This window comes from Lactuca saligna, chromosome 6, assembly GCF_052625555.1.
Source record: "Lactuca saligna cultivar CGN05327 chromosome 6, ASM5262555v1, whole genome shotgun sequence".
NCBI classification, from domain to species: domain Eukaryota; kingdom Viridiplantae; phylum Streptophyta; class Magnoliopsida; order Asterales; family Asteraceae; genus Lactuca; species Lactuca saligna.
This window is the reverse complement of record NC_136422.1, coordinates 154,743,047-154,815,135: the sequence shown is the minus strand read 5'-3', so window position 1 is coordinate 154,815,135 and position 72,089 is coordinate 154,743,047. Positions and strand designations below refer to the sequence as shown.

General features: G+C 36.8%; 1 long non-coding RNA gene across 1 annotated transcript; it reads right to left on the bottom strand.

The window, feature by feature from the left end:
- Positions 1–32,388: 32,388 nt before the first annotated feature.
- Positions 32,389–35,589, bottom strand: LOC145001531 (uncharacterized). The gene is made up of 3 exons (XR_013661633.1): positions 34,790–35,589; positions 33,306–34,155; positions 32,389–33,045 (listed from the first exon to the last, which is right to left on the bottom strand). It is a non-coding gene; the product is annotated as an uncharacterized LOC145001531 (long non-coding RNA).
- Positions 35,590–72,089: the final 36,500 nt, after the last annotated feature.

Here is a 72,089-nt window from a genome sequence, read left to right as displayed (position 1 = left end):
CAAGGAACTCCACGAAAAGATTGACAATCTTGTGGCTTCTTCCTCTTCCTCAACATCTCACTTTTCAGAGGCTGCTATTCAAGGTATGGTGGAGTCACTCTCCAAAGCACATGAAGCCTCTATCAGCTCAGCTGCTGCTGCCATTGATAAATCCACGAAGGCTAGTGCTGTAGCGACCGAAAAAGTCGAAAAACTATTCCAAGACGCCCAGATCTGGCTGGAGTCTTTACAGGCAGCATCAGAGACAAACACTAAGAAGATCCGCACAGTTGTGGAGAAGCTGGTCCATTCCTTCGAAACTGAAAAAGATCAATTTGCCAGCTTTCGCCAAAAACTCAAAGAAGACAACCAATCATTTCAGTCTTCGGTTGCGGATCGTCTTCTTTCCTTCCAAGCCACTCTTGCCGCCGAATCTACCACAAAGGAAGAGCTTGCCCGAAAGTCTTCCGAGCTTACCTTGGCAACTCATCAGCTCTCTCAAGCCGAGAAGGAGATCGATTCTCTTTGGTCTGAGAAAGCTGTGGTCAAGAGTTGTGTTTCAGATGTCCACGGAGCTCTGTCTAACATCATTGAAGCCCATGATCCGATTCTCAACTATTCGGTGAGGCGTAGTCTTGCAGAGAAGCTCGCTCCTGCTCTTGTCCTACTTAGCCGTATTGAAGGCATACCTGAGCAGGAGGACCATCCGAAACAAGGGGGAGAAAAGAAGTCCACAGCTCAACAGAAACCCCCTCCAAGTTCCAAAGCTCAATCTATTCCATTTTCATCACTTGTCCCTCCGAAAGCACCCAAACCAACATCTGGTCCTTCATCAGGTTTGAGTGCTCAAACCAAAGCCAAACAAATTGCCGACGATAGTGATGAAAGTGATGATCAAGAACCAATTGTCAGCTTGGTCAGGAAGTAGACCAGAGAGAGAGCTGGATGAAAATGCTCGCGTAGTTAGGGAAGCCGAGGCCAAGGAGAGGAAGATAAAGGAGGCTCATGATCTCTTTGAAAGCAGGAAAACTTTGTTTCCTCCTTGGACCCTCGAAGTGCTCATCAAAGAAGCCATTGAGTCCCCTTGCACTTTGTGGCTAGAACCGGTCATCTCCCTAGACCGTGTCAATTTGGTCGATTCCCAGTTCGACATGCCCCTGACCCGAAAGGCCTTCATCTTCCATGCGTTCGCTCATACAGCTGAAGTTCCCCATCCTCACCCGAAGGTGGATAGGGAGCTTATAGACTATTACCTGAGGACTGCTCAACCTCAGTACCAAACTTGGAGCGCACATAAGATAACCAACGTTCGGGTACTCAAGCCTGTTCGTGAAGGTAATTTTGTTAATGTTAAATTCAAGGTCTTGAGGGGATCTGAAAAATCTGAGCATTCCATCTCTCTAGCTGATCTTCCCAACCTCAACCCTCACGATTGGATTGTCTTGAACAACATTCTTCTTGTCAATGAAGCTGAATATGGTCCGATCATAGACCATTTCAAGAGAATGTTAGTTTGCTATATTTTGGAGGTGGCTAAGCTTGATCAAGAGGTTGCTAATGTTCTGAGGAAGAAGCCCATCATCACTCCAGTCGGTTCTGCAAGCGATATAAACCGAATGAAGATGGGAAAGACTGATCCGAAACAGAACTCAGTCATGTTCACCAGAGCAGAAGGTCAGAAATGTCTGTTTGCTTTGGCTGACAAACATCTCTACACCACTACCTGTCTGGAGCATGTTCTGGGTATAATCAATCGTTGCAAGCAGAACTCGGATAGTGATAAAAAGTACTTCAATGATATGATAAACTGGTACATTCACTTCCGAAAAACACTTCTGGCCATCATCCCCTGCCTATTCAAGACCATCAAGAAAGCCAGTGTTGCGGGGGCAAACAAGCTGGAGTGAGGTCTCGCCCCAATTGACGCAAAGGGGGAGATTGTTGGGTACTTGGTGTTGCATCTTGGGCTCTCTTCCTAGCCCATCTTTTATGCGGTATGGGCCTGTCCATCCGTATCTTATTTTCTAGGGTTTGTGTATTAATAGATGTTTTCATGCATCTTTTTAGTTACTGACAGATCGGGGTTTTTACGTGTAATTTTAGAAGATATCTTTTTGTAACCCTAGAATCCTCTACAGCGGAAGTTCTTCATCGAGCTCTGCTGAGGATTGAAAGTTCTAATCATTCAACTCATTCAAATCCATTCTTGATTATTGTTTCCATGCTTTACATTCTTTATATACTTGTTTCAAGGATCTAATCGATCTAAGAGATTTATATCTCAACACTCGCTATTCCTTGGTCATACATTCCGTTCAACAACGAATCAATGGTGGATATTGTGCACACTAACAAGAAATCGACAAAGAGAAAAAAGGGAAATAGAGAGGGGGGATGTTGGTTTCTTTGTTTTGGGTGTTTCTTGAATTCTTGTTTCCTGATACATATTCTTGAATTAGGCTTAAGCTCGATAAAGCAAGATGATGAAGCTGAGAAATCTGGTTCAAGGAAAAGGAAAAACCAATACAGAAGAATCCGTCAATGACCTTGGGGTATTGATTTGCATTACTATTCCCTGGTCATACATTCTCTTCAAAAACCCTATAGAGAAAAAGAAGAATTGAGGTGAATCAGAAGGAAACTCATTCAAATCCATTCTTGAGTATTGTTTCCATGCTTTACATTCTTTATATACTTGTTTCAAGGATCTAATCGATCTAAGAGATTTATATCTCAACAATTAGTATCAGAGCGGGAGGCTGTGTAATTCCTACACATCTCTTCTGTGAAAGAAGCTATTAGGTTTTTTTTCGCATTAACTAATATTTATTGAGTCGTCACCCCATAATTGACGTATCTCATTACTTGTTCGTTTTGCCCTAATATTATATATTACAAGTCCGATCTTTCAAACAAGTTACTCGATCAAGCATGGACGAGTCGCCGTCTAATCCCATTAATATTTCGAACAGCATTGGATCAACAACGAAGATTCCCATCCTTTACACCCAAGATTATGAAGTTTGGGCGCATCACTTTGAAGATTATGTTATCGGATCTGAGGACAATGGATACCTCATCTGGGAAGCAATCGTATCGGGACCCTTCGCTCATTCTGCAACTTCAAGGATTATTAAAACTCAAAAGGAGTATAATGATCTTTTGAAAGACGTTAAAGATGTTGCCCAAGACGAAAAAGATAAATTTCAGTGCAACATTAAAGCATTGAGATTAATCAGATTTGCTCTTCAATCTGACACTTTCAGGCTGGTAAGTTCGTGTACTACTGCCAAAGAAATATGGGACAGGCTTCGAGAATTGTATTCTACGGAAGAAGATCTTGAACACTCCATTCAAACCTTACTCTTATCCGAGTTTGGTGAATTCAAGCAAGGAGCCGAAGAAACCGTGACTCAAACGTTCGATCGCTTCAATCATCTTCTTAGCAAGATTATTAAACATGATATTGAAAGGAAGTTAATTGAGCAGAAGGTCACGTTTTTGAACGGCCTCAGATCTGAGTGGAGAGCTGTCGTGTCCACAGTTAAAGCGCATGAGCAATTCAAATCTTATTCTCTGGCGAAACTGGTGGGCATTCTGAAATCTCAAGAAAAGATCGTATTACAGGAGAAAAATGTAGTTTCAAGCCTGGGTTCATTGGCTCTACTATCCAAAAGTAAAGCGGTGATTGAAGATGAAGATCTCAACATAGAAGACTATGATCTTACTTCTGAAGACTATGCTATGATGGTATCAAACCCCAAGAGATTCATCAAGAAAAGATTTCCCACCAATAAGAACCGAAATTGGCAGGGAAGTCATAGCTTTGAAAAGGTCAAAGATGAACCGAAAGTAGAAGAATCAAAGAAGGAACAGAAAGCTGAAGGAGATTCGGGGGTAAGCTGCTATTACTGTGGAGGAAAGAATCACTATGCTAAAGATTGTGTCCTCAAGAAAATGGCAGAAAAGGATGAGGAAAAAGATGAAGAAGCTTTGTTGCTGAAAAAGCTGGATGAGATCAGGAAGAAGAAATCTACTGCTAACCCGTCTATGAATGCTTTAATTGTGCAGGGTTCGATAGCAAATGATGAATTCGGAGGTGCGGAGGTCTGGTCAACCGACTCCGAGGATGATGAAGTAAGGAGACCTTCTCATGGAAAGGCTTATGTGGCGAAAGAGAAGAATAGCAGTGGAAAATGCTTGATGGTATCTGATGTATCTCATATGAGGGGATACAACACAGATGGTGGGAATAAAGACACGAAGGAGTAAAAGGACATGTGCTTTACAGCAAAACCGCTCAGCGTGCAATTCAACGAGCTTGATGAACTGATCAAGAAGGTACAATCCGTTTTTGTTTCATTCAAAGTCCCACAATGCTCATATGAAAAAGAATTAAAAAATGTTAATTCAAGAATTTCTCATCTAGACAGCAGTTTAACTCAAACTCGAGTCACCAATTCTAACCTAACTAACCAAATAAGCAGGGTGTCTTCGAAGAGTGAGGAACGGAGGATGTGGATCGAACTGAAGGAGTCGGAATTAATCAAAACCAAGGACGAAAACATTTATTTGCAAAGTGACAATTTAAAACTTTTGAAACAGCGAAATGTTTTTTGTTTGATTGCTAAGTGTCTTTACAATTATATTACTCAACTTCATTTGAACTGTGAAATAGGGCAGACAATTCATCGTATGATTTTGCCCTTCCTTGAGTTTAAGGAGGATGAAATCGACGCTGAAGCATACAATTGTGAAAGTGTGGTTTCGTCTAATGATGTTAATCCAACGTATATGTATGGTCTAGACAAAATTGAATCTTTCATTAAGTCCAAGGACCATAAGGACATGCTGAAAAACCTTTTGGATGAAAATGACAAACTGAATCTACGGACCGAAACCATACAAAAATTTGACTCATTGAATGCCAATTTGAGCTCAGAAAATAAAATTGATGTTGAAAATGCATCTGAGCTTAATGAGGATAATGACATGAGTGAAATTTCTGTAGAAGATGAAGTTGACTGTTCTGAGTTTGTCAAGAGCGAACCCGAAATCCACAAAAATCTCATCTCAGAAAATTCTGTGGAGTTTGCTCGCTTGTCCCAACAAAAGTCCCCGAAACTTGAAGAAAAGGTTGTTGTTTACCAAAAGGTAAGGACAACACCAAATCAGGTGTATAAGGTCACAGGTGTAACCGAACATCAGACAGCTGAACTCACAGCCATTGTAAACGAAGACAATGCTGATGGTTGTGATGAATTCTTCTGGTCTGCCCCTATCGACAATGTTGATGAAACTATTGGTCTATCAGAGCAAACATCCTGGAAGAAAAAAGGAAGATATATTCCTGAGCCACTGAACAAGCCTGATAACTTTGATGTACCAAGTACTAGTGGTACAAAAGATGTTCCTAAAGAAAAAGCAAATTCGAGTGAATCATCATCGGTTCAAAGTGGACATGTTGACTCAAATTAAAAAAAAGGCAAACATCCATCATCAGCCGAAACAGATGAGAAATCAAAAACAACAAAGGAATCAGAGATACAAGAAGAATCTTTCTGAAAGAAAACAGTCTTGGCAGTCTCACAATGCTTATTTCCCATATCGTGACAGAAATTTAAAGTCAGAGCAAAATACTGTTGGATCTCACGAGAGAAATATCAACCGAAAGCAGAAGTTCGGTTCAGAGAACAGTATCAACCGAAAGCAGAGTTTTGGTTCAGATAGCAAAAGAGACCAAAATTCTAGGTTCGGTCCCACTAATAATCAAAACCGAAAGAGTCACCTAGAATATCAAGTCAAGAAATCATCTTAGTCTAAATTCTCTCATTCTAACTCTTCTAATTCTTCCAATCATTCTTCTTCTCAACCCCATTCTAAATCCAATTCTGCTCGAACTCAAAAACCTAAATCTTCAACTGACCTGAAAGGGAAATCAAAGGTTTCGTCAGTTAAATCCGAGACCAAACCAAAAGCATCAAATCCCACTAAAATTAAAGTTTTCACCATCAAAAGGAAAGATGAAACAACGTTACTAAAAAGAACATATTTTGTTGACATCTCTCTTGCTACGCCTGTTCCTGTGAAAGACGCACATGGACCCAAGAAACTTTGGGTTCCTAATTATGTTTAATTTGTGCAGGTTATCAGTGACGAGCAGTTCGACGAAGAATGGTATATCGACAGTGGCTGCTCACGTCACATGATAGGGAGGAAGGAAGAGCTAAGGGAATTCAGGTCTCTTTCAAACGGTGGAAATATCAAGTTCGGGAATAACTCCTTTGGAACCATAAAAGGCTATGGAATGATTACAAACGGCGATTTCACGATCAGGAAGGTTGCATATGTAGAAGGACTACAACATAATCTCATCAGTGTATCTCAGCTTGTTGGAGGTACTGGTCTCAATGTCTCGTTCAATGATGAGGGATCGAAAATTATTGAGAAGCAAACGAACAAAGTTATTCTCAAATCAGAGCGCAAAGGTGAAATGTTTCCCCTAAATCTCAAACCAATCAAAGGGAATCCAGCAATCTGCTTGTTATCAAAAGCACAATCTGACGAAAGCTGGTTGTGGCACCGAAGGCTTTCTCTTCTCAACTTTAAGGATATCAACAAACTTATCACTGGAGGTCATGTTCGTGATCTTCCATTGCTCAAGTACGATAGAGAACATTTGTGTGCGGCATGTGAAATGGGGAAGCAGAGTCGTCAAAGTCATCCATCAATCATAAACACAAAAGTTGCTGAACCACTAGAGTTACTTCACATTGACTTGTGTGGTCCATCATCAATCGAAAGTATTGGTGGTAGCAAGTACATTCTTGTTATTGTTGATGACTTTTCGCGTTTTACATGGGTGTTCTTTTTGAAGCTTAAATCTGAAGCGACTCACAAGATAAAGATGTTCATCAAGCAGGTGGAAGTACAGCTGAAGAAAGTCGTTCGGAACATCAGGAGCGACAATGGTCTGGAGTTCAAAAATAAAGAATTCGAAGAATTTCTGGCAGAAAGAGGAACTAGTCACAACTTCTCAGCTCCCTACACACCTCAACAAAACGGAATAGTCGAGAGGCGAAACCGATCCTTGTGTGAAGCAGCTCGAACCATGCTAAGTTTTGCTTCTTTACCTTTATATTTTTGGGCTGATGCTATATCTGCAGCTTGTTTTACACAGAACAGGTCATATCTTAATAAGCTGAAACGACCCAAAAATCACGACCAAAAAAATTTCTTTAAAAGCATTACTAGAATCATATTTATAAAAACTGTATCATAAGTCATAACATAAATTCTCGAGTATTAATTCAAAACATAATATCATTATCAGAGTCAAACATTCCCAGGCTAACTGACTATGGTGTGTGCACTGCAATCTCCCCGAGCTCCTCTTTTGAAAACTGAGTACCTGAAACCAAAACTGAAAACCGTAAGCACGAAGCTTAGTGAGCTCCCCCAATCTAACACATACCATACAACAACATATAAAGCACATACTGGGCCTTGCCCACTGCATCGGACCAATGTCCGGACTAACTGGGGCCTTGCCCCCTACATCAGACCGAAGTCCGGAAACTGACTGGGACCTTGTCCCCTGCATCGGACCGATGTCCGGACTAACTAGGGCCTTGCCCCCTGCATCGGACCGAAGTCCGAAATTGACTGGGACCTTGTCCCATGCATCGGACCGAAGTCCGGGCTAACTAGGGCCTTGCCCCCTGCATCGGACCGAAGTCCGGAAACTGACTGGGACCTTGTCCCCTGCATCGGACCGAAGTCCGGACTAACTAGGGCCTTGCCCCCTGCATCGGACCGAAGTCCGGAACTAACTGAATCATAGCATAGCATAACATATCAACTAGCATGAACATATATATTGCATACTACATCGGGTCGTAGCCCGGAACACATAACACATAACACATAACACACAACACATAAATCCTGTCTGAGCCACGAAGGCATCAAACATACGAACTACTGCATCGGACCGAAGTCCGGAAACTACTGCTAACTGAACGGGCCGGCATTGTGGCCTTAGACCCGTCCCTACTGGAAGGAAACTCACCTAAGACTGCTAAACTGATGCTGCTAATCCTCTTGACTGCTACTTGACCTCTGACTCCGAACTGCTGCTCCACTAACTCTTCGAGCTTCAAAAGCCAATAAAACACTTAGTCCAACTGACCTCCAAAGGTCACTAGGTCAACACTGGTCAAGGTCAAAATCCTAGTTAATGTCAACCTTCCAGGTCAACCCTACTCGCCGAGTTTACCTACTGACTCGCCGAGTTCCTACGCTCAGGGTCTTTCTTATTCGCGACTCGACTCGCCGAGTCAGTCTATGACTCGCCGAGTCAGTCTATGACTCGCCGAGTCCAACTAGTTCCAAGTCCTGTCCTGTCCGACTCGCTGAGTCACCACCCGACTCACTGATTCGAGTCTCAACTCGAAGGGTTTAGGGTTTCGCGATCTGACTCGCCAAGTCCAAGAATAGACTCGCCGAGTGCTAGACAATCTTCAACCAACTCGTCGGGTTGTTCATCCAACTCGCCGAGTCCATGCCTAACTTCATCCGACTCGATGAGTTGTTCATCCTACTCGTCGAGTTCCTCCTCATCTTCAAGCTACTCGCCGAGTCCACTCGAAGGACTCGCCGAGTCTATCCAGTCCTCAATCCATGCAGTGGCTTTTCGAGCCAAACAGAGTTTCCAACTCATAGATCCATACTTCTAGGGACTATTCCCCACGTAAAGTGGCAAACTTTACGTGTAGATTAAGAGATCTAGGCTCAAAACACCCTAAATTCGGGTTTATGGCAAACATACTTCTTCAACATACCAAGGGCTGATACTTTAGAGGATTCAAGACCCAAAACAAACATGGATCTGAGGTAGCAACCTCAGATCTGAACCTCCAACTCGGATTGGTTACATATCATACTAAAAATGACTAAAACTCACATATAAGAATAGATCTAGGTGCAAAGGGAGTCCAAGCAACAGCTTATTACCTCCAACTGGTCTGAAATGTCATCTCAATCTCATATCTACAGTCCCTTCTTGCACCTCCAAGGCTTTTCTTCCTTCTCCAAGCTTTAGTGCACTCTACAAGGCAAGATCTAGCTCAAAAACGAATATGGCAGCTAGGGTTTGGTGTTCTGGGGTAGAGAGGCGGTAAAGGAACCCTATGAAGGAGAATGAGACGCTTAAATAGGCTCCAAGTTCCCGGATTTAGGGTTTTCCTCATTCAGACCCAACTCGTCGAGTCTCCTTGGCCGACTCGCCGAGTCGGTCGCTTTCACCACAACCCGGATCCCACTCGGACTCGCCGAGTCCCTCCATGGACTCGCCGAGTCTCCCCTAAACTTGAGGTTTTCTTTCTTTTCTTGGCTTTCCAAACTTTGGGGTGTTACATAAGCGATTCATGCTCACTCCTTATGAGATCATCAACAACAGGAAGCCGAATGTTAAATTCTTCCATGTGTTCGGCTCCCGGTGCTTCATCTTCAATTCTAAAGAGCATCGCAACAAATTTGATGTCAAAGCCGATGAAGGGATTTTTCTGGGCTATTCTCTCACTTCTAAAGCGTACAGGGTATTAAATAAACGTTCAAGGAAAATAGAAGAGACGTATTACGTGACCTTTGATGATAGCTATGTCAAAAAGTCAACAGCAAACGTAGACACAACCGGTGAAATCTTTTCTCAAACAGGTCAAGTCAAAGTATCAATTGCAAATCTCTTTGAGAAGTTTGTCGAGTTATTTAATGAACCAGAGAAGGCCATTAACTCGGAAGCTAACGCAGCAGAAAACAAAGTGGATCATCTGAAGCAACTAGTAGAAGATGCTACAAGGCGAATGAATGAAGGAGTGTCCAGTTCCAGCGCTTCAGTCGAGGGGTAGCACACCGATACTGCAGCACCCGAAGGTACTGTAGCACCCGAAGGTACTGTAGCACCCGAACGCTCCACAACACCCGAAGGTACTGTAGCACCCGAACGTTCCGCAGCACCAGAAGGTACCGGAGCACCCAAAGGTACTGTAGCACCTGAACACTCCACAGCATCTGAAGGCACCGGAGCACCCAAACTCTTCACTGTACCCAAAAGTCCGACTGTTCCAGAAAGCTCATCATTCGAGGGGGAGAATGCCAATATGCTTTATGACGATGAAAGTCAATCCGAACCAGAAGAGATGGTAAACACTGAATTTGATCCTTCCTATGATCCAAATTACCCTCCTCTCATCAAATGGACCAGAAATCATCCTATCTCTCAAGTTGTAGGTGATGTTTCTGAAAAAGTTCTGACCCGATCACAACTTAAGGCAAAACAAACTTCCCTGTTTTCCAAAGTAGAATTATGTATGTTTAATTCCTTCGTTTCAAAAGTTGAACCCAAGACAGTTAATACTGCTCTTGATCACTCCGATTGGGTCCAAGCTATGCAAGACGAACTGAATGAATTCGAAAGGAACAAAGTATGGTGCCTCATTCCAACTCCTCAAAATGCATCAGTTGTTGGTCTCAAATGGGTATTCAGGAACAAAATGGACAAGGAAGGGAATGTGATTCGAAACAAAGCACGTCTGGTAGTGAAAGGATACTGTCAGGAGGAAGGAATTGACTATGAAGAGACTTTCGCTCCAGTTGCAAGGCTGGAATCTGTTCGCATTTTTCTTGCCTATGCAGCACACAAAAACTTCGAGGTCTACCAAATGGATGTTAAATGCGCTTTTCTGAATGGAGAACTCGAAGAAACAGTCTACGTGGAGCAACCTCCTGGCTTTGTCAATGAGAAGTTCCCAAATCACTGCTATATTCTGGACAAGGCGGTTTATGGTCTGAAACAAGCTCCTAGGGCCTGGTATGAAACGCTAACAAAGTTTTTAAAGATGTCTAAATTCAAACAAGGTTCGGTTGACCCAACCTTCTTTCGTAAAAAGGAAGGTAACCACCTTATGATTGTACAAATTTACGTCGATGATATCATCTTTGGCTCCACGAATCCCATCTTAACAGCTGAATTCAGAAAACTGATGGAGACTAAATTTAAAATGAGCTACATGGGTCCGATTAACTTCTTTCTTGGATTAAATATTAGAGAGGGACCCGAAGGCATCTTTATCAACCAGAAAGCATACACCAAAACTCTTCTTGCCAAATTTGGTATGATGGGAGATTCAAAGGTCAAGGTTCCAATGGCATTCGGCACCAAACTCACCCCTTCACTGGAGAAACCAGCAGTTGACATTATGCTATACCGCCAGATGATTGGGTCCTTAATGTATCTTACTACCAGCAGGCTTGACATCATGTTTTCCGTATGTTATTGTGCTAGGTTTCAGGCGAACCCACGAGAAACTCATATGCTTGCAGTGAAGAACATACTCAAGTATCTGAAGCGAACTACCTCTCTCGGTCTATGGTATCCATCCAACTCAGGCTTCTTCGTTCAAGCCTTCTCTGATGCAGACCTTGGAGGATGTGGTTTAGAAAGGAAAAGCACCACAAGGGGTTGCCAATTCCTTGATGGGAAATTGGTCAGCTGGCAGTCAAAGAAGCAAACCTGCGTTTCCCTTTCTATAGCCGAAGCAGAGTACATCGCAGCCGCCGCCTGCACATCTCAAGTCATATGGATCCAAAGCCATCTCAGGGATTATGGTCTTAACATGAAAAAGATCCCACTATATTGCGATTCAGAAAGTGCAATTAGGATCTGTCATAACCCAGTGCAACACTCTAAGACCAAGCATATAGCACTGAGGTATCACTTCATTAAGGATCATGTGGAGGATGGAAATGTCGAAATTCACTTTGTTCGAACCACCGATCAACTGGTAGATATCTTCACCAAAGCCCTACCTGAAGCCAGTTTCAATAAAATCCTTCATGGTCTAGGAATGATGGAATCCAAATCGGTACCAAAGACTTCATCCCAAAGTTAAAAGTAAGGAGCGAAATGAACCGAAATGAACCGAACGTTCGGTCTATTTCGGGTTCGGTTCACATGGGAACCGAAATGAACCGAACATTCGGTCTATTTTGGGTTTGGTCCCATAGCACATATTATTTCTCCATCTCAAAAAGGTGTTGTCTATGGTTGTACACATTTGTATAGCTGTTTTCCAAAAATCCAAAAATATTTTTTTTAGGAACCGAAATGAACCGAGCGTTCGGTCCATTTCGGGTTCGGTTCAATTTTTTTTTCATTATTTCTTATTATTACTTATTCTGTTTTGGTTCTTCCCTTTTGTAAAGTTTTTTTCCAAAAATCCAAAAATATTTTTTTTAGGAACCGAAATGAACCGAGCGTTTGGTCCATTTCGGGTTCATTTCAATTTTTTTTATTACTTATTTTGTTTGGTTTTTCTCTTTTCACAATCTTAAAATCTCCAAAAATAATTTTCTCTCATTCTTATTTAAATATACTTGGAATAGGTTTGGTTCTCATACTTTATATTAACTAGTTAAGCGTCCCTAGAAGCATGCTACTGCATGTTGTCCAAAGCCTCAACTGATTTTGAATAAAAGCCTTAATGACTAGGTATATACAAACCCTGTCTTCCCAATAAGGCTGCTCCATTTATTCTAATCCTGAGCTACCTTACTCTTTTCTCATATGGGTTGAGAGTTTACTGCTTGGTCACTATTTTCAGCAGAGGTACTATCGCTTTCCTTCACCACCTTACTCTTCGTCATCATATTTCGGTCCCATATCGTAACCCTTGAGACTCTCAGAATTAACCACTGAGGTTTATGGTTACAAAATATCTGTGTTTATGATCTAAGCCACGTGACACTACGTGCTTAGTGAAACCCAAAATTCAATATCTATCAATGAATTGACGGTCAACATGAAATCTCTCTTTGGTTGTGTGATTCTTATGAATTTGTTATTTACCATAACATTTCTTCCCTTAGAATCCAGTTTAATTTTTTTTTGAGATTTCACCATCATATATCTTCTCCAAGTCATTATATCTATTATCCAGCCTACTTGTTCAACAGACCACATCGGTCTCACAAGTACTTCATTTAGTCTCGGTCTTATGTCAAGGTCCGGGATTCTAAACTGAAGCGAAAGCCACCCTTTTATGCCTAACAAAAAGATGCCTTTCAACACTTCTTAGAAAGTGATTGATCATAATTCAACGGGAATCCATACAAACACTTTAAGGTCTCTCTTGACCTTGAAGGAAGTGATTCGTGCCCAGGATCAACTGTTTTGTGTCTATTTTGACATCACTACTTCCCATATATATCTCGCTTTATTTCCTTATCTTTCACACTCTATGCACGAAAATCTTTGATTTTCCAACATTCTCGTTCGGTTACCTTATAATCTTATGTTTGGATGACAGGTATTAAACAGATAAGATGCTGACTCAGCCAACAGAGTAACGGGCTCAATAGTGAGGTGACGGGCACGCATGCAACATGGAACAGTTCTTCTCTCTCATGCGTAATCAGCGAGGGTGCCAACGTCGTGCTTCAGTCAAATCCGAAACCGTTTTCTTGTATCAAGAAGATTTGGGGATGATCTTTCTCTCTCCTCTACCCACGGTATAAAGGGAACACATCTACTTCATTCCAAATTTACCACAATCAAAACTCAAACGAACAAAATCAGGCGATTTATCATCTACTGTTCATCATCTTCTACCTTCAACAATGGCGGATTCTTCATCAGTTCAGGAAACCTCCTCCCGCACAAATATTCTTCCAATCCGTGCTCACCAAATCCTGGTGATTGATCTCAACCCTAAAGCTTATGAGAATTATATGTATCCCATGGTGGAGTGCCTCAAATACTCTCCGATGATGCTCGCTCTTTCCAAGGTCGAGGTTGTGCCGATGGAATGCCTTTCCCAGGTCTTCTCCACAACCCATTATGATAGATCAGTGAATCGCATCTACTTTGATCTTCTCTCTCACAAGACCTCCATCTCCAAGCAACGATTCTGTTGGCTCCTAGGTTTCGAATCCGATGAATCTAGGGTTAATCCCGACACCATTACCGTCGGGAAATTATTTTCGATGTTCTACAATATGGGTTACACAGAGACTCTCACCATGGTCACAAGATTCAAGAAATCGTGTCTCCCTCCTCCATGGAATGGTTTCTTCACCATTCTATTCAAAAGGCTCTCAGAGCGTAGTTCTGGTTCTGATGGGGCCAGCAAATTGTTTATGACCATTCTCTATGGTCTATATCACGGCCTTAACCTCGACTACGGCTCGGTTCTATGGCAGCAACTCATTCAGAACCTAGCCTCCTCCTCTCGCCACACTGAGGTATCGTACGCCAGGTTCTGGACGCTCATCACCAAGTGGGCCATGGATAAACTTCATGTTCCTACTGTTGCAGGTTCCCTTCTCTCCACCATCAGCGTCTTCCACACCACCAAAATAATTGTCACCGATCTGACAAAATTTTCTTTCGACGGATCCATTCCGGACTCTATGTCCGCTGGGGTGTCCAAGGAGAGCATCATAATGAAAGCCTACAAGGACTTTCGTCCTTCGGGCCCAAGGGAACTTTCTGCTGAAATGGTTCAGTCCATTAATGATACGGGGGTTTCTACTTCACAACTGGAACCTACTTCTCTTCAAACCACAACAACCACCCTTCCCCCACCACTTTTTACAGAAGCCACCACAACTACCACCCGTGAGGTTCTAACCAACGTATCTGATACGGGGGTTTCTACTTCACAACCGGAACCTACTTCAGCAACCGAACCCACTATCACTACCGAACCACCAACCGCACCCTTATCTCCCACTCCATCTGCTGAAACCGAAACCTTTTTGGGAGGGGAGGATACCGTTTTTGACTCCATCTACTACAACCCCTATCAACTTCAGAGTGATGATGATGATGATGCTCCGGTCACTAAAAAGCACATCAAGGAACTCCACGAAAAGATTGACAATCTTGTGGCTTCTTCCTCTTCCTCAACATCTCACTTTTTAGAGGCTGCTATTCAAGGTATGGTGGAGTCACTCTCCAAAGCACATGAAGCCTCTATCAGCTCAGTTGTTGCTGCCATTGATAAATCCACGAAGGCTAGTGCTGGAGCGACCGAAAAAGTCGACAAACTATTCCAAGACGCCCAGATCTGGCTGGAGTCTATACAGGCGGCATCAGAGACAAACACTAAGAAGATCCGCACAGTTGTGGAGAAGCTGGTCCATTCCTTCGAAACTGAAAAAGATCAATTTGCCAGCTTTCGCCAAAAACTCAAAGAAGATAACCAATCATTTCAGTCTTCGGTTGCGGATCGTCTTCTTTCCTTCCAAGCCACTCTTGCCGCTGAATCTACCACAAAGGAAGAGCTTGCCCAAAAGTCTTCCGAGCTTACCTTGGCAACTCATCAGCTCTCTCAAGCCGAGAAGGAGATCGATTCTCTTCGGTCTGAGAAAGCTGTGGTCAAGAGTTGTGTTTCAGATGTCCACGGAGCTCTGTCTAACATCATTGAAGCCCATGATCCGATTCTCAACTATTCGGTGAGGCGTAGTCTTGCAGAGAAGCTCGCTCCTGCTCTTGCCCTACTTAGCCGTATTGAAGGCATTCCTGAGCAGGAGGACCATCCGAAACAAGGGGGAGAAAAGAAGTCCACAGCTCAACAGAAACCCCCTCCAAGTTCCAAAGCTCAATCTATTCCATTTTCATCACTTGTCCCTCCGAAAGCACCCAAACCAACATCTGGTCCATCATCAGGTTTGAGTGCTCTAACCAAAGCCAAACAAATTGCCGACGACAGTGATGAAAGTGATGATCAAGAACCAATTGTCAGCTTGGTTAGGAAGCAGACCAGAGAGAGAGCTGGATGAAAATGCTCGCATGGTTAGGGAAGCCAAGGCCAAGGAGAGGAAGATAAAGGAGGCTCATGATCTCCTTGAAAGCAGGAAAAATTTGTTTCCTCCTTGGACCCTCGAAGTGCTCATCAAAGAAGCCATTGAGTCCCCTTGCACTCTGTGGCTAGAACCGGTCATCTCCCTAGACCGTGTCAATTTGGTCGATTCCCAGTTCGACATGCCCCTGACCCGAAAGGCCTTCATCTTCCATGCGTTTGCTCATATAGCTAAAGTTCCCCATCCTCACCCGAAGGTGGATAGGGAGCTTATAGACTATTACCTGAGGACTGCTCAACCTCAGTACCAAACTTGGAGCGCACAGAAGATAACCAACGTTCGAGTACTCAAGCCTGTTTGTGAAGGTAATTTTGTTAATGTTAAATTCAAGGTCTTGAGGGGATCTGAAGAATCTGAGCATTCCATCTCTCTAGCTGATCTTCCCAACCTCAACCCTCACGATTGGATTGTCTTGCCCAACATTCTTCTTGTCAATGAAGCTAAATATGGTCCGATCATAGACCATTTCAAGAGAATGTTAGTTTGCTATATTTTGGAGGTGGCTAAGCTTGATCAAGAGGTTGCTAATGTTCTGAGGAAGAAGCCCATCATCACTCCAGTCGGTTCTGCAAGCGATATAAACCGAATGAAGATGGGAAAGACTGATCCGAAACAGAACTCAGTCATGTTCACCAGAGCAGAAGGTCAGAAATGTCTGTTTGCTTTGGCTGACAAACATCTCTACACCACTACCTGTCTGGAGCATGTTCTGGGTATAATCAATCGTTGCAAGCAGAACTCGGATAGTGATAAAAAGTACTTCAATGATATGATAAACTGGTACATTCACTTCCGAAAAACACTTCTGGCCATCATCCCCTGCCTATTCAAGACCATCAAGAAAGCCAGTGTTGCGGGGGCAAACAAGCTGGAGTGAGGTCTCGCCCCAATTGACGCAAAGGGGGAGATTGTTGGGTACTTGGTGTTGCGTCTTGGGCTCGCTTCCTAGCCCATCTTTTATGCGGTATGGGCCTGTCCATCCATATCTTATTTTCTAGGGTTTGTGTATTAATAGATGTTTGCATGCATCTTTTTAGTTACTGACAGATCGGGGTTTTTACGTGTAATTTTAGAAGATATCTTTTTGTAACCCTAGAATCCTCTACAGCGGAAGTTCTTTGTCGAGCTCTGCTGAGGATTGAAAGTTCTAATCATTCAACTCATTCAAATCCATTCTTGAGTATTATTTCCATGCTTTACATTCTTTATATACTTGTTTCAAGGATCTAATCGATCTAAGAGATTTATATCTCAACACTCGCTATTCCTTGGTCATACATTCCGTTCAACAACGAATCAATGGTGGATATTGTGCACACTAACAAGAAATCGAGAAAGAGAAAAAAGGGAAATAGAGAGGGGGGATGTTGGTTTCTTTGTTTTGGGTGTTTCTTGAATTCTTGTTTCCTGATACATATTCTTGAATTAGGCTTAAGCTCGATAAAGCAAGATGATGAAGCTGAGAAATCTGGTTCAAGGAAAAGGAAAAACCAATACAGAAGAATCCATCAATGACCTTGGGGTATTGATTTGCATTTCTATTCCCTGGTCATACATTCTCTTCAAAAACCCTTTAGAGAAAAAGAAGAATTGAGGTGAATCAGAAGGGAACTCAATAAATGTACACAGAAGGGGAACTCATCGATGCCTTTCTTCTTCATTTATGCCTTCAATCTTCCCAGACCTCTCGCACTCGTTCCAGAATCTCCTGATGATCCATTTTCCATTGCTGATTGGGACGAATTCTGTGAATCATATGCTGATTGAGGGTGGACATGTTTTTCCGGCGGCCATAACAGTGAATGACGGCTGGAGATCGCCGACAACAACAAACAATGGTGGTGGTGGCAATAGCAAACGATGGTGGTGGCGATCTTCGGTGGGTGTTGGTTGATGGAGTGACTTCAAGATTTTATAAACCTGGAGAAATTAGGTTAAAATTCAATACCATGATTATATGGATTAATTTTGGAAGTTACGAAACAAATTACTAAATTACCCTTATTTATTTATTTAATTTTTTAATTTTTTATTTAATTTTGATTAGCCCACATTTATGCATACAATAACACAATAATTACTTTGAACACCTGAACGTATCTCTCTCTCTCTCTCTCTCTCTCTCTATATATATATATATATATATATATATATATATATATATATATATATATATATATATATATCAAAATCCTATATACGAGGATACAGATCTTAATAGATCACTACACCGTAACAGCATACGGTAAAAACCAGGATATTAATCAAATGGCCAGACCTTGGTGGCTTCGACCCGCAAAGACAATGAGGAAGATTCACCTCACAATCTAACAAACAGCAGATCAATACTCTTCTTCCAAATACCGGTTCACCCAAATCCTAAATGTCAAAACATTAACCTTTAATAAATTTCCCCAAAATGCCATTGGTTAAACTTGGTTAACGGTCAGAAGTCAAGTCATCACCTAGCCGAGTCAACCCAGATGAGCCAACCCGACCGAGTTGACTCAGCCGAGTATGTTGGGTGTACTCTTTTGTACACGGTACGTACTCGATGGTTGACCAGCTTACGGGGCGTTGACCACGTACACACAGTATAACAACCCAAAAACCAAATAAAAAAATTCATTTTCAAATAGGAAATTACATCTATAATTTGTTTCCCAAATCCATTAAATAATAAACATGTCTAATTCTCAGAGTAATAATATCAGTAAGTGCAGAAAACAGTGGAGAGTGAATGATGCATCATCAAGTCGGGTCCTTCCTCTTAGTGACAGAAGTACCTGAAACCACAATACAAACTGTAAGCAAAAGCTTAGTGAGTTTCCTAAATACCACATAACATACAATCGTAAAATACCACACAACATACATATAATTGCCATGGGCTACCCCTATGGTCTTTTCCTTGGAATGTCATAGGCTAACCCCATTGTCCGATATCCAAGTGTCATGGGCTACCCGCATGGTCTTCCATGCCATGGGCTACTACAATGATCTTCCATACAAGTGTCATAGGCTACCCCCGAGCTCTTTCAGACAAGCAAACACATAGTCAAGTAATGTGTCGTCATTGGTGCCTTCAACCCATTGATATAGTGAGAAGACTCACATCAATTTGCTGATAAATACCAACTGCTCGACTACGGCTCCAAAGATCTCACACTGAATACATAAATTACCCTAGTTAGAATTAGGGAACAATCCTAAATCATGGGCCAAAACCCTAAGTCTAAATTCCTAAAATAAGGTCCCAAAAGCTATTTCCTTTAATGATCTAACTAACCCCAGTCTTGAAAGCAATAATAGGCCCCAAGGTCCAACATGCCCAACAGCGCCACTTAAGGCCCATTAGCAAGCTCAAAGGCCCACCTACTCTAAACAAAATCAAGGCCCAAAACCAACTAGGGCCCAAATGACTCAATGCCCAAGACTTTGGGAGCGTATGCGGAGCATAATCCTTGAACGCACAACGTACTAGCTTGCCATGTAGTATGCATTTCGTACACCTTGGTACGCTTAGCGTATTGCCCAGCTCAACCAATACAGTCGTTTGACGTTTAACCCATGCAGACATTGAATCCGAATACCAAGTCTTGGTTGGAAAAAGGGCCTTAGGGCATAAAGTTGGCAACCTTATGCCTTGGCAAGACTTATGGAAGCCCAACATCAATTTTAGTCTATGAAAGCTCACTTAAAGGTCCGAGACTCTTGCATGGCTACATATCCATCAAAAAGACTACATTTTTATGCTTCTAACATGCTAAAAGGACTAAGATCTAGCATTTCTAACCTCTGGAGTTGCCCAAACTCACAAAAGAGGATCCATGAACCAAAAATGGACTCCTAACCAAACCCTAACTCAATCTAGCAAAAGGATCAACAAGGTGTGAACTTTTTACCTCCAAAAGCTTCCCAAGATGATGTAGATTCAGGATCTTGAAGCTCAACCATATCCAAGGCTTGCTCACCAACTTCTTCTTCTTGCAAACACACCAAAAAGGGCTACTAATGTTACCTTCAAGCTCAAGGATCAGTCTCGATGGAAACTAGGGTTGTAGGGATGTTTAAAGGAAATGGTGGCTGATAAGAATGAGGGTCCAAGGTTATAAATATGCTAAAATAGGGCCCATGCCCGAAAATTAGGGTTTTAGTGAAAGGCTACGTACGCCCCGTGTACGCTGCCTATGCTCTGTGTACTAGCTAAGGATCCTAAGTCCGCATGTCCCATGTACACTAAGCGTGCATAAACGTATTCCCAATATATGAAGGGACTTCTTTCACAATAAAACAATAAATCAGGTGCTAAACGGGATATACCAGAATCCGAGTGTTACAAATCTCCCCCACTTGAATTAGACTTTGTCCTCGAAGTCAACTATCGCGAACAAATCTGGGTAGTTTTCTCTCATCTCGTCATCTGGCTCCCACGCCCACTCATAGCCTCTTCAGTACTACCATTGCATCTTCACCAGGTTCACCACCTTGTTACTAAGAGTCTTATTCTCCTTGTCAATAATCGCAATGGGATTTTCCACATAATTCAGGCGCTCGTCGACCTGAATTTCATCAAAAAAGATCATTACCGAGTCATCGGCTAAACATTTTCGCAACTGTGATACATGGAAAGTGTTATAGATCTAACTAAGCTCATCAGGAAGATCCATCTGGTATGCAACCCTGCCAACACAGGCAGAAATCCAAAAAGGACCAATAAATCGGGGACCCAGCTTGCCCCTCTTCCAAAATCGGAGGACACCATTCTAAGGTGACACCTTCAGCAACACAAAGTCTCCCACCTGAAACTCGAGATCTGAATGGTGTCGGTCAATGTTACTCTTCTGGTGACTCTACGCGGCCCGCAGTTTGTCGTGTACTTGCTTAATTAACTCAGTGGCCTTAAGCACCACCTCGGTGCTTCCCATGACCCGATGCCCGACCTCTCCCTAATAAACTGAGGTCCTACACCTCCTTCCATACAACATCGTAAAAGGTGGTGGGTCAATACTAACATGATAAATGTTGTTGTAGGAGAACTTTTCCAGTGGAAGGTAAGTAACCCAACTCCCCCCAAAATCCACCATGCAAGCCCTAAGCATATCCTCGAGCGTCTGGATCATCAGCTCGCTCTGACCATCGGTCTAAGGGTGGTATGATGTACTAAAATGCAATTGTATGCCCAATTCCTCATAGAACTCCCTCTAAAATCTGGAGGTTAAAAGGAAATCGCGGTCCGAGACCACAGATACCGACACCCCATGCCTGAATACCACCACCCAAACATAGATATCCACTAGCTTTTCTATGGATATTCTTTCAACAATCAGAACAAATTGTGCACTCTTGGTCAATCTGTCCACAATTACCCAAATAGAATCGACACCCTGCGCAGTCCTAGGCAACTTAGTGATAAAAAACATACTAATCTCTTTCCATTTCTACATAGGGATGGGTAACGGTTGCACCTTGCCATGAGGTCTCTGGTGTTCGGATTTTACCTTCCTACAATTCAAAGACCACTCAACAAACTAAGCAACTTCCCACTTCATATAGGGCCACCAATAACTCTACCTCAAATCTCGGTACATCTTCATGACCCCCGGATGGATAGAAAACTTTGATTTATGCGCCTCCTCTAAAATCACCCGTCTCACCCAACCTGATGCCAGAACCCATACCCGTACCACACTGAGTGAATAACCCCCGACTGTCTCTAACAAACAAGGGAATATATCCTCTAATTTGCTCAGTCTTTTAAATTTCCTACTTCAATCCTTTAACCTGATCCACCTTGATCAAATTCATCAAGGGTGAAGTATATGTCATCCTCAAACAAATATATCGGATCAATGAGCACACCGCCTTACGGATCAAAGCATCGTTCACCACTTTGGCCTTCCCGTGGTGATACAAAATATCACAATCATAGTCTTTTACCACATCTAACCACCTCTGCTGCCACATATTCAACTTCGGTTGATCCATTAAATACTTCAAAGTCTTATGATTGGTGTAGATAGAGCATCAAACCCCGTACAAGTAGTGCCTCCAGATTTTGAGAGCAAACATCACCTCCCTTAATTCCAAATCATGTGTGGGTTAATTCACCTTATGAGGATGTAGTTTCCACAAGGCGTAAGCAATCACATACTCTCTCTGCATAAGGACAACTCCCAATCCTGAATGAGAAGCATCGCAATAAACCACAAAATTATCCAATCCCTCAGGTAACATGAGAATTGAGGCCTCGCACAATCTCTACCTCAGAGTCTCGAAGGGCAATTGATGATATGAACCCCACTAAAAACTCACAGTCTTCTTGGTTAGACGGGTCAATGGCACATCAATCTTAGAGAAGTCCTTAATAAATCTCCGATAATACCATGTAAGACCCAAGAAACTCTGAATCTATTATGCATTCTTCAAAACTTCCTAACGCATCACAGCCTTAATCTTGGCCGGGTCCACCAAGATACCACCCGGGTTGATGATGTACCCAAAAAACTCCACCTCACGCAACCAAAACTAACATTGGAGAATTTGGCATAACCCCATCCCTCCTTAAGGTCTCCAACACCTCTCACAAATGTTGCTTATGTTGCTCCTTCGTCTTGAGGTACACCAAAATATCATCAATGAAAACAATCAAACCCCGATCAAACATCGGCCTACAAACCCAGTTCATGAGATCCATGAATGTTGTTGGAGCATTGGTAAGCCCGAAAGGCATCACCACAAACTCATAATGACGAAAATTAGTACTAAAGGCCTTATTTTGCACATCCTCATCCCTGATCCTCATCTGATGATATACTGACCACAAATCAATCTTGGAGAATCCATATGCACCCTGAAGTTGATCAAATAAGTCATCGAACCTCGAAAGTGGGTAACGGTTCTTTACTGTTAGCTTGTTTAATTCCCGACAATCAATACACATTCTGTGTGACTCATCCCTCTTTTTCACCAATAGGATCAGTTCTCCCCATGGGAACTGCTTGGACGGACAAAACCCTTGTCTAGCAGCTCCTGCAACTGCGTAGATAACTCCTGCATCTCAGGTGGTGCAAGTCAATATGGCGCCTTGGCTATCGAAGCCGAACCAGGCATCAAATCAATCTAAAACTCAACCTGCCTCTTAGGAGGCACTCTCGGTAACTCCCCGGGAAAGAATTCGGGAAAATCCCATATAATGAGTACCCTGCACAACTCTAACATGGTCTCAACCTGCGAATATGAAACATAAGCAAGGAACCCAGAACAACCCTACTGAAAAAGTCTCCTAACCTTCGCAGCTGAACAAAGAGTTGGCCCATGTGAAGCTCTCTCACCAGTAATGACTAGTTCTCCCCCACTCGGGGTTCAAACTCTCAATAACTACTGCTCACAATCAATCACGACCCCATTGGGCCCTAACCAATTGATCCTGATAATCACCTTCAATCCCCTCTAGGGAATCGGTACTAAATCGATAGGAAACCTCTCACCGAACATGTTCAGAACACATCCTCAAAATACCCTTTTAGTGCTCACGGTACGATAATTTGCATTCTCCACCTCCAGAGGGGAGTCCAAAGTCCCTGGAGCATCTCGAAACTTCTTGTTGAGCACAAGATATACAAAAGGATCGGGTATCCCTTTCATAAAATAAAACATGAGCTGACAACCCATTGACCAAAAAAGTCCCTATACAAGATCATAACAAGAAAAAAAATATAAGATAGAGTTTAAGTCACACACCAGTAACTACATCTGATGCTGCTCGGGCCTCATCGGTAGTCAACTGAAACGCTCTACTATTCACCGCAGGAGCTTCCGCCTATCCCTGGCGGACATCAGTAATCCTTAAGGTGGTTGGCACAGGCACCACCACTGCTCCACCAGAGAACCTCGGACAATAGGCCTTTTATGGCTGGTTTGGTTGCAGTGAAGACAAATCAAGCCCTTCTTAGGGCAGTCCCTGCTCATATGGCTTGACTGACCACAACTGTAACATACCGAGCCTACTACTCGATAGGCCCGGCTATGCGGCTTGCCGCACTTGGCACAACGGCCTCAGCCCTGCTGGCCTCTGCTAGAATTATTGGAGGTATTAGGCTTCTTGGCCTGGACCATTATTGTCTACACCTGCTCTGGTTTATGATTCATTCGGAGCTCCAACGAGATCTCCCATTCACAGGCCTTCTCAATCATATCATTCAGGGTCCTGCACCCTAAAAAGCTCATAATACCTCAACATAGCATGTTATCTCGTCTCTTTCATATCCTCATCCGCAGCGTACTGCAAAACTAGCAATGCCCTCTCTCTGAATTTGGCCGTGATTTCCAGCACATTCTTTGTAGTCTGATGTAGGTCCTGGAACTCCCTCACCAACTGCTACACCTCAATGGCTGGTGCAAACTCCCAATCAAACGTCTACATAAACTCATCCCATGTCATCATTGTCACACTCGCCATCCCTACCTCACAGGTAACCTCCTCACATCAACCCTGCACTCTTTCCCTTAACATGCATGATACAAATCCCACTTCTACCGCCTCAGGGCAAAATGTCACACCCCCAAACTGAAACGAAGAAAACATTCGGGGGTGGACGACGTCATGTAGAGTATCACAATAACTGCATCATAGTAATCAAAGTAAACACAACCATTACATTGAAATATAGGTATATAAGTCTGTTTGTTACATAGATTGTATACATCAAAAGTATAAAAAAATATAAAAGACGTGACTCTATACGCTCCAACTTCTCAAAAGCCTGCGAGAGTACCTGTCCACTAATTTCCTGAAAATACAAATGATTTTGAAAGAGTCTCAACATTAAGCTGGTGAGTTCATAAAAATGTTTTTGTAGTGAAAACCTGTCATTGAATCTGTAAAAATGTTTGTATGCTTCCCAAAAAAATCCAATATTTTCTAACATATATGTTTGTTACTATGTTTTGTAGTAGTGTATAATGTACTAATTCATATGCCTGGTTACCACCAGCTGTATTGTATATCGGTTTTTTGAATGAAAACCCTTTGTGTAAAAACCATGGCTATCACCAGTAATGTATAGAATGTTCTGTTTGAAAACCCTGGTCACCACCAGTATGTATAGTAGTTTCATTAATTAAAATAAAATCATTAATTGTATCCTCTAGAATCCTCCAGTGCAATGTAAAGTTGTTCTATTAATTAAAATAAAACTAATGAAGAATGAAATCCCATAAACAAAGGTTAGTTTATACTATTATGAGTCGTATAACCATGCTTGATATGACCTAGTGACCCCTACAATGTTCTTCAGGCGTCGGACGTTATGACATTTGTCACCCCAGGCATGGCTGCCTAACTGTAGCTAGCAGTTCAAGTATCGGATAGTCACTCCCAAATAGATCTATTCAGAAATCTCACACTCTCCCTCTAGGAGACTCTGGTTATACTATAATGGGATTTAGCCATTACCCCGAAGGGTACAACTAAAGTAGTGTCTCACAACCCTGTATTAGCTAGTTTACGTGTAGTCCTATATTGTTCTCTTGTATTTGAATCCATTTGTATACTTGTAGTGTAACAATAATTATAATTATCTAATGTTTTACTCTTGAAATCCAAAAGTACTAATGTATATCATAAACTAAGTCTGTCATAGTTTATATGTCTATTAATGTATAAGCTCTAATTAAATTTGTAAAACAGTGTATTGAAATCCCAAACTATACTTATAATAGGTTGCATGTATGTTATGTACTTGGTTCGTGTATTGATCTGAAAACTATACAATTATGATTGCAAGTTGAAAACCTCCCTTATGCTCAGCATGTTACAAAAGGGATAAAATATCTAAATATTTTATAAAATGTGCAAATCATTTGGTTGTATCAATTGCATTAGTTTTAAACATGTTTAAATTATTTTGTATAAGTTCACAAAATCATTTGTGTTTGGCTTGTATTCCCCCATGAAAACGTTAAAAATAGTAAAAGCATAGGGGTATGAACTCACTGTTAGTTGCGTGAAGGTGTCGGACTGTGAAACTGAATGAGGACCTTCGAGTTGTTGTACGCGGAATTAACGGAATCCTAATAATAATTAAACACATATACGCGTAATATTAGCGAAACCATTAATTATAGTGTTGGAAAACACTTGCTTTTAGTTTGGAAATGTTACCGAGACTCGATTGAATCAGAAAAAGCGGGTTTTCAGTCAAGTTCACGACTTGGAAAGGTTTGCGGCTGTGAACAGCCCCTTGAATGGTTTATGGCTGTGATTGGTGTTCTTGAAGAAAATATGAAGGTTAGAAGGGTTCACGGCCATGAAATAATTTTGGCACTTGAAGATTTGAAGATTTGAAGGGCTTGAGGTTGTGAACTCAAGAACAACAATGCTTGATTTGATAAAGAATGTGTTTTAGAGGCTCCACAACAACACCCAAAGGTGATTCTTGATGATTTTTGGAAGAAAAGGTGGTGTTCTTGAGTGTCCAGTTGGGAGGTTAAAGAGAAAATGGATTAGTTTTCATCCATAAAAGTGTAAATGAGGGGTAGGAGCACATATATATAGGCTGGGTTCATGGTTAGTGGTGCGGTCCACCAGCCGTGAACGGCTTACGGCCGTGATCAGGTGCATGGTTGTGAACTCCAGTCAGGCCGGTTTTCATTGATTTTCGAAGAAACTTTGGTTTTCACGTGAATTTTAGTTCTGACTCTTATATAAATTTAATTATATAAATTAAATGATTTTCCAAACCATAAGAATTTGACGGAACTAAATAAAAATTCAAAATTTATTTATCAGAATTGGGCTAACGTTAACAGAAAAAGGTTCGGGTTGTCACACAAAAGCTCGTGCGCTAAGAATTCTTCATTTCAGCGATCCAACGCCGGCTAGCGATGGGGTCCTTAGCCTCAAAGAACTCAGGCGCTCTGCACACCTTAAACTCCTAGAACGAGGGAGTTTGAGTCCCAATCTGACCCGCGACAATCTCTTCTCGAAATGATATGAGCCGCTCCTCTATGATCTCCATAATCCCCTCCTTGATGGTACAGAAAAAACTGAGGTAGCATCAAGGATGCCACGAGTAACCTCGATTGCGATGAGCTTACACAACGTCTCATCAATCGGTTCCCCACCAGTACCTGAACCTGAACCAGAACATGATCCCGAACTTATACCCCTTCGAGTAGCCATGGCCATCCTCAACTGAAAATACAACATAGAAACAATTTATAAGAAATTTAAAGGGATTCCTCATCACCAAACTCCTTAGAGCTTCCATGTCTGCTCTTGTCTCAGATACAAGTCATGTGCTTTCAGTAGTACGGGCCCAATACTACCTTCCACACTTACTAGTACCTTCCTCAAGGTCATACGTGATACCTATAATTCACCCAACTATACTCAGAAACATAACTCTTATAACACACTACACACACATCTTAGACTCTTCAAGTATTTCTCAAACCTCGAAGAACTAGAAACCTTAATAAACTCTGCAAGGTACCTTATGTATGCAAGTTATACATAAATAGAATCACATAGATTGTCAAATTAATTTTCTACCCTAAGTCCACAACCAAACAAGGAACAGAGAATGAGGCTGAATCCATCATTCTAGGGCTATGCAATCCACGCATATATAGCTTTGAAAGCATACACTTAGCAAATAACAAAGTCAACATTGATTCTAAGAAATATATCGCATCAAATTTTCCTAGGCTATAAGGCATCCCACAAATCAGACAAATTTATCACATAATCCCTAAAGGTATCCTTAGTCGTACTCTAGCATGCATTTTACATATCAACATACTAGTTTCAATACACAAGCATGGTTAGCTTTTGGGAAACACTTACTTAAGCTCGGTCGATTTCACGCATTACACTCTCCCTTTTACTTAAGAAAATATTTTTCAGAAAAATTCAGTTCTTTTTCTTTTGAAAAGGTTGTCATTTCCTTAGTTTGAGTTCTTACAGACCTAAGGGTGCACCCGAATCCCTCAAACCAAGGCTCTGATATCAACTTGTAACAGCCCAAAAAACAAATAAAAATTTTCATTTTCAAATAGGAAATTACAACCATAATTTGTTTCCAAAATCCATTAGATAATAAACATGCCAGTTCTCATAGTAATAATATTAGTAAGTGCGGAAAACAAATTATGTCACTTTCATTTTCAAATAGGAAATTACCTCCAAAAACCTAATGTCACTTTCAAGCTCAATGATCACTCTCAATGGAAATGAGGGTTTTAGGGACGCTCAAAGGCAGTGGAGGCTGGTAAGAATGAGGGTCCAAGGTCATAATTGAGCTTTAAATAGGGCTCATTCCAAAAAAATAGGGTTTTAGTGAAAGGTTGTGTATGCCCTGCGTACGTAGCTAAGGATCCTAACTTCGCATGTCTCATGTACGCTAAGTGTACATAAACGTATGCGCAACGTAGGAAGGGACTTCTTTCGCAATAAAAAATAACTAAGGGGATAAAGGGGCCATACCAAAATTTGAGTGTTACACGCAGTGTACCACTTGGTACACCCATCATACATGCCAGTTCAGCCCTTTCCCTATTAAGAGCTAAATACTCCAAATCTTCATGTCCAAAATCAGATCCAAGGCTCAAATATCCTCAATAGTCATAAAGTTTCTAATTTTATGACATTGCATGTCCATTAAGTGCTTAAAACACAAAATCTCAACATATTAATGGATTAAGACCTTTAATAACATGCACAGAGCAAAACTAACCATCAAGACCACATTTTTATGACTTAAGACCCCTCCTAAGATCTGAAAGTGCGACTTATTGGGTCAAGAACATGTCATGCTCAAGAATCGCCATTTTTGGGATAAAAAGTATCTTAAAGGAAGAAATATCTAAATCTATAAGATGTAGTGATCAAGTTGTAAACTTTATACCTCCTGGAGGTTGCTAACAAGAAGGAAATCCCAGATCCAAGATGCTTCCCAAGCTCCAAGCTCTTCTCACCACCTTCTTCTTCTTCTTCAAGAACACCTCTAAACACTCTAATGGACTCAAAAATCACTCTACTCACTTAGGGTTTTCTTGGGGTCGTTTTTCACAGAGTAAGGCTGATGAAGTAATGAGAAATGAGGCTATAATGGTGTCTATATATGGACCAAACCCTAAAAATTAAGGTTTGCACTTCTTTGACGTACACCCCACATACAAGGTGTATGCCTAGCGTACTAGGATCCACCCTAACACACTTAGCATATACAGCGTACGCTCAGCGTACTTCATGGAGTTCAAAATTACCAAAATGTGACTATGGGCCATTTTGTACTCTTCCATATACTCAGAGACTAAAATGCAATAATTATTCATACATAGTTAAAATTGAAAATACCTCAACATTGGGATGTTACATTGCGAAGGTTGGTGATATATAAATCCATTAATAATCCATTAGCCATTACCGATGAATTTGTGATAAAGAATGGTCTTTTGTGGTTTATCGGAAATCGGTCGGTAAATAACATTTTGTTTAAAATTTTATAATAATAATAATAACTAGTGAAGGTTCCCCCGCTTTGCGGGGGTTGGAAGCCTTCGGTTGATTCCAAACGAATGACATTTTGTGTTCTACATTGGTAAATAAAAGAACACTTTGACCGAAATGCCTTTGGTGTTGCTCTAATTCGCATATTGTTGTTTAGGGTGACTGTGTCGTTGTTTCATTGTTGTAAGTCTGCATAAAATTTGTCAAAACAAATGGTTAGGGCCATAAGGTCACAAGCACCAAAAAAGCAACATTTACCCTCAGGCTCAAATCTAAGCTTCACATTTTTGGATGTCGGTTAATGAACATACAAAAAAAACTCTACATCTGTTGATTTGACTTCAATTGAAATTGTAACAGCAGTACATATGGACATAATTGCAGGATGCACTCTAACAACTTCAAGTTTCCTGCATTAATTATCATTGTAAATATAAGCATCACATAGCAGTTATTTTTTGTCTTCCATAAAAACAAATCTAAAAAAATTAAGTGAAATTACTTTTAGACTTCAAACCATAAAACAAAACATTGCCACATACCTGTTTCCAGATGCTCTGTGATTGAGTTAGCCTTGCCTAGACTTTCACCAATTTTATATACTCGATTCCTTGAAAGGACTGCAAGGACTATGGATTTTAAAATGGGATCATATCCACATAAAATTAAATCAGAAAATCATTAACTACTATTTTAATGGGGAAAACTAACTGGGATCTTATTGATATGCTACCATTACAATCTTTATCAAGTTCAAATATCATACCTATGGTAGAGATTGATAGAAACAACATGAAAAAAATAAGGTTGTATTACTATTCAAGATTAATGCATGTAGCCTCAGAGGAGAGGATTGCTGACCTCCTCCTTGGTTGGAGCATTTTGCTGCCAGCAATTAGTACCTGCTTCAAAAAATATTTTATAAAATGGATAATGATACTGTTGGCACCTGGGACTGGTAGATTACACTTATGTATGTTCACCACTCAAGGTATTACTTACATAATTGATTTTTTATATATTTATTTATTCCAATATAAATAAGGAGGTTATTTTGGTCTTTAAATAACAAACCAAGAATGGGAATGAATGATATGAAAGATAAATTAAATCATAATTTAATAGTTGATATTCAATAATCATTGATAAAAAAAATTCAAACATTCATTCTCAAACAAACCTTTGTATCTCAAGATCATGATTGAATATTTGATATTTGATGATCAATTAATCATTAACCGAGCTTTTAAAGAAGAAAGAAGCACATACAAACTTACCTGAATTCTTATTGGCAAAATTACAAGCATAACTGAGAAATTGATGAAGGGGAGTGACAAATTACCTCGTTCTCATTTGTTTCTTATTAATTGCGAATTCTTAAGCTTGATTTCATTGTAAAGTCCATAGAATCGGAATACTCGTTTTGTCCAAAAAAATCCTCCAATTATATTTTCTTTCCTTCTTAGGTCCTATCGATCCCAAACATAGGTAAAAAGTTCCTCCAATTATACTAAGCTTAATATGACATTTATACAATCTTGCATAACGGGGACTAAAGTGTTATGTATTTCGATTTTTGCAAGGATAGGATTTAAGAGAACTAAAGAGAATAGTGAAAAAAGAACAAAATTTGACAACCAACCAAGGAACAAAATACACAGGTCCGGTGTGAAACCCAGTTACTAATTAGTAACATGAGAGCATTGAAGTCTAGAAATGAATGTAACCGAGAGAAATTAAGCTTTTTACATCTATGAAATAAGTTGTGAGGTTTAATTAGACATGTATTTGTTGTGCAACATGACAACCTTAAACTCTAGTTGTTTGGTCATGAAGATGATCATACAACTGACCTCGTAGAGCTGTCCATGGATTTTGTGATTTCCATATCAAAACACCTATGTAGTTACTCCATATATGCAATGTTTATCCTTCTAATAACGCTTTATATTGAACATAATTCACTAATTGAGTATGTAAAAGCATTTCAGATAAACAATATCACTAAAAATAAAAATAAAGGCATGATAGGTTGGATGAAATGAAATAACAAAGAAATAGAATAGACATTGTAAACTTTAAGTAGGATCAGAAGTACAACCTTCCCACCTTTTCAATCTCACAAAATTCTAATAAAAAACAACAATAAATCCTGGTCTTCTTCATCTAATCTGATCTGATTAAAGCGTGGTTGAGGGAATTGATGTGTGTAAAACCAACTAGTTTTAATCCTACTAACTTAAACACAAAGACAAACACACGAAAGGCAGTGTACCTATCGATTAGCAGTTTAGTTCAGGTAAGTAGGGTATCGAACACAGGGAACGGTAAACAATTAAAATAGATGCTAATATTATCTAAATAAAACAAGTAATAGAAAGGGGGTTTTCTCTAGTTTTGCAAGACTGGAAACTTAAACAATTAACTAAAACTTAAACTAAGAAACTAAGAGCTAAGCAAATAAAAATCAACTAAATTCAATAATAAAGAGGACTTCTGTTTAGGTACGATTCATTTGTTCCCATGGATGATTTTAATGTATCGGATTAATTCTTCATTGGCTACCAATTAAGATGATTAGGTTCATGTTCGCTATTCCTAATTCTTAGAAAACAAATTAACTCAAGCAATGGCCAATTGTCTAAATTAACGGGTTTCCTAGATTATTGATTCGGGTTAAGTAAGACTTGTAGTGGTTAACTAAATTGGCCCTTCAATTAATCTCTTGTCGATGTTCATCCAACAAGCTTACACATTAACTTACCTATCTTCTAGTTAATTCTAGTTTCACGTTCGTTATTCCTAGACATACAACTATGTGGTCACAATAAATCATATGAAATTAATAACTAAGAGATGTTCATACAACTTAATTACTAATTCATTAATAGAAGAATAGTTATTGGCAACACATAAGGTTCTTTAACAAGCTTAACAAAACATAATTACCAATCAAAATTAATCCTACTCAAATAATCAATCCATGTTCACAAAATTGTCTACCCTAACAGAAGTTATGAGTTTTTAGCTCATGATTACAGCAGAAACAAGCACAAAAACAAAATCAATTGGTAAAAACATAGTTCAAACAAGAGATTAGGTAAGAGTAAACTTGATTTTGACTTGATTCTCCTTAAAATTGAATGTACGGTTGATTCCCTTGCTTCCCACACACCAGCAACACCTTTAGTCGACAATTGGCCTCCAAGGGTTCATCTATATGCTAGGGTATCGATCTGAAAGTCCCTTTATATAAATTTTCACAAAACAGGGGCTACTCGGCGAGTCCAGTGACCTACTCGTCGAGTACATCACTTAAAACCCGTGTACGGCAAGTCAGCGCATCCAGAATCGCGAAAGTTCGATACAACTCGCCGAGTAATCGACCCTACTCGCTGAGTACGTTTCGAATCAGCATTTTCTCAAAACACGAAAGTCATCCGAAATTGTGTCTAGTTTTCAGAACATTTTAAATCTCGTCAATCGGAGTTACGGTTCATGAGATATGGCCAAAACACTGACGAGGGGTCAAGCTGTCCAGCAACATCCTTCTTTCTTCAAAATCCAAGATCCAAGCTTCCAATAGCTAGTTCCGCTTCCTTTTCCACCCGCGCATGTCATCATTGCTGAAAAATGAAATTCTAAACTAATTAAGCACCTTTTGTTCATTAAATGAGACAAAAACAACATAAAGTATTAAGATAATGCATGAATTTTATAACTAAATATGCCCATATCAGGAATCCAAAATCAACTGCCTCAAAAACTTAAACTTTGTACCTTGTTCATAATCATTCATGGGCGATCATGAACAGAGCCTTCAAACTAAATTGAACTCTAAAATTTAGGAAAAACAATCTTGAGTATTAACCAATACTTCAGTTACCTGGACATTTATATGATCTGAATTGAAGAACAACTGAAATCTTTGATCAAAGATTTAAAAAGAAAGGAAATCAAAGACCATATAACTGGGAGAAGCAACGTGGATGTAGAAAATATTATATCTTCGATGCAGGACTTCAAATGAAAGCCTTTATTGGGGGTATTCCATGATGTACAAAGACAATGACTATTATATTAAATCGTCGGTTGAGTAGTTCTGATCGGTTCAACAACATACCAAACCTGAAGAGCAACCATCAATTTATGAGTCCAAACCGTAGATAAATGAAATTGAACCAATGGCGTAACAGATGGAGGGAAAATCCATGTGATAATCTAAAAAATAAAATGAAGCTAAAAGTAAATACGGAGGTAGGGCCATAGAAAGAAACGAAAATAGGGTTGAACTTCATTACCTACACCGATTGCAAGTGTGGGTGCTATCTAGTGCCCCAGTGTGTCAAGACATCGATGTTATGTAGGAGGTGGAAGCGATGACTGTGAAGATGAGTAACAGGTGTTGACCTCTTCGCTTGATCGAAAGCCAGAAAGTGGAATTGATAAAAGAATAATTTGAAGGAACATGTCGTCGACGGTGGTGAAGACGGTAAGCACAAGTGTGGAGGAGGTGGTCTAGTGATACCAAGAGATGTCTTTGTGGGGTTTTCTAGATGAGAAGAAAGGGGACAGAAAATGTATTACATCCAGAAAACGTATCACTTCCTTAAAGAAACGGTGATCACACCTTGCGTACACACCGACCAGGCAATCCAATCTGTATTGGTTTAGATTCGGCGCGGTGGAAAGAACACATATCCACCAAAAATAAACAAAGTGGCAAAATATGACCTCTAAAAGAAAAGATAAAGAATTGTTAGCATAAATAAGACACATTTGAACATGTATATATAAATGAATGACTATTTTTGTCAAATCCTTAGCAAATTATTGTAGCTAAGGTAGGAGAATTTTAATATATATATATATATATATATATATATATATATATATATATATATATATATATATATATATATATATATATATATATATATATATATATATATATATATATATATATATATATATATATATATAATAACTAGTAAAAAACGTGGGCTTCGCCCGTGTTTTTTTTTTAAGATTAGGAGCTATGATTAAACAATTTAAAAGTAGTAAATTATAAAGATGCCAAATTTGACAAAACATTCGAAATAGATAATGATCCCTTATGGGCACTTTGGTCTCTTCGTGATTGCTTTCTTCATTTTTTAAGTTCTTAATGCGGGAATGACTTGCTCTTCACCTCGACGTTGGCAAATTTAATTCACATCACTTTCTCATTTCAACATATAAATATAAAACAATATTCATTATAAAAAAATATATAATTATGCATATGTTTGAAAATAACTAAACACTTCGAATTATCACCCAAGATAAGCAAGTACCAGAACTTTGTTATGGATCCTTTGTTGTGTTTACCTTGTCCAAACTTTGTTATCAACGTTTTCTTGGGTGGTAGTTCAGGAAATCGTCATTAATAGATTGATAACATTTCCTGTGTTACCGTATACAAAACCCAAAACATAATTACGCTTTGAACTGCCACTTACCAGAAATTCACATAATTAAGAATACCAATGTACTTTGATGCAGCAATAGAGATTATATAATAACAAGGAGATTCATTCTCAAATAAACATACAAAGAAATGCAGTAAAATTTCAAAAAAGTCATATTGATTTATCCACCACGTCACATTTTTCCAAATATGGAGTAATCACTAAAACACAAGAAGATTTCTAAAAAAATGCCCAAAATTTTCCCAAAAACCACCACTAGAAACATAGATTAAACATATTGACCATTTTTCTCTCATTCATGTGCTACAAGAAATCCAGTTAATACCGACGACAGTTATCCCGTTGACATAGGCATTAGCGGCGATTCTTGAAAAATATCGCTGCTAATACCTAGGTCGCCAATATTACCGTAGTTGGTAATGCTACTAAACCACGATCCGCATCATCCCTCCCAACGAAAAGACCATTAGCGGCAAAAATATTTTTAGCAGCGACTTTTTACAAACGACTCGTCGTCGCAATTAGTATTGGTGATTTGTTATCATCAATATTATTTAAGTGTAATGGGATTATTTTGTTGACCAAAAATGATCTTGATAAATCTTAAACAAGTAAGGAATGTGTAGACTACACACTTGTTTAAGTTTGATCAAGTTTCAAAATACACTATCATTTAGGGGTGAAGCCCCTAAACGAACGGGGGTCCGGGGGCAGCGCCCCTGGGAGTGGAGTTCAAGGGGTGGCAGCCCCTGGTTGGTGTCGAGTTGGTATCAGAAAATTGAATTTTCAGAGAATTGATCATTGTTTGATCCTTATCCAAACTTCCATTTTTATAGTTTTATGACAGTTTTCAGACAAAGATCATAAAGTCGGTTTTAATCTTATTTTTGGTACATACAAAACTATCATCAAAACATTCTAAGTTCTTATCTCTCTGAACCTTATCCGATTAAAGAATATTTGGAGTACCACCCAAATGTTTTAATCTGAAAGTGTTTAACACAATTCTCAGAATTTCAAGTCTTTCTATATTCTAATTTCTAACAATTAGCTTTACCAGCAACTCTTCTAGGCTTTAGTGGTGACTTTTGTCGCCGCTAATTCCCATTTATGCTTTAGTGTCAAGCATAGGATTAGGTAAATCTTCAAAGTTTATTTGTCATCTTCTACGTTTGTTGGACATGACAAATCTTCAAGGTTGTTGAAAACTTCATACTAAATATGCCAATAAAGAAAGCACATGCGATAAAAAGTGAAATGGTGGAGTAAGGATAAGGGTTTTGATTAATTTATAACATCACCTTATAAAGTTGCTTTGGTTAAACAAAGTTGATTAAAAAAAAAACTTTATAATCAACATTAAAATGAAAGCTTCAAGTTATAATTAACATCAAAATCAAAGTTGAATACTTTCAAGTTTCAGTCTCACCCAGAGTGGTCTCAAAAGCTTGCGTTTCCTATGCAGATAACAAACGGAAAGAAATACCCTTTGTTCTAAAGGACACCAAGAAAGATTTAAATGGATATCATGGAGACGCAATAATGAATTGCCTGTGATAAATCAGGATCCGAAATCCAAATTCAAATCAAACCAATATTAGATCCATTTAACAAAATCAGTTGTTCAGCAAACACTCATCTTCTTTGATTTCATATTCTTTATATGACCAAATTAGCCGACATATTGACAAAAATGACAACTCACAAAGTCGGGTACAACCCCATATTAGCTATATACTTACCATAGTTGTCAAAATCGCAATCCTGATCGTAGGATCGTACGATCCTACGATCCTAGGTATGAAAAACGATCCGGATCGTAAAAGGATCGTATTTGGGGAAGGATCGCAGGTAAGATCGTAGGTAGGATCGTAAGATCGAGATCCGATCCGATCCTACCTTCCCTTGATTTTTTATTTATTTTATTTTATTTTTTTTTGCAAATGAATTTTTTTTTACCACTTTATGCCTTTTATCCTTTACCAATCTACCATTTATCATTTTTTATTGTAATTTATGACTAATATTTTGAAGTTTTTATAATTTTTGAATGAAAAACTAAATGTTTGAAATAGTTTTCATGATTAAATATTATAAATTAAAATTATATTCTATTTTGTGGGATCTTAGGATCCCGATCCCGATCTTGCAAACCCAAAATCGATCCTAGGTAGGATCCCGATCTTGACAACTTTGATACTTACATTGTGAATGCAAACATTTGTAAATTAAAAATATATAAAATAAACACCAATTATGGTCATAAAAGTTGTGAATACCCTACAATTCTCGGATAAAACACATGATAAACAACACCATAAATTAGAGACAACATTAAACTTGAAACCTAACCAAACCAAGAAAAATTTAAAATATAAACCTACCCAATGGAAGACTGGATTGTTCAACCTAATTAAACGTGCAACCATTAATTAAAGAGTTAGAAGAATTTGCAAACAAAGACAAAGTTTGGGAAAAGTAAAACCAATAGTCCATTAATTACAGAGTTAGAAGTATTTGAAAGTTTCACATAGAATCAAAAAAATGTCTTGGATTGGAATTTATGGTTAAACAATATGCTAAAATGCGGATAAGAGTACCTAGGCGTTATCTTGTTAAAACTAATTATTTTGTACTTTTTCGCTTCTCTAGCATCTTGCTAGTACAATCTTTATAATATATTTGTAGGTTCCAAAAAAATTGCAAGTTCCACATTAATTAAAACAAGAAAAATAAAAAAAAAATCTTTTTTTTTTTTGGAAATGACGATATTAATTTATAGCATATGCTTTACATATGTGAAAGTATTATGAAAAAGTTTTGCCCCGTTTTCTAATTTTTTATTACGTATTTTCTACGGAGTTTAGTTCATCGATGGACGATTGATAAGATTTTTGTGGTGCAACACTGGAAAGAGAAAATTCGTTCCTCAAAGGTTTACATCAAGCATTTATTATTGAAATATTAATAGCTTTTAACTCTCGAAATAATTTTTTCTGCTTTATAACAAAAATATATATACCGACATATATATATATATATATATATATATATATATATATATATATATATATATATATATATATATATATATATATATATATATATATATATATATAGAGAGAGAGAGAGAGAGAGAGAAAAAGGTAAGTTTAATTGAAAAAATAAAAAAAAGTTGAGAATAGGAGAATTATTTTCAGCCAATCATTTAATTAGCATCTTAGCATAAAATATACGGTGGCAAATTTGTAAATATAATATATTAACCTTCAATCACATATATCATTTCATCAACATCATCTATTATCCAATCATCTCGATTGTTCCTCTGTGTTCTTCATCAACATCATATGTTCTACTACTTGTTCGCTTTCAATGTCATATGTCCTTCATAAAAAAAGACATCGACACTTCATAAAAACATAAAATCTTCATCAAATATCTTCGTTTATTCATCAAAATGTTGTGATTCGTCATTAAAAATATTTATTCGTACTATTAAGTGTAAATTGTGATTCAATCTTGTCTAATTTCGTTGACATCAAGCAAAATCGTTATAAATAATCCACATTTATCGATGTCACATCGTTTAGCGATCAACAATCATCGAAACTTCATCAAATGAACCTTCTCCAGTATGAAACAACATATAGCAATCAAAAGTTCATCAATATAACCATATATTTAAAGATTTTTTTAAAAATTGTTTTTTCAAATTTGAAAAACTTCATTTTTCATATATTTTTTTCACAATTTTTGATATAAACCTATTGATTATTAATCGATTTTGATAGGATTTGATTTGTTTTGTAATTATTGGCTTCAATTGTGAATGTTTTACCATAGTTATATAAGTTAATTTATTTGCACGCCAACTGTTCGATGAAATGCATAAACTAAATATATCACGTAATATTCACAAGTGAATATGTCTTTATACAAGAATCAATGTATTTCTTTTAAAAACACAAAGCAAGTATGTAATTCATATGTGAATAATATATAAAAAAAATATATTCACATGCGAATACATGTAATATTCACAAATGAATACAGTTAATATTAATAAATGAATACAGGTAATACGTCATTTTAAGGTACTAAGCAAGTTTGTAATTCATATGTGAATAACATATAAGAATTATATCCGCATGTGAACATATGTAATATTCACAAATGAATATATATATATAATAATCTAATGTGAATATATATATATATATATATATATATATATATATATATATATATATATATATATATTATTCACAAATGAATAAACTATACATGTTGATTATTTTTATTTATGTGAATAAACTATACATGTTGATTATTTTTATTTTGTGAATACAACCTTTATATATATATTAATAAATAATACACTATAAGAATTGGTTTGTGAATAGTTTTTTTTTTTTTGTATATTGTACCAATATTGTTTTACATGTAAAATCAACATTATACTAAGACAAAAAAACATTGTATTAGTTAATGAATATCATTTGTATTTGAATTTAACACGATAAAAATGAAAAATATATTAAATTGTATAACATTTACACGTCAATATAAAAGCATATTGTCTTCATCAATGATATCTTTTCAATTACGTCAACCAATCGTCAATCACCGGGATATGAACCAACCATTGATTGAAATGTTATTCGTTTATTAAGTTATAACGATACCTGAAAAACATGCAAATACACATAAAAAATGTTAAAAATATACTTTTAGTTCATAATAATAACGATTTATCACATTCTAATTATCACATGATATATTCACACATGAATGTATAATCATATGTTAATATTATATGATATATGCTGATTATATTGTATATTTACATGTGATATTACATGGTATATTCACAAATGAATATTACATAGTATATTCGCATATGAATATTATATGGTAGATTCACATGTGAATATTATATGGTATATTTACTTGTGAATATTACACATTCTAGTCACATCTAAATATTGCATGGTATATTCATTCATAAATATTACACGGTGTATTCACATATGAATAATGTATACTATATAAACTTGTGAATATGATACATTATATTCATATTTAAATATTAAACGATGGATTTACTTGTGAATATTACATAGTATTTTCACTTGTAAGTATTAGATGATATATTCACTTATGAATATTAGATGATATATTCATATGTGAATATTACACAGTTTATTCACATATGAATATTACACACGATATTAAAATATGAATATTACAAGGTATATTCACAAATATATATAATTTTTATATGTCATTCATATATGAATAACATATAAAATTGTATATTTGTTTTGTGTTTTAATAATCATATACTGATTAAGGTGCGAAAACATATGTGAATATAATGTGGTAATTTAGTTCATGCATTTCATCAAACAGTTGGAGTGCATACAAGTAAGTTTTTTTAAAAATGCTAAAAACATGATACTTTGACTATTTAAAACTTAAAAAATAGTGGATTGATAGATAATTATATGAAATTTTTCAAAAAAAAAATGATTTGATGTTTTTCTAACCTTAATTTCGAAGTTTTGTTTGATGATCGATATTGAATGACTGATATGAAATGAAACTGTTGTTGATTATCGATGATATTGATATAATGACACTGGGAGTATAATTAATCGTAAATGTTGAAAATATTCTCGTATTCAAGCATAATTGAAGGTTGGATTGAAAGAACCAAAAAAGAATTTTTTTTTTTTTTGTCTAATGTTGAATGATGTTGATCAACGTGTTTTTGACGAAGATTGATGATTGATTAACACTGGATGATAGTGATCGATGATTTAATTGAAGAAATTTGGATGATCATTGAAGGTTGGAGAAGAAATTTGGATGATGAACGATCGAGTACTAATGAATTTGAATTATTATCAAATTATCCACAGTTACGTATCTGTGATTGAAGGATATCATATCATATTTATAAGTTTGTCACCGTCTATTTATGTTAAAATGTTAATTAAATGATTGACTGAGAATAATCCCCCCATTCTCAACCTTTTTTTTCTCAATTAAACCATCATCTCTCTCTCTCTCTCTCTCTATATATATATATATATATATATATATATATATATATATATATATATATATATATATATATATATATATATATATGGAAAAGTTAAATAGAGAACCATAATTATTGGTTCTTCAAGGAACCAAATCTTTTTTTCAATTTCTAGAGCTTATTCTTTATCGAAAAAAATCTAAAAATATCTAAATTCATATATTAACATTGTGAATGTGAAAAATATTTTTCGGATTCACATTGTGAATTTTCAAAGATTCACATTATGATTTTGACGTAAAAAAAATCGAATTTTATATCATTGGAAAAAGGATAAAAAGTTATGAATTTCTGTATTTTTAGGTTTTTTTTTTTTTTGATAAAAAATAAGTTCTAAAAGTTGAAAATAAAATTGGTTCCTTGGTTCCTTGGTTAATTATGGTTCTCTATTGAACCTCACCATATATATATATATATATATATATATATATATATATATATATATATATATATATATATATATATATATATATATATAGTTATGTTCAAATTAGAACATTTACTAATTTGAGAACAAATATTGACCACTAATTAATCCTTATTTATGATGGGTTTTGGTCATAAGACATCCTATGTGCTCATACAAACCCTAATGCTTGGATCTAGGTTTCTCTATTGTACATGCTTTGAATCCAAGACTATAAACCCTAATTCTAACATTTAAGTAATCATATTAATATGTAATTAGGTTTAAGATCATACCTTGATTGTTATATAGCAATAACAATCCTAATTCCTCCTTGAATTGACTTTGGAATGCTTAGAGTCACAAGTGTCACTCCTCTAATGGCTTACAAACACCAAGAGCAAATGGAGAAGGTATAAAGAGAGAGGAGAGAGGTTAGAATTCATCCTTAGGACTCCTTGGGAACAAGTACACGAATTCTAAGGCCTTAGGGTCTTTATATAGGTGCAGAGATAGGGTTTCAGTCATTATCATTATCTAATTGCTTATCCACAAAGCAACCATAAGATAAGCCTTGAAAACCCTTATCCTTTATCCTTTGGACGATTTCAAGGATCCTTATCTCCTTGAATTCGTTCAACCCATATTTAGGATAACCATTACCATATTTTGTAACTATCACATAATTACAATTCAGCCCCTCTAGTTTAATTAATTACACTTGATCACAAAATTAATTCCTAATTAATTATTGACCAATATTAATTAAGCAAATATGATTTATCCTTTAATATATTATTCTTATAACATATTAACAAATCATAATAACCTCTCTCTCTTTATTTATTTCTCCAATCAAGTTGCTTTGGTGAAGGCAACCCAAAAGGACCATGCACCATCTGGTCAAGTACATACCAAAATAGTTATGGACTTAGACACTAATCCAACAGTCTCCCACTTGGATAAGTCTAATAACTATTCTGCGTATGACTTCAGATCCTGATCTGTAATCGTAGCTTTCCAAAGCCGCTGTCAACTCTGATCCTATCAGATACGCATGTCCTTAGATAAGGGATCATATATTCCTCCATTCTAGATATCGTATGAGATATGATTTCAAATCATTATCTTTGTACTACTTCTCGATTTCCGATTTATGACGACATACTAATTGAACAAATCAAATTAGCCCTAGCCCGACCGAGCATTTACATTTGTCATCATTAAACCATCGAGGGGCCCAAAGATATCGCTTTTATCCTTCTTTGGATAAAAGGAACGGATAAACTTTGATACAATGCTTGCTTGCACTCATTCACCGAATTACACACAACAATATGTTTTATAACACCAAGTTACTAGTGCGTTTACATATTATCAATGTGCAACCGATTCGCAAGATACAACTCACACATCTCAGTTTCAAGAATATAAGATGTTATCGTCTCACTAATCACTCGTGATACAATTCATGGAATGATCCAAGTGAGCGTGGGTTTAATCCAATGCTCAAATCATATTCATAAGCACTCATGAATGTTGCAGCAAACATTTGCTTATGTCTAATACTCTTCTAGACAATCCACACACCAATTCACGACAGTCTTCATTCATATCTACTTCCAACATATGAATGATTGTGGCCCGTTCGAATAATTCGATTATTCTTAACAAACTCAATTATTCTGGAAGTCAAAACATGCAAATGTGAAACACAAGAATAATACTAATCCCATATGGCCTCAAACCTTTGAGTATAAATAAAACGCCTTTTATTTATCACCATATTGATTACTCATTATTTGTCGTTTTGGATAATCAACTTCTTACTTGAATTATTACACTTGTCCCATGCACCTAGCATGCACACAATGTTTACCTATAGTTCTTACTTTTGTGAAATAGACAAATTGCACACATTTCCAATCATTCTCATTTCACAACTCCAAATCCATTTTCATAAGTGAAAGAATATCAAATTCTTGCTACTTATAGAATATGCTAGATTCTAACATCCTATGCAATGATTCTTTCGTAATGCCACTGCACCAAAGTCACAAAGACTATTGTCAATGATATTACAAAGTCCTCTATCAGAGATTGTTACAAGACAATTCCTTAGATATGATGTCTCTCACTCAAAGTACATTCCTTTGAACATCCTTTTGCATAAAAGTTTCTAATCTAGACATAGATTTTCAATATTTACTTCCTAATATGAATACGCTTCCATATTTTCCTCATGACAACTCATTCTTAATAGAATCTTTTCTATTTGTAATGATGTCGATATGGTCCATCCAATATGGAAACATTTCCATATTTTTCCAATACTATACTTCCAACTACTCACAAGCGACCAATCCTCGTCGAACTTTGGATTGTCCTTTGATAGTTGTTTAATTATTTTAGTCAAAACCAATTCTAATCCCTTTTCCCTCTAAATGCGCTAGACCTTTGGAAAATTTTAGAATGGTCAAACATTAAAGCATTTGCAATCGATCCTTTACCCGAAGCGTATGGGACACGACGCATAATGTTTTATTTTCTATGTTCTCAAAATTCGAATTGTGAAGAGGAATGCCGTAATCATAATCGAAATTTTAAGAACACACTATGTACCTTTGACTAAATTTATCAACATTTCTCAACCTAATCCTTTAGATTTGAAATGAAGCATAATATTCTCTCCCTTAATTATAGCAAAACAACTTTACAACCCTTACGACTTTGCAAGGTATAACTATTGTTTTTCTATAATTAATATTGCCAACTTGCAATACTTTCTATAATAATCATACAATCATAACTTTTATGCTCCCACTATCATGATGATTACTATAAAACATAACACTTATGCTCCCACTAGCTTCGACATGTATTCATAAACATCTTAACTTTCAGAAAGACAATACCTATTGAATTTCTTAAGTCCATGTTTTTAATACTTAGTGCTTTGATAATATTTTATCAAGGCTTCTTGAACTTATACACCTTTTCCTTTAGATAGTTCATATGTGTGTCTCAACAATTAAGACTAATTGCCAAACCTCACAATTCAAATTATGGAAAAGGATACCGTAACCATGATCGAATTCGAGAATGCAATTTTGCAATCACTATCTTCTTAAAATCTTTCTTAGTGAAAGCATTTCCTCACAATCATTTTCATGAAGGAGGAAATCTTATGACACTTAGATTTAAATGGTGTATTTGTTCCTATCCATGTGAATTTGTTAAAACCAAAGTTTACGACAAATTCAAACTCATATGGACCGAGCCTTTTTTAATCTTGATTTCTTGCCTTATGGTAGCACAGCTGCCCACCACGTCTTCCAAGTAGTTAAGCATCTCACCCTTTCCCTATCAATGTACCTTTCATTGATCAAGGTGCTTTGCCTTTTATGCGTTCAAAATGAGTACCCATAGGACTCACATGCATAATTAACTCAATTGGAACAACACAGAATCAAAATATCGTCAACACGATAGGTTGTAAAATTCAACTCGTGTGCTAGTGATGATCGATAAGGTTTATTTGATTTGTTCTTAAAACTTTTCAAGACCATTAAGACTCCCACTGACTCCTTGACATATAAGATTCTCTTGTCAATAAACATTTGTTGACAACCAAATATTCAAGAGTTAGTGTAGCTTATCAAAACACTTCATAAATTGGTCCAAGATGGTCTTTGTCTTATTCAAGACATCACAACTTTCCACATTTAATGAATGTTTTAGACCTTCTTAATACTTTTCACTCATTGTCACAATTTTAACTCTAAGACTTGTTTTGGAACGAAGTATGATTGACTTCTTGATTTGACCATTTCTTCAATCTTTGATTTCTCTTCTTGGACATACAATTGTACCAAGACTCACTTAGAGGATCAATTGAGATATGTTTCTTAATCATTAAGACCCATTATAAAGCATAAAAGCTACTCTCCCTTCTTCTTAGAATGGAGAAACTTTTATCTTTCTGCCTACTTGATTCTTCTTATTCGTTCTACTATTGATCTAAACCCTTTAATCAATTCAGAATTACACTTAATCTTGTAAGTGTAATCATATTTACTGAGCCTTTAGTAAATCATGACGAATATCTTTGTTACTCTTATGGTGAACTTGATCAACACACAACTTTGTGTACTCGATCTCCTAGTCCTTCACTTGACACTTTGTCAATGAATTAGTCTAATTTCCAAATACGAAATTTCTCATTCATTGTGCATCCACGTTGCATGATTCCAAGTTTTTGTCCAATTGAAACTTGGGCGATGAGAAACTCTCCCTATTTGGTAAATTCTCGACTTTCCATAACACAATAAGAACCAAATCCATTATTGCTACTAATAGAAACATTCTAACATCAATTTTTCATACACGCCATTTTAAGGATAAATAAATAAAATTTAAAATCAAAATTTATTTTATTGCGAAAAAATTTGTCCTTACAATGCAACTCATTGAAAAACTTATGCTAATACATCTTTCTTAGCAATCTAATTCTAACTCTAAGTAGTTGCTCAAGAATCTAATCTACGAGAAACGCGATCGAAATCCATTCCTTCATGGTTAGATTCTGCTCACTTCTTCCCTTAAGCTTCCTTTCTTTTCTTCGATCCTTCAAAACATCAATTGTAATCTTATCACATTATGTATTCAGAATCTAGAATGAAGCTTAAAAGAGTTAGTCAATGGATTTTACTTAAATTAGAGCCATACGTTTCGACCCTCCCATCTCTTAGATCTCTTAGGTAAATGGGGCAGCTTTGTCTCCAATGCCCTTTCTCTTGGCAATAAAAGCAAATTGACTCTTTTGGAACAGGACATGGAACTACTTCAGACATCGCCTTTCTCTTATGATCAAACTTTTCGATCATAGCATGTCTTTCGTTGCCATTGTCAATATCCATAGAGGTCTCGAAGGCAGATTCACCAATCAACTTTGCTTTTCTATTGCGCCAAATCATTGCTGATTCAGCAGCAATAAGCATATAGGTGAGATCTATAAGGGTCACGTTGTAGTTCATCATATAGTACTCTCTTACGAACTCACTATATGAGTTGGGAAGTGACTGAAGAACCCAATCAACAGCCATTTCCTTACAGATAATGGATCCCAACATTCTTAACTGATCAATGTGTGACTTCATCCCTAGGACGTGTGCACACACGGACTTTCCTTCTTTATGTTTACTTGCCAAAAGGGCTTGAGTGAGCTTGAACTTTTCAAGCCTTCGAACTTGTGGGTTAGGGAGAATAATAGGAGGAGGAGGAGGAAGTGAAGCATGATTTCTTGTTCCTTGATCGAATCCAGGAATATCATCTTCATTTGGAATGCTTGTTCCACGGGATTTGGGAAGACCATAGTTGTCGAACTTTGACATCTACAAAACGGGAGAAAACAAATTCAAGTTAGTTGATTGATTGAGTCCTTAGTAAATCACCCAAATGAGATACTAAGGCTAGGACCCAACACAATATTCTACAACTCGGGAGAGGGATGCCGTAACCCAAATTGCAGAACATTTGAAGGTAAGTGAATGACGATTCACTAATTTCCACCACGAAAAAAATGAAAAAGAAATTTAAGTTTTAAATCTATGAAAACTCCTAGATCCTTTGAGATTCATTGAACTTTCAATGGCATGTTTAAATCTCGATATGCCCCTCTTGTTTGTGACTGGGATGCCGAGGATCACAAAGCGGGTGTGAATAACCATGCAAACTTACATGGTGCCCTCACATGTTACAGTCACCTATTCGATGTGCCGGTAAACCACATACGCTCCACCGAACTATGACAAACATTGAGTCACCCTTTGCTAACTTTGCTTAGAACCATTTAGTGTGTCGGTAAACCACACACGCTCCACTAACGTCTTCGCAAGGGCACAAAGTGTAATTTCATGGAATTGCATCAATTCACTTTTGCCTAAGTAACTAAGATTGAGAATTTGAAAAACATTTAGTTACTTTGTATTTCATTATACTTATAATGGAAGGTTTCATCCTATCCTACCCGTTCGGCTAACGACCCTCCACTAGTCAAGAGTGCGGTGGGTAAGAGTGGATACCCATTCAATCGCCATTTTGTAGGAAATTTCCTTAAACACCCCTTATAGACCAACTTTGTGACTGACTTTTACTCATACATATATATAATGTTAGACTTTTAATGTTATATATATAGTATAGGGTGCATTTCATACTTTTAAAATACTATGTGGTTAACTTTAACAATTACACTTTTAATTCAATTAAATGGTTAACCTAAACTTTTATGGATTTATTAAATCTCTTTTAATTATACTCCTTAATTAATTAATAAAACCATAAGGGTGTATTTGAACTTTTCAAAACTAGGGTTTTAGAATTTAACATTCCTAATCAACTTTTAATCAACTTTTAAATTCCAAAACTTGAGGGCAAGTTTTGAAACATTTCAAAACAATTTAGTTTTAATCTATCTTAAAATTTCGAATATATGACATTTAAATTTAAAATTTTAAATATTAAAACTCTTGATTTAATAATTATCTTAAATTAGACTATTAATTTAATTATTAAATCATAAGGGATTATCTAAATAATGAGGATAATTACCATTTATACATTTAAGTTATCCTAATCCCTTAAATATCTATATAGATTTCGAAAATATGGATGGATAATGCAGGATCTTGAATTACCATATATAACAATTAGAGGATAATTACAAGATATGGGATAATCGAAATCCCAAAAAAATAGGATCTTATCTTGGGGAGGAGGCAAATTTCGAAAAACAAGGGATTATAACAAACCCTAGATTTCGAAATTTAAGGGTTTAAGGAAAGGATTTGAAGACCTTATTCAAACTCTTGCAAATTAGGGTTTGCAAACCCTAATCTCGAAAAACCCTAGCCTCTTAGGGTTTATTGGCAATAAACCCTAATATATCAAGTTCATACAATTGAAACCAAACCAATGGCTCTGATACCACTGATGGGTTTTGGTCATAAGACATCCTATGTGCTCATACAAACCCTAATGCTTGGATCTAGGTTTCTCTATTGTACATGCTTTGAATCCAAGACTATAAACCCTAATTCTAGCATTCAAGTAATCATATTAATATGTAATTAGGTTTAAGATCATACCTTGATTGTTATATAGCAATAACAATCCTAATTCCTCCTTGAATTGACTTTGGAATGCTTAGAGTCACAAGTGTCACTCCTCTAATGGCTTACAAACACCAAGAGCAAATGGAGAAGGTATAAAGAGAGAGGAGAGAGGTTAGAATTCATCCTTAGGACTCCTTGGGAACAAGTACACGAATTCTAAGGCCTTAGGGTCTTTATATAGGTGTAGAGATAGGGTTTCAGTCATTATCCTTATCTAGTTGCTTATCCACAAAGCAACCATAAGATAAGCCTTGAAAACCCTTATCTTTTATCCTTTAGACGATTTCAAGGATCCTTATCTCCTTGAATTCGTTCAACCCATATTTAGGATAACCATTACAATATTTTGTAACTATCACATAATTACAATTCAGCCCCTCTAATTTAATTAATTACACTTGATCACAAAATTAATTCCTAATTAATTATTGACCAATATTAATTAAGCAAATATGATTTCTCCTTTAATATATTATTCTTATAACATATTAACAAATCATAATAACCTCTCTCTCTTTATTTATTTCTCCAATCAAGTTGCTTTGGTGAAGGCAACCCAAAAGGACCATGCACCATCGGGTCAAGTACATACCAAAATAGTTATGGACTTAGACACTAATCCAACAATTTATTGGGTATGTAAACGTGTCTCACGCACTCTTTCTCTCTCACGCATACTCTATTACTCTCTCTCTTTCTTTCTCTCTCTCTCTCTCTCTCTCATACACACACACACATCTTGAAGATACATCTGGACCACCATCAAGATCGTCCATTGACCGCCAAAATTTTCATAACGATGTTGGAACCATGGTAATGACCCCGGAAGCATCGTTGACCTCCTTACAAATTTTTCTTCCAATCTACAATTTCAGTTATTTGTGAAGATAAGGAGCTTCAAGTATACTGACATAAGTAGTTTTAACTAAGCTTAATCTTGATAAGGATATGAAGTCATTGCTTGATCGAAAAGAAAAAGGTCGTGTTGCTGATAAATCTAAAGGAAAGTTTACTGTTCAGAATGTTGTTATAGGTGCATCTCTCCAAAAAATCTATTAGTTTATGTTTTCTTATTTATTAGCTTATGAAATTCCCCTTTTTGTTATGTTGTTTTGATATGAGAACCATTTTTGCGAGAAACTGTTATAAATTTTGCAAATTAATGAGTTTCTTGATCTAGCTTTTTGGATTTTATGAACTTGCTTATGTTTTGCAGTACTTGTTGAGTAGATTTTTTATGAACACCAAGTGTTCTGCCTCAATGAAAAAATCCCCACAAATAAATGAAGAACAAGGTGATGTATTTATTGTTGCAGTTTGTAGGTGTTTGTTGACTATTTTTTTTTCTAAAATAGCATCATTTTGATGTCTCTGTTTAATTTGTCTCTGTTTTTTTGGCTGGCCTTTATTTCCCCAAACATATTCAACAACTTGAATGTTCGCTTGTTGCGATTATAAACAGGATTTTATATTTTCGCATAGTTTCCCCAAATATATTTTGATATCTTTGTTTAATTTTCCTCTGCATAGGAATCAAAATAGGTGACTTAAAGAGCTTAATGAGTTAAGTTGGCAACTTAACCCTAATAAGTATGAAAGTGACATTTTATTTGAAAATCCTTAACTTTGAACCCTCATTAAGCCACACATTAAGGCCCTTATGCTAAATTGAATTTCACATCTCTATAGTTTAATAAGTAACCAACAATCATGTTAAAAGTGATAAACTTAAGGCTTAACCATTAATTCCTTAATAGAACACCAAAAATGATTTAGAAGATATTATGATCAATTTTCCCAAATCTGTCCTCCAAATTCTAAAATCCGTGCAAGTCAATACGAACATCTAAAAATCATGAGACTTAGTTTTCTGGAAATCTTAGTGTGTCTACTTTCTTCGAACTTTGAATCACATTTCGAAATTCCAACTCCTTGAGGGGTAAAATTGGCAATTTTCTCAGGCTGGTCCATGTTGTCACAGATTTCATGCACTATCTTCAAAAAGTCATAGTAAATTGATCAAAATGCCAAATCCTAGAGTTAGATATGGATGTATAGTTTTCAACATATAAAGGGACTGATGTAATTCTTAGTAGATTGATACAGATTACTCCAAGAGTATTGAGTGGTGTAGAAAGTGACAGCTAAAAGTTACCAACTTGTAAATTTAATATAAAATAAGCCAAAAATCATTAGAATGAGATCTTTATATTTCTGAAAATATAAAAGGGGGAAATTTACCAATATAATTTTATCAGAATTTAATAATGGGTTGAAAGGTAAGAAAACATATCCCAAACAGAGGACTACAATCAAATAGAAAATAAGGAAATATGTACATAAGTTTTATAAGATTAACACTATAAACACAAGCTAAATAATGTTATAATTTTTGTGTAGGTTCTCGGAAACTAAAGGATACCTCTTGCTCATTTTAGCTAATTTTCAAGATCAAGGAGGTGAGTACTAACTCTCCTATTATATAGGCATTACTTGTTTTATGTTATATTGTTTACAGATACTCTAATAACATGTTATTATGCGTATCTGATCACATATGATTTATGTGGCTAAGATTTTTTTTCGCATTCTAGATTCAATAATTGTTTTTTCCACTTTAATCATATGTGATTAAATACATTTAATCATATGTGATTATATGTTTCTAATCACATATGATTTTATTTGGAAAAAACAAATATTATCTATTTGAAGCATATATGATTAGATACATACAATCACATGTAATTATATACACAATAACAAATATTGAACCAAGAACATGAAAAAAAATCTTTATCCAAATTAATCATATGTGATTAAATACATATAATCACATGTGATTATATGAATCTAATCACATATGATTTATGTGGACATAATTCATTTTTGATTTGTCGATTCAACAGTTGTTCTCATGTATTTTATCACATGTGATTATATGTATAATCATATGTGATTAAGTACATGAGCATAACTATTCAATCGTGAAGGAAAAAATGCATCTTGTCCACCTAAAATGATATATGATTATATACATATAATCACATATAATTAATTACACAAAAGCAATTATTCAGTCGAAACCGCAAAAATAAATATTGTATACATAAATCATATCTAATTAAATACATATAATCACATGTGATTGTATGTGTCCAGTCTTATATGATTTATGTGGATGAGATTCATTGTCACGTTCTCAATTCAATAATTGTTCTTTGTCCACTGTAATCATATGTGATTAAATATATATAATCATATGTGATTATATGTATCTAATCACAAATGATTTATACAGATACAAAATAATGATGTCTATATAAATCATATGTGATTAGATACATATAATCACATATGATTATATACACAAGAACATCTATTGAATCGACAACACAAAGACAAATATTGTCCATATATATATCATATGTGATTAAATGCATATAATCACATGTGATTATATGTATCTAATCACATAGAATTTATGTGGAAAATATTCATTTTTTATTTCTCGATTCAGTTGTTGTTCTTGTGTGATTAATTACATGAGATTATATGTATCTAATTAGATATGATATATTTGGACAATATTCATTTTCACATTCTTGTTCAACAATTGTTCTTGTACATTTAGTCACATATGATTTATGTTAAGATTAATTTTCCCGCTTTTGATTAAATAGTTTTTCTTTTTCCACATTAATCATATGTGATTAATACATACAATCACATATGATTAAATACATAAGAAAAAATATTGACTCATGAATATTATCAATATAAATCATATGTGATTTGATACATATAATCACATGTGATTAAGTACATAAGTATAACTATTGAATTGAGAAAGAAATAATGAATCTTGTCCACATAAATCATATGTGATTAAATACATATAATCACATGTGTTTAAATATATTAGAATAATTATTGAATCGATGCAAGAATAATTATTTTCCATACGAATCATATGTGATTAAATATATATAATCACATGTGATTAAATACACAAGAAAAACTATTGAATCAACATGTGAAAACAAATATTGTCCATGTAAATCATATGTGATTAAATACATATAATCACAGATGATTTATGTGGACAATATTCATTTTTGCATTCTCGATTCACTAGTTTTTCATGTGTATTTAATCACATGTGATTATATGTATTTAATAACATATAAATCATATATGATTCGATACATATAACCACATGTGACTCGATACATATAATCACATGTGATTAACTAATTATATACAAGAGAAAACCTAATGAATCAAAAACACAATAACAAATCTTTGTAGGTGGGGGTGGGGGTAGTGGCGGCGGGTGATGAAGGTAGGATGGTGGTGGTGTGTCGTGATTGGTGGTGGTGGGTGGGTCGGTGGGTGGTTGCAAGTAGCAGTGATAGTAATAAGTTGTGGTTTTGGTGGGTGGTGGGTGGGTGTGGGTGTGGGTGGTGGAGGTAATTCATTTTTTCTTTGTGATTATATGAATCTAATCACATATGATTAAATACATATAATCACATGAGATTAAATGAATCTAATGACATAGGATTTATGTGGACATAATTCATTTTTCTTTGTCGATTCAATAGTTGTTCTCATGTATTTTATCACATGTGATTATATGTATAATCGTATGTGATTAAGTATATGAGCACAACTATTGAATCGAGAAGGAAAATATGTATCTTCTCCACCTCAAATCATATATGATCATATACATATAATCATATATGATTAATTACATAAAAGCAGTTATTCAGTCGAAACCGCAAAAATAAATATTGTATACATAAATCATATCTTATTAAATACATATAATCACATGCGATTATATGTATCCAATCATATATGATTTATGTGGATGAGATTCATTGTCACATTCTCGATTCAATAATTGTTTGTTGTCTACTGTAATCATATGTGATTAAATACATATAATCATATGTGATTATATGTATCTAATCACATATGATTTATACAGACAAATAATAATGATGTCTATATAAATCATACCTAATTAGATACATATAATCACATATGAAGAACAATTATTCAATCGAGAACACAGAGATAAATATTGTCCACGTATATCATATATGTAACACCCTGTTCTGAAAATATTCATTTAGGGATTTTAGAAGCTAAAGCTAGGGGCGTTCTGGTCATTTATGGGCTTTAATCTTAGTTAAGAAGATTTCGGGTCGGGGTGTGTTGCTAGAAGCGAAGGGCTTCTCGCCACCTTTTCGTGGATATAAAGTTCGTTGGAAAACGGACTTAGGATGAAGGAGTTATAACACTTTGAAGTTGTTTTAATTTATGGCCCCTCAATGGAAAATGTGGCAAAGAAGGGTCATGCATTGAAAGTAGGTGGCACGTGGGTATGCCCATCGTATAAAAGGTGGTGACGTGAGTGCTTTTTCGCGTACACCCAATGTACGCTCAGTTTCCAAGAACCCTAATTTCAGGGCATGCCACTATATAAGGAATGTTATACCCTCAAGTTCCAGCCTCCATTTCACCCTAAAGAGCTGCAACGAAACCCTAACCCTCCTTTGATTGTTTTTGGAGCTTTAGAGACCTTTGGAGAGTATTCTAGTGTTGTAAAGCCATTTTCTCAACAAGTGAAGAACAAGGAAGGTGGTAAGCTGAAGGAGGAGATTTAAATCTGGGATATTTGCTTCATTTCGGACCTTTTTAAGGTATAAAGTTTTGAACTTGATGATTAATCTCTTAGATCTCTCTTAGTACACGTTTATGGACTCTTTTGGTCCCAAGAATGGATCTTTAGGACTCAACCACGTTTCTAACTCCAAGGTTGCCTCCCTTAGAGTCATATGAGTCCCATAAGTAATAAAGTTCCAACCTTTAGGACTTATTTGTGCTTATGCTTGAGATCTAACCCTTGGAATGAAAGTATGTTGTCACATTTTGAGTTTAGACTTATTTGGTGGATTGCAAGTCACCAAGTTAGTGACTTTATGAATTATGACATGGAAGAGGACTTGGATCTGAGTTTGTAGCCTTTGGATCGGAGTATTAAGCACTTAATGGAAAAGTGGCTTAACAAGGTTGTACGTTGGGCGTACAAGGAGGTACGCACGGCGTACAAGCCATTGGCCAGTATGCTTAGCGTACCTAGGAGTACACCCCGCATACTCTGCCAGTTGGGCTTTGTGCGTATTGGGCCTCGGTGTGGGATGTGTTTTGGATTTTGGGCCTTTGGGTCATTATGAGCCATCAGGAGTCAGTTAATATGGGCCAAGGAGTATATATATAATTGGAATTAGGGTAAGTCCCATTAAGGGATTGGGCCCAATGTAGCAAATTGGGCCATTAGTGGGTCACTAGTGGGCTTAAGAAGCTTACCTAGTGTTGGACTTTGAATATGTATCAAGTTGGACTCGGAGGGGTAGAATGGTCATTCTACAATATGAAGGATTATTGTATTGGGCTAAGTATTAATGTGGTATTGATAGTTCGGGGAGCTAGAGGAGCAGCAGTACCGGGATTGTCAGATAGCAGCCAAAAGTGTACCAACAGGGTTTCAGCAGTGCGAGGTGAGTCTCCTCATTATGTGAATGGGTCTACGCCCACAATGCCGACCCATGTAGTTTATTAGTAGGAAGACCCGGGGGTTAGCCCTCGGTATTGTATGCTAGTATGTGATTCTGGATTATGGTCTGATGTCAGGCGGGTACCCGAGGAATGTATGCATGATAATTTATTCTTGTCTGTGTGATACTTGTATGTGCCTGGTAGGGAGGTGGGTGTGGGCAAGGTCCCGTACCCCACCATTAGCGGAGTGTGGACAAGGTTCCATATCTCATTAGTAGTAGAGCAGGGGCAAGGCCCGAGATAAGAGGAATGTGTGTGGTCGGGGGACTCGTATCTCACTAATAGCAGGAGCTTGGAAGGGGTTCCATGGCTCACTAGTAGCAGGACAGGGGCGAGGCCCAAGACAGGCAAGGCCTTATGTCACACCCCGAAAACCGAAGGCGGAAACGTCTCCGGGGTTGACTCCAAGTTGAGTATCAAATCCAATGTACATAGTAAGCAAAGTAAACAACCATTACATTACATATCAAAGTTTACATTTGTTCAAAAGTAAAGTTGTACATTCGTAATACATAGTATATATGAACAAAAGTAGAGACGAGTCTTCTGTACACTTCGTCTTCTCCAAAATATTCGCTAGGTACCTGTCTAATGTTGACCTGAGAATACAAGCAGTTTGAAAATCAGCATAAAGTTGGTGAGTTCATAAGATGTTTGCTTTGTGAAAATGTACGAGTTTCCTTTAGTTTACCGAAAAGTTATTATCTAAGAAAATCCTATATTTTCTTAAAAGAGAAGGCTGATTGATTGTTAGGTTACGCGGTTCTGGTTGTTTATCTATGATCCCAGGAAAGTCCCATACTTTCCTTACTGTATATTACCAATTGTAAAAGATGTAATGTTATTCAGTTTGTTACTATTTCTAGTTATATAAGTGTTACCCAGGAAAGCCCCATGCTTTCCTGCATGTTGGTTTCTAATGTGAACGATGTTAAAGATGTAAAAGATGTAACTTGATTAGGTAATGTTTTGTTTTCCCCAGGAAAGTCCCTTACTTTCCTAAAAGTAATTTTTAGTTATTGAACTTCGATATACTGATTTATTTCCTTTCGTACCTATTGTATTAACCAGGTATTCTGATAATCTAATGGTATTATCTTGGAGTATACTTAGATACATATCTTCATATTCGTGTTCTCATTCTTATACATATTCTTGTACTTATTCGTGTTCGTATTCGTATTCGTTGTTGTATTCGTTTCCCTATTCCTACTCCTATTACTATTCGTAGGCGTATTCGTATTCGCAGTCGTATTCGTTTCCCTATTCCTACTCCTATTACTATTCGCAGTCGTATTCGTATTCGCAGTCGTATTCGTATTTGCAGTCGTATTCGTATTCGTTCTGTTCCTAATTATAGTTTCGTTATCCATTCTGTTCCTAGTTATAGATGTGTTATTCGTTCTGTTTCTAGTTGTAGTTTCGTTATTCGTTCTGTTCCTAATTATGGTTTCGTATTCGTCCTATTCCTAGTTATAGCTTCGTATTCGTTCTATTCCTAGTTATAGCTTCGTATTCGTTTTCGTTTTCGTAATTAGTTATAATTGGAAATTAGTAAAAGTTATTCGTAGATTATGAAACATAGTTTAGATTAGAGCATTTTATCGAGAAATCTATGATTAGTTTGAAAGTTAAATTCGTAATTCGAACTATTTGATAAACACAGTTATTGATATTAGAACATACAGAATGAAAACGATTAAACTGAAAACAATAAACTTGAGTACAAGATTTCCTTGTACTTTTGCTTGTATTCCCCCCTGAAAACGGTGAAAACAGTTGAAAAAGGGTAGGGGTATGAACTCACCGGACGAGAAATGTGGCGATTTCGGATGCTAAGTGTTGGTCCGGGTCTTGCAAACACACGAGGTTCCTAAGTATAATGTAAAGATACACATTTGTATCTAATTAGGACTTAGGTTGGTTATTTGATAAGGACAATTGTTTCTAGTCGTGAAAACACCCCGATACAAGTGTTTGGAGGGACCTAGGTGGCGTTTAAGGACACATATAGTTAGGATAATGAGTTGAGACATCAAAGGAACACTCCTTAAGGAATTTACGGCCACAAGACCCTCTACCCGTGAGTTTACGGCCGTAAACTCATGGTGGGGTGAGTTAAGGGCAAAAATGACTTCAAATCACTTAAGGGAATTTTCTAGTTTTGGATTTAAAGGCTTGGAACGGATTTAAATCATCAAAATGATTAATTTATGGGAGTTTATGGCCTAGCATAGGCTCCTGGCCGTAAACTCCTTAATCCTCATGAAAATGGTGTTTAATGATGCTAAAACAAATCACATGTGATTGGTAAAATTCTTCCAAGGCCTTTTATGCATTTGTTTGAAGATTTGAAAGGGTTTTTGGAGTTTACGGCCATGGAGTATGTTCTATGGCCGTAAACTCTCATATATGGGATTTTGTTATGTTTAAAGCCCTAAAACTATTTTTGGTTGGTCCTTGGATTTATTCCAAGGCTTTTGGTGGTGTTGGATGGCTTTCTAACACCTTAGAATTGAATTTATACCCATTTTTAAGGAGTTTATGGCCCAAGCATATTCCTTGGCTGTAAACTCACACAAACCCCTAAAAAATTATGTTTAAGGTGTCCAAATGCTAAAACCAATATTCTATAATTCATGTCTAAGCCTTGTTTGTGATTTGGAAGGGTTTAAGGTCATGAAACCCCTTTTATATGAGTTTACGGCCCAATCTTGTGCCTTGGCCATAAACTCCTTCAAACCTCACAAAATCCATGTTTTAAATGTTTAAAGTCCATATCTTGAAGTCATTTAGCCATATCTAGGTCCCAAAATCGTCAAGGAGGGGTTTAAGGGCTCAAACCCCTTCAAACTTGGTGTTTACAGCCTAGGCACCTTCCTGGGCTGTAAACTCATATGTCATGTCCAATTCCATGATTAAATCTCGAATTTGGAAGTCAAATAAGCTATACAATGAGGTTAGGAAGTTACCTTAAGGATTTGAGACCTTAAAATTGAGTTTTGGACCCTAAATCTTGGATTTTAGGAGAGAGGTTAGAGAGAGAGTAGAGAGAGGAAGAAAAAGCTTCAAATGAGTGCTTAGAACACTTTAAATAGTGTCTAAGTTTTGGACACGGTGGAATTCTACCCGATACCGGCATTAAACGAGGCTTTTGGTCGCACCCGATTAAGTTACCGTCACCCGGCGGGAATGTTTCTAACTTTTTGAAATAAACACTTTTGGGTTAATTTCATGAGTTCCAAAGGGATTTGGACACTCATTAAATTATAATAAACATATAAGTTTTAATTAGTTTAACCCAAAACGAGAACGAAACGAATTGGCTAACGGCGAAATTTCACGGGTAGAACACGTTTTCGACGATAGAAAACTTCGGGTTGTTACATTATTCCCCCGTTAGAATTTCGTCCCGAAATTCAAAGATTCGAACTCAATTTTCAAGCTGAAAAGAGAACCGAGGATGAGTCTACTACTTCGGGGTTTTTTTTTTACGCTTCCAAGTGGAATCGGGTCTCCGCTTGACGTTTCAGCGAACCCTCACTTTCGGGACGTGTCTTGGTTTTGTTGGGTAGATATTTCTAAAAGACCGAGACGTGAAGTACCATAGGAATGTTTCTAAGTTTCGAGGTTAACCGAAGTTTGTAGGTTACGGGATCAATCCTAATGACGATTTCGAAAAGTTCTACGTTTATGGAGAGATTCGAATGAATAGATAACAGTTTATCTTTCTAGATTAGAGTTGAAAAAGAACTGCAAGTAAAATGGTTGTCGAAAAGGAATATACCTGGGGAAACTGTGGGATCGGTGGCTGTCTCACCTTGTCCTATAGGTAGGACTCTTCCAGAGTTGCCAGCTGTTGTTGCATTGGGGCAGTTTCTCTTATAATGCCCGACCCTTCCGCAACCATAACAGACCTGATTAATGCCCGCTCCGGGAGCTTGATTTGTTGGTGTTCTACAATTCCGCTCAAGGTGACCCTCTTGGCCACAATTTTTGCAAAGTTTTATACGACAGGGACCGGGGATATAGTAGTGGTAACTGCACTGGTTATACCACGGGAGAACACCAGCATATCCGGTAATAGGTGCTTGAGCTGAGGAACCGATGATGGGTACAACAACAGGGGTAGTGGCAGCGTGGACTGTCACCATTTGTTGTCTCTTCGAGAACTCCTGGGAAGGCTGATATTTATCCCCCGCCTCCCAGTATTTTCTTTTCTCACCACTTCTTTGCATCGGCTCAGGAGTAGTGGCTGCTTTCTCTACGTCCTCACTATGGTCAATCAAGATTTGCGCTAGGCATTTGACGTTGTCGTATGTATCTGGCCTAGCAGCTAAGACGTTCCCTTTTGTTGGCTGGGTTAATCCCCAGATAAACCTCTTTATCTTCTTACTTTCCGGGGTAACCATCCCTTGACAAAGAAGCGCTAAGTTGTCAAACCTAGATGTGTAAGCGGCGATATCGGAACCTTTCATCTTCAGATTCCAACGTTCATGCTCCAACTTCTGGATTTCGCCCCGAGGGCAATACTCAGCGTGCAAAAGTTCCTTCATAACTTCCCAACCCATAGCATTGGCTACAGGTAGAGTTAGAGATTTGACTCGGTTGTTCCACCAAGTCAGGGCTTTGTTGGTGAGAGTGCAAGCGGCAAACTTCACTTTGTCGGATTCTGAACAAGCACAGATCTCGAAGATAGATTCGATCCTTTCTAACCATCGAGTTAGAGCAATGACACCTCCTATGCCATCGAAGAATGTAGGTTTCGCATGCATAAAGTCTTTATAGGAACACTCCTTTCGGTATCCCTGGCTATTTTCTGGATTTTGAGGTTGGGGACCACCTCCCGAACTACCGGGGTTCGTTTGCGACATGGCTGCTGAAAATGCTGCAGTTAAAACTGACTGAAGGGTTGCCAGGTTGATTTGAAGAGAAGGTGATATTTGAGGAGGGTTGTTGTTGTTCTGTGAGTTGGGTCTCTTTCTTGGAGGCATCTTGATCTAATAAGATCAGGAAGAGAGGATGATAAGCCCTCTGAATTGAATCAAGAGATATGATACAAAGGATATCTCTTTATGGCACACATAGAATTCTATTAAGCGATAAAGCAGGAAGGAGTTATCAAACAGATAAATTATCGCTAAAGGAATGATTAAGGAGCAACGCTGGGATGAGGAATTCTATAACGGATTTGGCTCGAGAAATACTCCCATAGCATTTCATGATTCGCTGCAGAGACGATTCGTTGTTTGGGATATTGGGTAAGTTTTAGGCATGCTGCATACCACAGTCACTCCCAAGCACATGTTGGCCGTGTCTCGAATGAATATAGTTGGCCAGGCTATATTGATACTAGACACGACTACATAACTGTCCAGGTTTAACCGCAGTGTACAACACCCATTTACTTATGTTTTTTTCTACTCGTAGTTACGGATTTTCGACTATCGGGTATACTTGTATACTTTTGAAAATACTTATTTTTGAGGTATACTTTTAGTTCAGAGCAGTTAGGGCCTTTAGTGTTTATAGTTTTATACCATGTAAGGTTTGGTATACTCCATTCACTAAAAACAAGGGCTCTGATACCAATCTGTCACACCCCGAAAACCGAAGGCGGAAACATCTCCAGGGTTGACTCCAAGTTGAATATCAAATCCAATGTACATAGTAAGCAAAGTAAACAACCATTACATTACATATCAAAGTTTACATTTGTTCAAAAGTAAAGTTGTACATTCGTAATACATAGTATATATGAACAAAAGTAGAGACGGGTCTTCTATACGCTCCGTCTTCTCCAAAAGATTCGCTAGGTACCTGTCTAATGTTGACCTGAGAATACAAGAAGTTTGAAAATCAGCATAAAGTTGGTGAGTTCATAAGATGTTTGCTTTGTGAAAATGTACGAGTTTCCTTTAGTTTACCGAAAAGTTATTATCCAAGAAAATCCTATATTTTCTTAAAAGAGAAGGTTGATTGATTGTTAGGTTACGCGGTTTTGGTTGTTTATCTATGATCCCAGGAAAGTCCCATACTTTCCTTATTGTATATTACCAATTGTAAAAGATGTAATGTTATTCAGTTTGTTACTATTTCTAGTTATATAAGTGTTACCCAGGAAAGCTCCATGCTTTCCTGCATGTTGGTTTCTAATGTGAACGATGTTAAAGATGTAAAAGATGTAACTTGATTAGGTAATGTTTTGTTTTCCCCAGGAAAGTCCCGTACTTTCCTAAAAGTAATTTTTAGTTATTGAACTTCGATATACTAATTTATTTCCTTTCGTACCTATTGTATTAACTAGGTATTCTGATAATCTAATGGTATTATCTTGGAGTATACTTAGATACATATCTTCATATTCGTGTTCTCATTCTTATACATATTCTTGTACTTATTCGTGTTTGTATTCGTATTCGTTGTTGTATTCGTTTCGTTATTCCTACTCCTATTACTATTCGTATTCGTATTCGTATTCGCAGTCGTATTCGTATTCGCAGTCGTATTCATTTCCCTATTCTTACTCCTATTACTATTCGCAGTCGTATTCGTATTCGCAATCGTATTCGTATTCGCAGTCGTATTCGTATTCGTTCTGTTCCTAATTATAGTTTCGTTATCCATTATGTTCCTAGTTATAGATGCCTTATTCGTTCTGTTTCTAGTTGTAGTTTCGTTATTCGTTCTGTTCCTAATTATGGTTTCGTATTCGTCCTATTCCTAGTTATAGCTTCGTATTCGTTCTATTCCTAGTTATAGCTTCGTATTCGTTTTCGTTTTCGTAATTAGTTATAATTGGAAATTAGTAAAAGTTATTCGTAGATTATGAAACATAGTTTAGATTAGAGCATTTTATCGAGAAATCTATGATTAGTTTGAAAGTTAAATTCGTAATTCGAACTATTTGATAAACACAGTTATTGATATTAGAACATACAGAATGAAAACGATTAAACTGAAAACAATAAACTTGAGTACAAGATTTCCTTGTACTTTTGCTTGTATTCCCCCCTGAAAAAAGTGAAAACAGTTGAAAAAGGGTAGGGGTATGAATTCACCGGACGAGAAATGTGGCGATTTCGGATGCTAAGTGTTGGTCCGGGGCTTGCAAACACACGAGGTTCCTAAGTATAATGTAAAGATACACATTTGTATCTAATTAGGACTTAGGTTGGTTATTTGATAAGGACAATTGTTTCTAGTCGTGAAAACACCCCGATACAAGTGTTTGGAGGGACCCAGGTGGCGTTTAAGGACACATATAGTTAGGATAATGAGTTGGGACATCAAAGGAACACTCCTTAAGGAATTTACGGCCACAAGACCCTCTACCCATGAGTTTACGGCCGTAAACTCATGGTGGGGTGAGTTAAGGGCAAAAATGACTTCAAATCACTTAAGGGAATTTTCTAGTTTTGGATTTAAAGGCTTGGAACGGATTTAAATCATCAAAATGATTAATTTATGGTATTTTATAGCCTAGCATAGGCTCCTGGCCGTAAACTCCTTAATCCTCATGAAAATGGTGTTTAATGATGCTAAAACAAATCACATGTGATTGGTAAAATTGTTCCAAGGCCTTTTATGCATTTGTTTGAAGATTTGAAAGGGTTATTGGAGTTTACAGCCATGGAGTATGTTCTATGGCCGTAAACTCTCATATATGGGATTTTGTTATGTTTAAAGCCCTAAAACTATTTTTGGTTGGTCCTTTGGTTTATTCCAAGGCTTTTGGTGGTGTTGGATGGCTTTCTAACACCTTAGAATTGAATTTATACCCATTTTTAAGGAGTTTACGGCCCAAGCATATGCCTTGGCAGTAAACTCACACAAACCCCTCAAAAATTATGTTTAAGGTGTCCAAATGCTAAAACCAATATTCTATAATTCATATCTAAGCCTTGTTTGTGATTTGGAAGGGTTTAAGGTCATGAAAACCCCTTTTATATGAGTTTACGTCCCAAGCTTGTGCCTTGGCCATAAACTCCTTCAAACCTCACAAAATCCATGTTTTAAATGTTTAAAGTCCATATCTTGAAGTCATTTAGCCATATCTAGGTCCCAAAATCGTCAAGGAGGGGTTTAAGGGCTCAAAACCCTTCAAACTTGGTGTTTACAGCCTAGGCACCTTCCTGGGCCGTAAACTCATATGTCATGTCCAATTCCATGATTAAATCTCGAATTTGGAAGTCAAATAAGCTATACAATGAGGTTAGGAAGTTACCTTAAGGATTTGAGACCTTAAAATTGAGTTTTGGACCCTAAATCTTGGATTTTAAGAAAGAGGTTAGAGAGAGAGAGTAGAGAGAGGAAGAAAAAGCTTCAAATGAGTGCTTAGAACACTTTAAATAGTGTCTAAGTTTTGGACGCGGTGGAATTCTACCGGATACCGGCATTAAACGAGGCTTTTAGTCGCACCTGATTAAGTTACCGTCACCTGGCGGAAATGTTTCTAACTTTTTGAAATAAACACTTTTGGGTTAATTTCATGAGTTCCAAAGGGATTTGGACACTCATTAAATTATAATAAACATATAAGTTTTAATTAGTTTAACCCAAAACGAGAACGAAACGAATTGGCTAACGGCGAAATTTCATGGGTAGAAAAAGTTTTCGATGATAGAAAACTTCGGGTTGTTGCACCTTAGGACAATAATGCAGTAGGGTATGTTCAGTTTATCTGTTATGTGCTATGGTTATATGTTTGCATGCTTTTAGCAGGCGGGGCCCAGAGACAGACGTGGCCTAAAGTAAAACAGATTTGTATACAGAGCGGGACACGAAGCCAAGTGGGGCTTGGGATCGGGCGGGGCCCGATGTAGCGGGCGTGGCTCAGTTCTTGCAGTATGTTATTATGCATGGTATGTGCTAGGTTGGGGAACTCACTAAGCTTCGTGCTTACGGTTTTTAGTTTTGGTTTCAGGTACTTCCAGTAGCGGAGGGAAGAGCTCGGGGTGATCGCATGGAACACAACGTTGTTTATTAAGCCCGGGATGTTTACTCTGATAAAATAAAATAATGTTTTGGTCATGATACTCTGACGTGATATGTTTTGTATGAATGGTTGACATTTGTGGTTTTTTTGTTAAATTAAAAATGAAATTTTTTATATGGATTTTTGGGTCGTTGCATTATATGTATCTAATCACATAGAATTTATGTGGAAATTATTTATTTTCTTGTTCTTGATTCATTTGTTGTTCTTGTGGGCTTAATTACATAAGATTATATGTATCTAATTAGATATGATTTATATGGACAATATTCATTTTTACATTCTTGTTCAATAGTTGTTCTTATACATTTAGTCACATATGATTTCTGTACACAAGATTCATTTTTGCGTTTTTGGTTAAATAGTGTTTCTTTTTCTACATTAATCATATGTGATTAATACATACAATAACATATAATTAAATACATAAGAAAAAATATTGACTCATGAATATTATCACTATAAATCATATGCAATTTGATACATATAATCACATGTGATTAAGTACATGAGTACAACTCTCGAATTCAGAAATAAATAATGAATATTGTCCACATAAATCATATGTGATTAAATAAATATAATCACATGTGATTAAATATATTAGAACAATTATTGAATTGACTTAAGAATAAATCTTTTCCATACGAATCATATGTGATTAAATATATATAATCACATGTGATTAAATACACAATAACAACTATTGAATCAACATGTGAAAACAAATATAGTCCATTTAAATCATATGTGATTAAATACATATAATCGCATGTGATTTAATACACGATGCCAATTATTAAATTAAAAACACGAAAATAAATACGGCCCACGTAAATAATATTTTATTAAATACATATAATCACGTGTAGTTATATATATCTAATCGCATATGATTTACGTGGATAATATTCATTTTTGCATTCTCGATTCACTAGTTTTTTATGTGTATTTAATCACATGTGATTATATGTATTTAATAACATATAAATCATATATGAGTCGATACATATAATCACATGTGACTCGATACATATAATCACATGTGACTCGATACATATAATCACATGTGATTATATACAAGAGAAAACCTAATGAATCCAAAACGCAATAACAAATCTTGTAGGTAGGGGTGGGGGTGGGGGTGGTGGCGGCAGGTGGTGGAGGTGAGGTAGGGGTGATTGATGGTGGTGGGTGGGTGGTTGCAAGTGGTGGTGATAGTGGCGGGTGATGGTTTTGGTAGGTGGTGGTGGCGAGTAGTGCTGGTTGGGTAGTGATGATGGTGGGTGGTGATGGTAGTGACGGGTGGTGGTTGGTGGTGGTAGTTGTGGTGAGTAGGTGGTGGGTGTTGGTGGTGGTGACAGGTGGTAGTGGGTGGTGGATAGTGATGGGTGGTGGGTGATGGTTGTTAGTGGTGGGTAGTAATGGGTGGTGGTGGTGGGTAGTGGTTGGTGGTGGTGGTTGTGGTGGGGTGGCGGGTGTTGGTGGGTGGTGATAGGTGGTAGGTAGTGATGAGTAGTGGTGGCGGGTAGTGTAGTTGGGTGGTGGTGGCAGGTGGTGGTGATGGGTGATGGAGGTGGGATGGTGGTGGTAGGTGGTGGTGGTTTAGTGATGATGGTGGTAGGTGATGATGGTGGCAGCGGGGGTGGTTGGTGATGGGTCGGTGGGTGGTAGTTGGTGGTGATGGTGGTGGTGGGTGGTGGTGGGTAGTGATGGGTGGTAGTGGCGGATGGTGGTTGGTGGTGGTGGTAGTGGGTGGGTGGTGGTGGGTAGTGATGGGTGGTAGGTAGTGGTGGGTGGTTGTGGTGGTGGTGATGGGTAATAGGTAATGGTTGTTAGTGGTGGTAGTGGGCAGTGGTAATGGGTGGTGAAGGTCGGTGGTGGTGGCAGGTGGTTGTAGTTTGGTGGTGATGGTGGTGAGTAGTGATAATGGTCGTGGGTGGTGGTTAGTGGTGGTAGTGGTGGTAGGTAGTGATTGGTGGTGGTGGCGGGTAGTGGTTGTGGTAGGTGGGTGGTGGCGGGTCGAGGTGGGTGGTGGGTAGCGATGGGTGGTGGGTAATGGTTGGTGGTGGTGGGTAGTTATGGGTGTAAGTGGCGGGTGGTGCCCACGGGTGGTAGGTAGTGGTTGTTGGTGGTGGCGGTGGCGAGCGGTGGTGAGTGGTGGAGGTGGGTGGTGATAGTGAGGTGGTGGTGGTTGGGTGGTGATGGTGGTGAGTGGTGGTCGTGGTGGCTAGTGGTGGTTTTTGGTGGTGGTGGTGGGTTGTGGGTAGTAATGGGTGGTGGGTAGTGGTTGGTGGTGCTGGTGCTGGCGGGTGGTAGTGGTGGGTAGTGGTTGGTAGTGGTGGATAGTGATGAGTGGTGATGGTGGGTGGTGGTGATGGGTGGTAGGTAGTGGTTATGGGTGGTGGTGGCAGGCGCTGGTAATGGGTGGTGGTGGTTGGGTGATGATGGTAGTGACGGGTGTTGGTTGTTGGTGGTGGTGGGTAGTGGTGGGTGGTGGGTGGTTGGTGGTTATTGATGGGTGGTGGTGATGAGTGGTGGTGGTGAGTGGTGTTGGTTGGATGGTGAGTTGTGTTAGTTAGTGGATTTTTTGATTGTTTGTAACTATTTTTTGATTTGTATGAATATTATTTTATAATTTTAATTAAAAAATTGTGTAGTATAAATTTGTTATCAAATGTTCGAACGATAATAAATGTTCTCGATTGAACGCTCCTCTCTCTCTCTCTCTCTCTCTCTCTCTCTCTCTATATATATATATATATATATATATATATATATATATATATATATATATATATATATATATATATATATATATATATTAAATTTTAAATCAACCTCTTCATTTACTCAATGATATCTTTTTACTGTAAATGTTAGGTATAGAACCATTAAAAACTACATAGTTTTAACAAAATACGATCAAATCTCTCTAACATCTTTCTTGTATTCTCTATTAGATTAGATGATAGGCTTTGTACATACTTTTATGAAGTTTTAAATTTTTAATTTTGCAACACAAACCATATATAAGAATACATTATCAACTACCTATAAATCTTCATATTCAAAATTTAAAATAAAAATTATAGTGAATGATTGAAATTATTCATTAAAAACACAATAAACTTCTTCCAATAACACATCTAAAAGAACCATGCAAGTATACATATGGTTGGTGTTAAAGAAAATTTATGAAACCTACTAGATATATAATATAAAAAACACATTCGAAATACATAGATGTTAGGGATAAATTATGAAATCAGAACTAATATGATCTCAAAAGCAATAGGAAGAAACTAACAATATCAAAAATTGTCTTTATTTAATCAAAATAAAATCAATTTTGATGGTTCTGTACCTAATGTTACATACATGATAGCCATATATTCACTTTTCCATATATATATATATATATATATATATATATATATATATATATATATATATATATATATATATATATATATATATATTAAATTTTAAATCAACCTCTTCATTTACCCAATGATATCTTTTTACTGTAAATGCTAAAACCTCCGTCACAAATATATTTCTCCCCTTGGTTGACCCAACATAAACAATAAGTTTTGCTCTATTTTAAGTTATACTCTAAACAATTAAATTTATTAGACACAATTAAAATTGTAGTTTGGATGATATGATATAATTCTTGATTTATCGGTGCGCTCCAAAGGAAAATTATTAATATTAAAACTTATTGGAGTAAGTGGTTGTTGTGGATGATGATTTTTTTCTCGACCATTTTCATCACTACTACCAACATCTAATATTCTTTTAAAAAGATTTCCAATAAAATCTTAAAATTCACAATTGAAGATCTAAACTTAATTTCACAAACATAACAAGCGAACATCTAATTGGCTAATTAGGTTTTCAATTTTATCAATTAACTAAATTAAACTAAAGGATAAAACGTTAAAGTTGAAAAAGTAAATATTACTTGTTTCTATTCTTGCTAGTAGGATGATGATTATGTGAGTGAGTTTGCCAAAACAAAGTTGTCGTCAAGGAGAGGCATAGGTGTGCATACGAACTAGAAAAAAAAAATGCTATTTTTTCCTTCCTGTCTCAAGTTATTTGTTTAGTTGTTTGTGGTGACAAAACAAACACCATCCATTTACTTATATACATGTTATGTAAAAAATAGCACTTCTATTAAATAGTTCATGGGTAGGACATGCTACCCCTATTCACATGGAAGGTGGTCCAATGACCCACTAATTTTTTTAACTTATGTAAAGTTTTTATTGAATTTTTTTTTACCTATCTTAGGAAAAACTTAGGATCTATCTTACCAATAAAATTTTCTAATTTATATAGAAAATTTACTATAGAAAAATTAATAAACCATATGATTTTCTATTCTAAACTCGTCACTGCCCTCAGTTGAGGTGGATAGCCTCGATGCCATTGAGGTAATGGGAACACCGCTCATCATCAACGCCCAGGTTACATCTCATGGAGAAGGGATAGCTCAACGCAATGGGGAAAAATTTGGAATAGTATGGATGTCACATGATGCAGTTATATGGTGTATTTCCTAGTAAAAATTTGGAATAGTATGGATGTCACATGATGCAGTTATATAGTGTATTTCCTAGTAAATATGGAATAGAGTGGATGCAACATGACACATGGGTATTTCCTAGTATGGATGTGACATGATGTAGTTATATGGTGTATTTCCTAGTAAATATGAAATAGGGTGGATGATGGGTCATATAAAATGATATAGATGGCGTGATCCGTATTCATCATTCTAAGTGATTTTGGCTTATAATTATTTTAAAATCTATTTTTTTAAATTACTCTTTAATTAATAATTCCAAACATTTTATTTTATTTATGGCGTTTATTAATAAGATTATGAGGCTAAGGGTGTAATCATTCTTTACTTTTCTACACCTCTCATTTTTCTAATGCGACTTCAACTTTTCTGTTTCCCTTTTGGCTTATAAAACAATCACCACTCAATTCCATTAATTTAAAAAAGAAATAGAAATAAAAAAATAATTTACTATATGAATATACGATTAGTTGAAGAAATAAAATAAAAATAATTATAAGATCAATAAAAGTTTAAAAGTACAACAATTTAAACTAAACAAATAAAAATTTACATTGCTCCGAATCCTCGTCATCAATGGATAGTTGAGTTCTATAAAGTGTTCCATCAAATTTGCACGAATGTTGTTAAGTGTATTGCAGTTGTGCATTATTACAGTGCAGTAAATCCCTTTTATATCTCGTATCCTATTTTAATTGGAAAATAAAAACACTCTCTCCAAATTATCATCCTATATGTACCAATAGTTGGTTGGTCATCTGGAACAGTCGTCAAAACTAATATGCTTCATATCTTGCATTCCCGATGAAGCAGTTATGTATGAAACGACTGTGTAGTGCAGCTTCACGATCTTTATATAACAAGTTTTATCGCTCTTTGTATGTGAAGTTTTAGCTTCATCGACCAAAACGTCGGTTTTTGTTGTTGTTGTTGTTTTTTTTTTCCTATTGTGGCATCAAATATTCTAGTGTGTTTGGGATTTCATTTTAAAATTAAAAAGGACTTTTATCTAAAAGAACTTATTAACTTATGAATGTGGAAAAATAAGATTTTAAAAAAGTGTTTGGATTAACTTTTTAGTGGTAAAAATCAATAATTTAATAAGTTAAAAAGTATTTTGCTAACTTATTGACTTTTGTGTGTTTTTTATTCTAATAAGTCATAAGTTATTCTAGAAAATCACAAATTATAACTTCTTCAAAACTCATTTTCAAAGGCTAAACAAAAAGTTGTTTTAAAAGTCCTTACTAAGTATCCAAACACTTTTTTTAACTTATTGACCTTTCAAGAAGTCAATATATTAAAAATGAGGTTTTAGATGAAATCCCAAGCACCTTTCATGTCTTCACCGTACAATCATCCAATGAAAAAGACTTCACCATACAGTCATCCAATGAAAAAGCCGAATAAAAGCAAAAAGATAATAACATGACCGACAAACCAACAATTTAAAACTTTAAATAGCCTAGATCATGACTAAAGAATTAAAAATACAATCTCATGGGTAACTAAGAACATTGGGTGTGGATCGGTGTTATAACACCATCTTACATGTCACATCAACCTTAACACCACCATAACACAATATAGGAAATGATGTTCCAATGTTATAACTTGTTAAGAGGTAGAAAAATGTAGAGAGAGAAACAGAGAATGAGGAAGAAAAATGATTTTGATTGGTTCTTATTCTCGTTTCAATAAGTGGTGACGAACACGAGAAATATCATAACGAGAAGAAACGAGAAGGGAGGGGGGGGGGGGGGGGGGGGTTCTCAGTTATAACGTTGTTTTTGGCTTCCACCTCAGCCACAACGAGCACGAGATGTGCTCACACCGTATGCTCTAATTTATTAAAATCACCCAAACCATCTAATGTTCTGATAGGTACAAAATTAATGTAAAACTTTTTTCGTGAAAAAAAAAAATCAAGAATAAATTCAAACTTGGGTCGTAAAAACTAAAAACATTGAAAATGGGCTTAAACCCAATAATTAAATAAAAACTAGAAACAACGAAAATGGGCTTAAACCCAATATTTAAATAAACACAAGATGAAAGATGGATGCCACAAAAACAGGGTGCAGTCGATCACGTCGAATCTTGTAAGACTTATATTAACGTTGGCATTAGCCCTCGAGAGGTGCAATTTGAGTTCGAAACTGGTCACAGTTTTGCCCATTTATTAGGGATAGTAATGGCCTAATGGGTCAAATTACTTCATATTTCAAGTTGATCCAACTTATCATGTTACTTAACATAATTATAAAACTTAGATTATTGATAAAATTTTCAAACACCTAAATTGTCACTATTTATGGTGTCGTGTCATCCATTAATGATCCAAATAATATAGGTTGATGTTTAATATACTTAAACAATAAGGAATTCAAGAAGTCTCATATAAAAAGGGACATAGTTTCTTTACACAATTATTGGTTCCCATCATAATCTTCACCATATTTGTTTTTTTGACACCACTTACACAAAACCTTTATGAGTTGACCTTTTATAAGTGACATGAGGTTTTTAAAAGGAGAAGCCAAATTTCGTGTAAAAAATTTAATTTTTGAAAAAGTCAAACCAGCCAAATGTTACGAGGGACATGTAGTCATCACCAACAAGTTCTCGAAAAATAGAAAGGTGATGCTCGAGTTCATGAGAAATTTTCACATCCTTAGTCGCTACTACAACCTTCCGTAATTATCTAAGAAGAAAACATAGATAACTTAACTTCTCCTGAACAATGTGTCACATTTTACCAAACACATAATTTTCATATCAATTTGGGTTTTCTTTTGGGTTTTTAGCCCATGAGGAAACACCATTTATTTGGCTCATTTATATATATCTGCATGCCCTAATTTCTAAAACACACAAAAAAAAAATAATAAATAAATAAATAAATAAATAAATAAAAAATCTCAGCCATCGAGAGCAATAGTGAGAGCAAAAGAGAGAAATCAAGGGTTTCTTCAATTTCCGTTTTTCTGGACACACCTTCAGTGTTCCTTCGTTTTTCGGAGATCCAACGGTCCGTTTTCTCTTATTTTTGGACAGCAGCTTCCCAACATCGAGACCTTCAGATCCAACGGTTAAATTGTCGAGATCAGCTCCAGATACTCAGGATCAGTCGATTTTGTTTGCCGGTGGAAATCAGGAACGTTTTTGGTAATATTCTTCTTTGTCTTTGCTTATTTAATTCCATATGCTTGATGTGATTTAGTTCCAAGTATATGATGATTATTGTATGACTCTAGTACATCTAGAGAAGACTTTGT